Genomic DNA, 63,899 nt, shown 5'->3' on the forward strand with positions numbered 1-63,899 from the left:
ATTTGTTTGTGTGTTTGTCTGTTTCTGTGTGTCTTGTTTGTGATTCTCGCCGTGGTGTTTTTGTTGCGTCTCCCTCCTTCCCGCATTTCCTCTCTTTGTTTTGGAGTGAGACATTTCGCAATATATCGCAAGGAAGGATTATGGAAAAGGTGCACTGTGTCATCTGGACCAATGTTTTGCAGTTTTGTTTGAATAAGAAAAATGTGATCACAAAAAAAAGTGAACATGAAATGTGAGCTAATATATAATTAAATCATTCTCATGGTATTTTATTTATGCCACACATCACTTTTAATTATGAAAATAATTGTATTAGAAAAACAGTCATTTTATACTAGTACAGCCTTAAGCATTAACTTTGGGACGGTTTTTAATTGGATTTTGGGATGGTTTGGGAAGGTGGTGAAAAAGTTAAGTTAGAGCCCTGTAATCCCCAAAGAAAGCTCAGTCCATTGTTTCTCTAATAGCATATCAATGACATCTACTGTATATTGTATCCTACACTCAAGTCAAATCCTAATAACCTTCACCCTGCTACAGTGAAGCAGTAGTAAAATATACAAAGGGAGAGCAAAACAGTAGTTTCTGTATTGTAATTCAGTACATTATGCCCAGCGTAACTTGCAAAGCTAGTCCTAATCATATTCAGCAATTATTATGGTGGCACATAGTTACAATGATATCCAAATGAGATCTCTGTAGCACTGACATACTTTCTGCTAGCAGGTACAGGATGCCTCATATATGATTAATTAATTGCGGCAGCCTGCCATCTGTGTTTTAACTGAATAAATAGCTCACAAAGTGGGCTGCACCTTTTGATGTAAACCTTTGGGGAACTGGCTCTGTCTTTGTATTTCTACCTTGATTAAGCACAATACTCCCGCACTTCCTCCAGCCCTCTATTTCAAAGTCTCTTTAATTTGGGAGGAAAGGACACAAAGGCATTTGGGTTGCTTTAAAATGTTGCCCATTTCCAGTAGTCAAGGGGGTGTCTCTCTCTCTTTCAGTCTTTTTGTTCTTTTATAAAGTGAATGTTTCACACAGGGCTGGGCCGGTGAGCAAGCATCGAGCTTTCAGATAAAAATTGATTCCAGTAAATTCTCACCTGAGATCCATCACGGTGAAAGGCTTTAAAAGGTCACACATGTAATAAGTTCCTATGGTCTCAGTCCCTCCAATAATAGGCCTTTAGTCTGCCATGGAAGGCTGGTATATAGAAATAATTGAGTAATCTGTGGACCATTCAATTCAATCGTGGGACTCAGTGACAGTGCAAGGCCTTCTGGGCTGCAAAGAGGTTGTTCTGGAGAGTCTTTCTGCTGGCAGGGAAATGTTTTGTCCTCTAAAGCCATGCACCTCCATCTTTGCAAGAGCACAGTGGATTGCTGACCTCTTTTAGGCTCTTCCAGGCCTAAATTGTGTAGGATCATGTCAGCATTTGAACTCAGAAAGAGAAAAGAATGACCCGACAGAAATGCATGCCTGAGAGTACTGATTAAATTAAAATCTCCCGTTGTATCCTACATTAGAATTTTTTCCCAATATATAGTAAAGTGCATCTGATGTAAGGTGCAGCTTTACTAAATGTTTTTTTGTATCTGGGAACATTTGAGGGAACAAAGTAAAAACAATTTAACACTTACATTACCTCCATGAATTTGTTGAAAACTCTCTGAAAGACAATTTACCAACTCATTTTAAAATGTGAATCTTGTAAAAAGGTGTCTAAAATATACACTTGATGGCTAAATACATCATATTGTGCTAAAAGACTAAGGCTAAAGCTGCATGTCCCAAACAAAAAGTCAGCTGCCTTACTGGTCCATGATTCATGTAGGAGACAGAGATAAAGAAACAACATTGGTCTTGTAATGCAGCATAGAGCTAGTTAGTTCTGGTATCATAAGTACAATAGGGAGAAATAAAAGATCAAACACATATTTTATTAATTCCATTCAGAATAGGCTTTTAGGATGAGAAGTAATCATATTCTTTGGTGAATGTAACTATCTTGGTAAAGGCTGTAGTTGTGGACAGTTTGACAGTGACAAGAAATGGAAGGAGAGAGAGGGGTATGTCTGGAATAAAGGTCCCCAGCTGGAATCTAACCATTGATGGGGTGGTTATGTAGCATGCACCGTAACTACTTGGCTTCCAAAGCTTTCCAAACCTCCTCAAATCTCATAGAGAGCCGCACAGAGTCACTAATGCTAAACAGGACCAGCTTCCATGCAGTGGGGGAATACTGTGCCTACATGAATGTGTTTTGTTTTTTCCTCAATGGTACCCCACAAATAAGTGTAACAAATGCTACGTTATTTGTGCTCTTGAACTACACTACACTACTTTATGTGGTATGCTAGTTAGCTAGATATGCCAAGTTTTACAGTTCATGTTGGGACATTTAAAAAAACATTTAATCCATTCCTTACACTTTTACTCTTCTATTTTGAAAAAGCTACAAAGAGGACATCACACTCAAAAAAATTTTACATACAGAATATCTTCCTTAGTAGAAACTGTGCTCACCGCTTCCACATGGTGAGAAATCCAAAGCATGAAAGTCATGCTCTGCCTAGTTACGGTTGCTAGGCTATAATTGGACAATCTATGTTTGAGGGAGGGGGTTCAGAGAACTGTCAATTGTGTCCAACCTTGCAAAGCTGACAATGTTAAAAGGCCAGGTTAAACATGAGAAGTACTGAATTACTTCATTAAGAAAATAAGTAGCTGACTATAAAGCAATGTCACATCTCAGTTTATTTTGATACCGTTTGGCATTTGAATAATCTTTTTATATTGCAATTCAATATGAGGCTACTTAAACTACAGCCTTTGAGTGAACCACATCCCTCATCAATCCATCACTTTATCTGTCTTACCACACTGCAATATCTTTCTCGCTATCTTTATACAGTATCTATGTGTATCCTTCTGAATCCGAAAGAAATGTGTTACACTGCAAAGTCCATTAAATCTAACGAGTGTCCTGAAATTAATGTCCTTCGGAAGGATAGTTTGTTGACGACGAGTAGTCGTCAACACTGATGCCAGGCAACACAAGATGGACCTTTGTCATGAAAAGTCTGCAAACTGCAACAGCCTTTTCACGCAAGTCACAGATCTCATAATAGTCTTTAAACATCGTTTTATTTTTAGCAAAAAAACTGTTCGCACACATCAAAGAAGCATTCTCCACACATACACACCCGCACAACATGACAGATTTAGAAATATGACTTAAACCAGAACAGATGGCCCTTAAAAGTGAAACACAGTAATTCAATCTGGCTAATGGGAGGAAAGCCACAAACTGCTCCATTCTCATTTCTTTGACTGAGGAACTCCGCTAAATTGCTTCTCCAGCTTTGATGCTCTGTCATAGTGTGTTTCTGTGTTCCCCATGCATATTATAAGACATTTAAAAGGAAAACAGTGTATATTTACAAGACATGCCTCATCATGTGCACAGACAGGAGCTATTAGTACCTCGACAGAGGGGGGAATGTATTGTAATTGATTGTTACAAAAGATTACCCTCTTCAAGAAGCACCAAGCTATTTCAGAACTGCATTTGACGCCTTAGAGCACCGTGCAAAGAAGGCTCTTTCAGCGCCACACATTCACGCTGACATGCAGTTTGCAAAACAATTACCATGCGCTGTTGTTTGATCTTTGTCCCCACTTTGGTTCTTTCTAAGTGTAAGTACAAGTCCCTTGCCAGCCACAAGGACAATCACGGCTTCTATCAAGGGATGTCAGGTATCGGCAAATGGAATGCATATTCCCTACACATGTCCAAAAACTGCAATAAGGTGCGCCTTTCACCACTAAAATGATGTAGTTAAAATGACAATGAATTGCTATTGGAAAGTTGTGGCTGCATAGGTTCTAGCAGAAACACAATAAGTCTCCACAATGTTGGTGAATGACTTGGCAGTTTGAAATCCTAAATGTGTTAGAAGTGTTCCAAAAAACACATTAGGTTCGGTGTAGAAAGAGATTAAAAAAAGCCATCCTAATCGACGATACAGCATCCAACTACAGGATGCAAAGTCTTTTTCACAGTCTGTGAGGTTGAGTGAACCACAGTCTTAGCTTCATGAAGACAAAACATTGCTGTGTCTGGAATTGATTTAATTTAATTCACTTTCTGTATGTTTATGAAAAAATCTCCAGTTACAGAGGGGCTGTATTCCCTCATGAAGTTTACCTAATTGCCCAGTGAATGTGACTGTAGATTTCAACTTTACAAGTAGATCAACTCTGTACACATTCTGTACAGAAACTAGAACAGACTGATTTGAAGGGGAATGCATGTGTGGATAAAGGGCAAGTAATGTGTGTAAAGGGTGGATGGGTAGTGAATCTAGAATTCCTAACTAGCACAAAATTGGTTTCCGTATAGCAGCAACATAGCTTGGACACTTTTAGTTAGTCTTTGGAGGAAATATATCAACCTCCTGGGTCATGCGGACAAACGTTCCAACCTTATTGTTGACAGGTTTTATGAGCCTAATGCACTTTGTGATGTATAGCATAATAACCCAGTCTATGACTGTAGGGCCTTACTCTTAATATTGGCTGCCGAGTGAATCAGGCAAAATTATTGTAATGAGACAAAATTTCCATACAACAGCAAAATGAGTTCATTACTCTGAGTTATATTGGTGAAGTAACCAAAAGAAATTGATGGTTTTATTAAGCTGGAATCAAATTTCAGCCATAAACAGAATTAGGCAAACATGCAGACAGCAAGATGTAATAATAATTACATTAGTGTTATCAAAAAGGTTATCAGAATTGTCCCTGCTGCTTCTTATTCATCACTTTCAAACAGCAATATTCTTTTCAGCTAGCCCGAAGTGGCCTTAGTAGGCTGATTGAAATGTGTACAGATGCCTGTCCAAATTACCCTATACAGCTGTACAAATACAGGTTGGAATCTAACACTTGTAACTGGTCAATTCCCGTCTTGTGTTTTAAGCCTAACAAGAAAGGCATAACCCAACAGAATGTGGATCAGGGTAGCAGAAACCTAAGTATCTCTTATGTGCTTTTTCCTCACAGCTTGCTCTACCTGGGTGATCCCCGGGCATTTCCGGGATAGCTGGGAAATGTAGTCCCTCCAGCACATCCTGGGTCTGCCCTGGGGTCTCTCCCAATGTGATTGTTTCCTTTATAATTCCAGAGAGAGAGAGAGAGAGAGAGAGAGAGAGAGAGAGAGAGAGAGAGAGAGAGAGAGAGAGAGAGAGAGAGAGAGAGAGAGCTTATACTGTTGGCACTTACCCATTTTAAGATTTGGGGTTATTCGATATTCAAGGCATTTAAGCTGAATTGGTGTGCCAATGGTGGGGTTTAGAAAAGAAAGGTAAAACTGACCTTGGATAGAATGATGTCTTTACATAATATAGCATGGGCATACATTTTAAATTACAATCACACAATTACAAGCACAATTTACGTCAGGTGCATCGTAATATTGCAGCTCATACCTTTTGTACCAATTACCAACAAAGTATCAGTAGTCATTCCTCTCAAGGTTACCATCTCTCTTAGTAGCTGGCTGTACTCTCCAGCTGTCCACTGAGGACTGCATCTACATCAGCTGATTATACTATCTATCAAGCCCAGCTGTCACTGCCCATTTAAACCTTTGTCAAGTCCTCCATGCAATGCAGCCTGCAGTAAACCAAGTAATTGCACTTCTGTAATCCAACACCTAAACATCACTTGCTCTGTATATTTCTAAAACAGATAAGCAAGATGGTGCATTGAAAGAGTAATATGTAAGGTTTTTTGCAGCGTTGACGGAGGAATGAGAAGTAGTCTTGTTGACAAATACACTGGTATGGAAAAGAGCATTTTCTTGTTTTTGTTGTAGTTACAGCAAGCTAAAGGAAGGAAAAACAGATGCCAACTGCTTTTTTTCTTGTTGCCAAGGCACAAACAGGATGCTGGCAGCTACAAAGATTCAATTATAAAAAGTACAGAAAATAATTAGAAAAAATAATAGCACTTGAAAAAAATTGCCCCTCCAGAAATTGCGCACAACAATAAATCCGTTAATTAGCTCATTAATATTCAATTGGGGTCAGTGGACTTAATGGAACCTTTTTCATGGGCCAAGGAAATGTTTAACACTCACTTTTCCTCTGCCTGTTCTCATTATCAACTATGCACAGGCAGGCCTTATCAGCCCTCCAGATGGTGAGGAACAATGCAGCACCATTATCGTCTTACAGCAGCGTGTGTGCCTTGTAACCGGTGTGTGCCTGGGACAGTGAAGTATAGATACTGAGGCATTTAGTGTAATTGATATGTGGTATATATCGTATTGTTTAGGCCTGTTTGTTTGCTTTGCTGGTATTCAAGGCGAGAGGAGAAGCGAAGATTGATTTTCACCGCAGCCATTCCCGCTCTCACCACAGGTCACAGATAACTTGTCAACGCAGGTTTTGGGGTTGGTGTAAAATGCATCAAGGCTAAACTCTCTCGAGCATTGTGGAGGATAGGGAGTTTCATCTCTGCAAACACAAGCCCTCTCATTGCTGTTACCTTGTGCATGAGGCAGATGTTTTATTCAACAAGTACATGGGATGGAGAGATGTCCGAGCAAAAAGCTTTTGGCATCTCTGCTCTGTAAGGTTAAAATACAAACAAAATGTTTATTTGTTAATTGTAAAATGTACAGTTTAGTATTGTTCGCGCCACTGCTTTAAAATGTATCTGATGCTCCTTACGTCATTTAAAACACCTTGTCTGGTTGCACAGAGGATCGACAAACTTTCTAGGTCCCTGCCACTGCAATCTCTTTTAGAAGCTTTTCTGGGAATCAGATTACTTCAAGCTATTTTCACCAACATACGTACGTATTAAGCCTATCATCAGAAAGCAGACCAAGACAGAACCACTCATGCATACACAAGTGGCCAGAAAATGACTGTGTCAAAGTCTATGGTAAAGCCAAGTTTAATTAATGTAGGTATGATGAAAGCTAAGTTGTCACTGTGGGGCATTTTAAACCAATCACATTTACATTGCCTTTGTTGGGATCTCTCCCAGAAATCAAGAACACCAAGAAATATGCTAGCAAGGATTTCACAGTTCTGTGATTTTCTGAGCAGAGTAAATAATGCAATCTGCGTAGAAATCTTCATTCACTGACAGTCATAAGGGAAATTGATGCCACTTGTTACAAATATGCAGTACATTTATGTTTTTTATCAGCATTTTCCATAACACTGTGGATTAATGTGCCTCAGTTCGGAAGATGGAGCGTGACGTCGTCATTTTGCATTAACGTGCTCCATCTCTTGTATCCATCCTATATCTACAATAGCTAAATGTCAACCCTTTGGAAGCCAACATTTTCAGTCTCCTCCAGGGTTATCCCCCTTTAGAAAATAAGGTAAAACATGAAAGCAGAGTTTGTTTTTTGTCTTTGTTTGAAGCAAAGGCTGTTGATTTTTACTGAGAGGAAGGCTGTTACATTTGTTCTTAACTTGTCGGTTTATTGGCACCATTCTCACAGTAAGCGAGATTATTTGGAATGATATGTTATCGCTTGAAAAAAGGACATTTTTGTATCATTTCAGTGGTGCAGAAAAACATGGGGATGGACTGACTGAGGGAATGACTTTAAGGAGAGTTCCCCACATCTTCTTGACAACTAAGTGAAACTAAAGCAAAATTGAATTTGCCTGGCTGAAACAATTTAGGTAGAAGGATTTAACAATGAAAGCATTTCTAAACAAATAACTGACAATGTCTCTCAGCTGTGAGAGCTAACAAAGCACAATGGCTTAGACTGAATGTGCTGAATGTGCTACGGCCATCCCACAAATAGAGGTGATCCTAAATCATGTGCTTAAAGGTTGCAGCTTGAGAGCCCAGGTGTCATGGATAATTCCTACTCAGATATCTATAGCCCTTACTATCTCACGCCATTCTCTCTCTCCTAGCTTAACTTCACCTCTGTCAAACAGGCAAGCTTCCATCCTATTGATTCCCCCCCCCCCCCCCAACCTCCAAACGTCCACCCCCCTTTCCTCAGGCCCAGGGGTAAGGGCAGTCACTAAACCTCTGGGCAATGGGAAAGAGGACACTCCCTACTGAGTGCAATTGGGATTTGAGAAAGTTAAACACTTCTCAAGCACAAAAATTCAGCCTGGGCAGCAGAGAGGGGATTCTGTCCTCAGGCCTCCTCACGTTCACCTGATCAGAAGGTCAGCCCCATCACCATCGTCCTTCTTGCCCATCTTGCTCTATCGCTGCCTTTCAGTAGCTCTGTACGGCTCAGCTTTCTAATTTACTTCAAACACTGCTGTCAACAGTTTTTGCTGCTGTCCTTGAGTCTAAATGATTCCGGGTTCACATTTTGAGAATGACACACTGCAGGGTCAAGAGCAAAAGTGCAAAGGGGATGAAGGGGGAACTTTGATAGACAACACAAAAACATAAATACATAAAATAAAACAATTCACAAAGACCATAAAGCACTAAAATAAGATAAAGCAAGATAAAGATGGTTCTAAATTGATCATTAAACGTGTCCCCTTTGACCATTTGGTTTTAAGAAAGGTAGTATTTCTGTATTTACTGATGAACAGTGAAAAACTTGAATGAATAGAAATACTGCTGTCCCAGTGTTTTTTTGCCACATTATACTGTTCTCTTGTCACTAGAGTTAGTGTTCCTGTCATTGATCAGGTAAAGATTAATTAAAAACAGAAATTCCTTTTCATCCCAAAAGGAGATTTAATCAAGTGCTCTGATCCCACTAGTCACCACACCACGTATGCATTCAAAGCCTTAATGACCAAACCAAAATCCTCAGAAAATGTAGACTTGATGATATAAAGACTCATCTATCCAAACAAAACTATTTAAATCACTTTTGTTTTGTTTTGTATTAAAGACTACAATGCCACCACACTGGCCAGCTAACAAATGCAAAATGCTCTTTTATCATTACTTACAGCATTAATACACTTGAAATGAAACAGATGTGTAGTAGATTAAACAAGGCTGTCATTTAAGCATGTATGTGCTAGTTGTTGTTGGTTGTCCCTAAACAGATACAAACCAACTCAAGCGAGGGTTACAACACTGGCGTACTACACTTCACCCTCATCTGTGTGCACTGTGTTCTGTGCCATTGTGTGGTAATTCTCCTACAAAATCATTGTATTTCGCTTTCATACATGAACAAATGTTTCGGTGGCACGAATATTTACATGTTCACGTTCGCACAATCATTCCCAGCTTGTAAATGTAACCTTTAACAGGACACAGATGACACAGAAAAAACAAAGGCAGCACAGGAAAAAGTAACATATGCTAGACCAGGCACAGAGAATCTTGGAAAGAGCAGAGGAGGCACAGTTAGGGCAGAGGAGCTACTTATATTGGTACACGTATAGGCTACATGGTTAAGTGATTAGCTCAAATGCTCCATTCTATCAAATTTAAAAAGATGTTTTTTAAGAAATTAACCAATTCTAATATTGTACAAACGGAGACTGACAGGAAATTAAGATTCCAACTAAGATAAATGCTATCTTAAGATAGCTTTGTATACAAGTTGGACAATTGTCCTAAATCTGAGTTTGATTTATCTGGTTCATATTGTTTTCTAAATGTTAAAATAATGTCAATGTAACAGAACTTGAAGATTGATCTGTTCTGAAAATGAAGCACTACTAGTGAATAACGGAAAGTGCCTTTCAGACTACACAAACCGAGACACGACAGAGAGGACAGATGGTAAGAGAGGACACAGCAGCCATTCAATATTACAAGTCCTCCATTACACAACGCTACAGTACCCAGGACAAAGTACAGAAAAGGACACAAATTTGTCAAACCATCTACTGGCCAAGTCAGTGAAAAAGTCTTTCCAAATGTACTTTCCTCCTGTTCTGGACTTAGTGGTTGTTAAACAGATGACAGGTCAACAGCAGGCTCCATATACAGTCCCTGACAAAAATCTTGTCGCTTATCTATTTTGTAGAAACACCTGCTATTAACCTGACTTTTAATTCATCAATTGGTGTAAGAAATAGCTCATATGAAAAGCTAAAACCCTCCCAAATGATGTTCAATGCACTGAAATAAATTAGTTTCACTGAAACAAGATTTATTATTTAAACAAGACAGAAAGGTCAAATTTTGGCAAGACAAAAGTTTTGTCGCCTATACATAAATTGAACAAATTTACTACAAATACTAAAATATGTCAGCAAATTAAATAGTGGTGCTGTGAGATTCAAATTTAATATCTTGTATGACTTCCATGAGCTTGAAGGACTGCATCCATGCGGTTTGGCAAGGATTCATACAATGTATTGATGAAGTCATCAGGAATAGCTAGGAAAGCAGTCTTGCATGCCTCTCAGAGTTCATCAATATTCTTTGGTTTGGTCTTCCATGCTTCCTCTTTCATCCTACCCCAAATATGCTCAATGATGTTCATGTCTGGTGACTGGGCCGGCCAATCCTGGAGCATCTTGATCTTCTTCGCCTTGAGGAACTCTGAAGTGAAGATGGAAGTATGCAATGGAGCACCCTCCTGCTGCAGAATTTGGCCTCTTTTATGGTTGGGAATATAAGAGGTAGCTAAGATTTCTTGGTATTTGAGACTATTGATGTTGCCTTCCACCCTGCAGATCTCTCGCACACCCCCATACTGGATGTAACCCCAGACCATGATTTTTCCGCCACCAAACTTCACTGTTTTCTGGGTGAATCTTGGATCCATGCGGGCTCCAGTAGGTCTCCTGCAATATTTGCGGCAACTGTGGTGTAATTCAACAGAAGATTCATTGAAAAATCCACTTTCTTCCACTTTTCCATCGTCCATCCTTTTAGCAGGCTGTGGGCCTTGGCAAATGCCACACAGTTTTTCAATTGTCTTTTGTTTAGTGCCGGCTTCTGGGCACTGATTTGACCATGGAGGCCATTTCAAGACAGAATCCAACAAACTGTTCAGGTTGACAGAGGGACTTCAGGTGACCAGGTCTCGTGGAGCTTTGCTGCAGTAGAAAATGGGCTGGCCTTGGATTTTTGAGCCAACAAACGGTCCTCTCGAGGAGTTGTCTTGCGGGGTCTGCTTGACCTGGGCTTGTCAAAAACATCTCCAGTGTCTTCAGATGTTTTTTTTATCCTGTGTACTTGACGCTGAGACACATTGAAGGCGTCTGCCACATCAGCAGTGGATCTGGTCTTCAGCCTCTTGATAATCAAAACTTTAGTCTCAGGGTGAATCTTAGACCTGTTTGCAGATGTCTAGTTGCAGTTGATGTGAAGGTCTAGTGTACTGGGGTTGTTTTTATACACACCTGAAACCTAATTGATCCATTATTAGTCACAGGTGAAGCTTATATGACAAGGCGACAACATTTATGTCTTTGCAAAAATTGACTCAATGGGCTTACAAGAATACTTTTTGACAGTTTCGTTTTGCACTGAAACATTATTACAAAAGCTGTTGGGATTAAAATGAGCCATTTCTTGTAAATAAATCTTGATTAGAAATATATTCCAGCGGCACTTCAGGTCAATTTGTACACAAGCGACAAGACTTTTGTCAGGGACTGTATACAACCAACTGCAAGTGATTTGTGGGTCCACACAAACATATAGTTGAAAGGTTTCCATTGTAGCTGACGCCCATGTTACCCCAGTGTCCTTTATCTATTCAGAATTTTGGGTTTCGTGTAAAACAACCTGCAAGAGTGAAGGAGGGGTAAGGCCATATCACCTCTACAAAAAGAGCTGCATGTTAACAAGAACAAGACAAGCACATTACGTTCAAACAATGCAGCACTGCCTCCAATCCTGTGCTCTCTTTCACTCACTACATCCCACCCCCTCGGGGTTAGCAGACCTTCCTTCATGTTCAAAGATTATCTGTTAATCCAAAATGTGCAGGAGCATGAGACGGCAGGAAAGGGACCAATACTCTGGGGGGAAGAAGGGAGGGATGCATGGCTTTATTTGTTTGTTGGCTTTCATATTAATCCATTGGAACACAGTGCATTTTCCCCCTCTTTTCTGGGCATGTGTAAATGTTTTAGAGCCATTAAATGGAAGATGAAATTTTCAATGGATAGCATGTAAAAGTATTAATTGTAAAGACCATTATTTGGTGTCCATGAGGCTGAATCAGCTTAGCCACTCCATTCCCCCATTTGCATACAAAATGCTTTATTTTGGCAATCAATGAAAGTGCTCCACTGTATGTGTGGCTTATCACATGCTTGCAGGAAATGGATTCCTTAGCCATCTCGTTAAATTCTGTTGATGCAGAACAATTTGAAACATGGCACAGACAGCAATGACATTTAAAGATGCTTCGGCTTAATTATATTTTGCAAACATTTGGGCTGTTTGTCCTCGGGGATAAAGTGCCTCCACTACAAAGTTAACTTGTTAATAATTCAAAATGAATCTCGCTTTTTGTTGAGCACCAATCATTATCTCCTATTAGTGCTGGTTAAGGGTATTCAAGGTGTCTCAAACACACAGGGGGAGACATGCTGCTATTTAATACTTAAAAAGAAGCACACACAATACAACTTGGTAAATTTTAGGGAAAAAAATCCAGTCCCCAAAGTTCTTGAGAAAAGGTCAACCTTTAGCACAGACAGGAGATGCTAAATGCACAAACTAATTGAAAAAAAGAATTTAAATCACTAAATACTGTACATACACTCATATAGAAAAAATACAACCAGGAAACAGGAAGTGGATGTTAGCAGAGCTTATGTAACTTAGGAGCTAAAGGCTGCTGTATGCTTGAAACCATAGACAGTAAAATGAATGGACAGAGGGACGCCGTAGACTTCCACAGAGACGAGGAAGTCTATTAGAAGCACTTTCTGGTGATAGCTGAGCGTTACTGCGCAGCCTCCAACTGAGCTTGAAGACAGAGATGTGACGTGAGCAACGTGTCTGAAAGTTGTAAGTCTTCTGGTAGCTGTGACAAGAGAAATCTCAATCATTCCCAATCTTGCAGAGATGGAGAGTGTAGGTATACTGTATGTTAGGGGATAACATAGGCACAGGTTAATTATTGATAACTAAAATGCTAGTTAACATCAGTAATTAAACTTAGACAGCTAATGTAAGTCAAAACTGCCTGCGAGCTTCTCCTGCCTGTATGGTAATTTGTCGACTATGCAACAGAAAGTTGCATGGTTATTACAATCATTAGCCTATTACAAAAATTATATTATACAAAAATATCTGCTACAGGGCCATTACGTGAAATACAAGGTAATGTAGCCTTTTATACATTATCATGTTTCTTTAGAAATAAACAATAGACAAATAGAGTCTTTAAACACTTCAGATGTATTCACTGTCAAAGTGACATCCAAATGAATAGCAGTCAATGGAATGATAACGGCAGGTGATGGCTTGCTAGCATCAAAATGGTTCCATAGGAGGTTACCTGTACACAAACAGAAAACCATGTTTTTCCATACATCCTGTATATGTAAAGTACATTCATTAATAAGAGCTCACAGTCAAGGTCTGTGCAGAAAGAAGTGTGCATGTTTTGTATGATAGTCCATAACAGCAACACAAACTTAAATTGCTTCCTTTGGTGAGATTGTACATGCATGTCCTTCTGATACTGATAAATTAAAGTGTACAGACTGGCACCCATACAACTAAAAGACAGACAAAGTCTGGCCTATGTTGTAAAGCATGTCTTGGCTCCATAAATCCACCTCATTCACTTTTCACAGCTGTCTTTGTTCTACTGAATGAATATATAGGATTTAAATTAGTGTTAGTGTGTCCTTTATGAAACTTAAAGCCAGGTGCATCCCCATCAATATAAGCAAAAAAAGGAAAAAATTAAATCTCAAAATATACACTGTAGGTGTGCATTGATTTAATATACTGCCATAAGCCCTTGCTCCTTCACTCGACATGCAATTTGGAAATAAATTGACTGATTTAGATAGAGGCAGAGGGAGTGAAAAAAACTGATGTAAACTGGTCTGCTACTATTGAGTAAGGTGACATTGCGCAACAAATCACTTGCATGAATAGAGAAAGAAAACGATTTCTATTTCTAAAAAGTAATTTTGTTTGGGGAAGGTGCGTTGATTGCCATGTATGTGAATCTATTCCTCACTCGACTCCAGGAGCATGAACATTTTATTAAAGTCAATGTTATATTTAGCTGTTAGCATAATAATCAGAAAGCCCAGACTTTCATCCAAAGAAAAACAGAATCACATTCATTCCAAGCACATAATAGAAGGCCAACTGCAACAGCCTATCTTTCCCAGGCTTTGTATACTGCTGTGCAGGAGCAGAAATAGTTGACTTTTGCAGCAGTAGAGTCCATTGTGTTTTAATTGAGCCCAATGAAGACTAATTAAATAATGAAAAAGACTAGATAAGAGAAAGACACAGTAAATAGATAAAAGACAAGTTCCGGTATTAACAATATTGTACACTGCAGAGTGATTTGGACATACATCCAGTACGGCATCACTAAAAGAAGTGTCAAAGTCACCACCCAAATGGGCCAACAGTCTGTATGTAATTTCTTAAAAGAGCTTGTGGCTGTGAATATGCACACACGTAAATGTAATACTTCCCAGCTGGATTTTGGGAATGGGAGTGCACTGTGATATTTTCACCACTCTGACATTAGCGGGTTTATTTTTTGAGTAATTGCACAGCTTGATGTGTACTCAGGGGTTTCCATGAGAACGATGAAAGTCTTATTTAACAATGCTGCAATTTTGGGGAAAATGGGAATACATTTTGAGCCAGTTCACAGTTTAGTTGACTGGAATAATAGGAATAGAAAGCGAGGGTGAAAATGGCAATTCGACTGTTTTTAAAATACGAACCCGTTACAAAAACAAATGTTTACAACTAAAGTCTCTAATACCCTCTACGTGTCAGATACTGCATCATGTCCATATTACTTTGAAGTAGTTCATGGTGCCAAAATTTCCCAAACAGTGGTATCTGCTTTATTCAACATACAGCAGCCATAATCTCTGTTGGCATCATATGCTGGTTGGCAGTGATAATCTATAATCCATTCATCCAGAAAGGGTAAACAAATGCATATTTGTTTCCGAGGATTAAAAGCTTATTGAGGGTGTATGGCATGGCCAATAATATTCATCTATGCCAGCTATGACAGAATTTCCAGCTGTATTGCAGATAGTGTTTTTTTAAAGTCACAAGGCAGTATTTGAAAACAAACTACAGATTAACGATCCCAATATTATTAGGAAAGGAAAACCCAAAGTAAATATTCTCCCATGACAGTATCTCTTTTAATGATAATTTTACAATTCCGCAGATTTGTCATTTCATATCCATGCCTGCCAGCTTGCCTTGTGGTCAGCAAATGGAGCTGTCACATGAAGGTCACTAGTTCATAGTTCAAGATTGAAAAGGTCTACCACAATTGTTTGACTGAAATAAAACCCTACATTGCTGCAGGAATAAGATGCCTGTCAGGACATTGAGGAAAATATTTCTTTAAACAAAACACCATCAATAGTTTTAACACTAATAGAAAACCAGAATTCTACTACTGCCTTGCGGTTGTATGCCTTCACCAACCAGTCGCAGTTTACATCTATGTCTGTCCAGACTCATATAAAGCATGTAGTGTTTAATAAACGTATTAAGTGTATTCATTTGGGCTAAATGGAAGTTATCAGTATATGTATGATTCCAGTGAATAGTTTCCAGAAGAAACACACTGTCTTCACCTAGAGACTAATTTACAGAGGACTGATAGCTTTGTCATATGGTGCAACAATCACCTGAAGCTTAATATCAGCCAAACCAAAAGGCTTGTGGTGGAATACCATAGGACCAGGAGGTTCCCTGTCCTGGTTGTCATCCAGGGGAGAGGACGGTGGTGGCTTGTTCTTTAAGAGCTGTACTTGACTCATTGAACTTGAAGAACAAGAATCGGGCATGCTGTTAGAGGGCTACTACTGCACTCACAGAATTGGAATTGCATCAATGTAAGTACCGTTTTATAAAGATAGAGATTTCCATTTGTTTATATTGGCCAAGGGCTATTAGGAAAGTTCTGTACTTGAAAAAGGACCTGATGATGCAACCACAAATTTTGGTCCTAAACACTAACCACTGGAAAAACAATAGATCTGGAGATCATATTCTGTGACGGGAGCAAAGTGAGGACCCAAAAGCAGAGATGGCCAGGCAGGCAGGAGAGGGTTTCCAGGGCTTCATTTATCTACAAAAAAATGAAAGAAAACGAACTCAGGATGCACTGGATAACAAACCAAGTCCCAAAAACCAAAATCCAAAAACCAAAAATACGCAAGATCCGGGGGGAGGGGGGGGGGGTTCGAAGGGCAAAAACAGAAAAACTCACATGAAAACCCAGGGAAGAAGAATGGGAATGAACGAGGGAAACATCTTCTGGAACAGGCAGACAAACAAAACGATCTGACAAGAGACGAGGGAAGCACAGACATCACATACGCAAGGTAATGAGGTAACGAGAGGCAGGTGACAAGAGGCCAGGGAAGCAGGTGGAAAACATCAGCTAATCACAAGACAGGAAGACACAGGAAGTAAAATGAAACACAGGACGAGACAGAAACCACACTTCAAAATAAAACAGGAAACAGAACATACAGACACTCAAGGGAACACAAGACAGGACCAACAACACAAGACCGGGGAGAAAACAAGACACAAACATCAGACAGGATGAAAAAGAAAAAAAAAAGGACAAAAAGAAACCAAAGCAAACACCCTAACCATAACAGTAACAGGGCAAACTTAGACACAGAGGGGACCGACTCAGACGGGACAGGCTTAGACAGGACCAACACTGGGGTAGGGAGGAAGACAGTGACGGAGACGGTAACAGGGACGGAGACAACCACAGGGACAGAGATGAACACGGGGACAGAGACGGGTACGGAAACGGGCACGGAGATGGGTACAAAAACAGGCACAGTGACGGGAACAGAAACGGGCACTGTGATGGGGACGATGACGGTTCCCCGGGGCCAGGGGAACCCTGAAGGGGACCCCAGAGACCAGTGTTGGAGAGACCCCAGGAACCAGTGCCAAGGGGAAGTAGGGGGCAAGACGCCAACTGAGGGTCAGGGATACTGACCACCAGCTGAGGGCCAGGAACGCCGGCCACCAGTTGGGGGCCAGGAATCCCGAACGCCAGCTGGGGGTCAGGGACGCTTGACACCAACAGTGGGTGAGGTGAGCCAGACGCCCGCAGGGGGTCAGGCGAGCAGGACGCCAGCCGGGGGTCAGGGACGCTGGACGCCAGCATGGGGTGAGGTGCGCCAGATGCCCACAGGGGGTCAGGCGAGAACGACGCCAGCTGGGGGTCAGGCGAGTAGGACGCCAGCTGGGGGTCGGGGACGCTGGACGCCAAAAGGAGATCCGAGTCAGAGGGACTGGGAGTCGGGTCAGGGGAACTGGGCGTTGGGTCAGGGCAACTGGGCGTCAGGTTGGGGTCAGGGAAGCTGGACGTCGGGTCAGGGGAATTGGGCGTAGGATCAGGACAATTGGGCGTCGGGTCAGAGGAACAACATGCCGGTCCAGGGTCAGAGGAACCCCACACCGGTTCAAAGTCAGGGGAGCCGCGTGCCAGCCCGGGGTCAGAGAAGCCGCGCACCGGCGCAGAGTCAGAAGAGCCGCATGCCGACTTTGGATCAGAGGAGCCACACACCGGCTCATGGTCAGAAAAACCGTGTGTCGGCCCGGGTTCATGGGAGCCGCACACCAGCTCAGGGCTCACGTTCTGGTCCAGGGTCAGAAGAGCTGTATGCCGGCTCAGGGGAGCTGGTCCGCGCCAACTTCCGTGAACTAGTCCGCGCCGACTCCAGGCAACCGGTACGCGCCGGCTCCTGGGGACTGGTCCCTGCGCACTCCTGGGGACTGGTCTGTGCCGGCTCTGGGAGAAGACCGTACTCCTTTTCCACCTCCTCCCAACGCACCAGCATGAGGTGCCACGTCATGGTGGGGTCTACCTCATACATGCGGCCGAATGTGTGGGCCATGAAGTCAGCAGCTGGCTCTCGTGGGTGGAGGAGAGGCTTAAACTCTGCTGGGTCTATATTGGTCAGATCGTTCTGTGACGGGAGCGGAGTGAGGACCCAAAAGCAAAGATGGCCAGGCAGGCAGAAGAGGGTTTCCAGGGCTTTATTTATCCACAAAAAAAAAGAAAGAAAACAAACTCAGGATGCACTGGATAACAAACCAAGTCCCAAAAACCAAAATGGAAAAAAGAGGGGGGGAAGAAGGGCAAAAACAGAGAAAAACTCACAGGAAAACCTAGGGAACAGGAACGGGAATGAACGAGGGAAATATCTTCTGGAACAGGCCGACAAACAAAACAATCTGACAAGAGACGAGGGAGGCACAAACGTTAAATACGCAAGGTAATGAGGTAACGAGAGGCAGGTGACAAGAGGGCAGGGAAGCAGGTGGAAAACATCAGCTAATCACAAGAACGGGTAGACACAGGAAGTAAAACTAAAGACAGGACGAGACGAAAACCAGACTTCAAAATAAAACAGGAAACAGAACATACAGACACTCAGGGGAAAACAAGACAGGACCAACAGCACAAGACCGGGGAGAAAACAAGACACAAACACCAGACAGGCTAAAAAAAAACAAAGGAGGAAAAAGAAAACCAAAGCAAACCCTAACAATATTGATTAGATATGACTGTACAAATGTGGAGTCATACTCAGACATGATATTCATGCCAGCCTACTCTAAAAGGTTCAAAGGTGTAGATTCCACTTTGATACTAAACAGACAGTAGGCTTCAGCCTCCAAAGCACTTCTTAATAACTATTTAATTACCAAATGACTCCTCACTGTGAATGATCCATAGCCTTTGGGGCCAGCAGAAATTGCCACCACATATATGTCTAACTTGGGGAAACACAACCTTTCTGAAGCACTTCCTCAAGAGGTGTGCTAGCAATATGGAGCCTTAATGCACTAAGAGCTTAAAATCAATTCTGAAAAGTAGCTTGTGAAGGCATACAAGAATTTGAGAGTTTGCTTTGTGAAAAATGTTTAGCTGATGCATCTGAACAAGCAGGAGGCAATGGATTTTTTTTTGCCAATTTGAGAATACAGAGCATAACAGCAAAATATAATAAATACATGGATAACAGATTCCATGTTTTAGCAAAGGCATGACTGTTTCAATTTTGAACAAGACTGCTTTACTTTCTAAACTTGTTTCTAGTTGTCTAGTCGTGGCTACTGTAAAAAGAGCCGGTATTTGATAACATTGTGTGTGTTACTCAAGATGTAATTCATGAATTTGCATTTTCATTAAAATAAATTACAAATATTTCAGTTTTATTTGCATCTAGCTGTAGAAAACATTGAGCCATCCACTTTTGAATATTTATGATGACAGTCAAATCCCTGTGGGTTTTGAGAATTGTATAATAAGTGGAGCTGCAAATCATCTGTATAATCAAGAACACTGATGTGATATCTATGCAAAAGATGGCCTAAAGATGACATATGAAGAGAGGACCTAGATATGACCCCTGGGGAACTCCACAAAGCATACAAAAGGACCATTTCACAAAATGTAAGTGCTATTCCTAACCCTATACCATCTTAAACAATTGACATGTCCATCCAATGCTGAAAGCTGGTTTCCCACTGCCACGTGGCAACCTCCCTGACAACCATCTACCTGCAAAAGCAAAGCTGTTTTGAACAGTTCCTGCCGCCCGGTGGTTATCAGCGGAAGTTCAGCCAGGTGAACTCTGGGCAGCAGACCAGAATTTGTGTGGGTTCACTTGGGCAGCAACCGCTTCTTACCACTCCTGCCGTGAATAAAACCGCTTCCCCTCTGCCGCCTTCCCTTCATTAAAATTACTGCAGTATGAAAGGCCCTTAATAAGGATTGCATAATTAATACAATACCAGGTCAACAAACCTGATGAAAAAATTGCATCAAAATCAATAAGTAATTAATTAATTTAAGTGAAATTGCATTGTTTCTGTTTGGTGAAATTCACATTCACATTGGCAGGTACCGATTGTTGCCTGTTTACAACTTACATGGAGTGACCAATAGTTTCAAAAAAACTTTAAAAGGCCCTGAACACCCATTTTGGTGTTTTCAGTTAACGTGGCTGATTAGACCTCTTCCCAGGACTGTGTGGATGTGGTTAGACTGATTGAGTGACATCTTCCTGAGTCCCCTGTTATTGCTGTTGCACCTGTTAGGGCGGGACAAATGACAGCTGTGTAACTGTTATTGGTAGAAAGAACTTGTGAGCTAATAAGTTCCCATCAAAGCTCCGGCCCACCACCTTCAACCTGAACAGAGTCTAATCAGCCAGAATATCTGAAACACCTGTGTGGGTGTTCAGAGACTTTAAATTCTTGATGAACATTCTGTAAAAGATGGGAGTTATCTCTACCATTGACTTTTTCCTAATATTATATAGGGCCTAATTACACTCCTGCTGCACCTTTAAAATGGCAAAATAGCTCTGTAATAATGACACAAATGGATTGAAAAAAACAATTCCAACTCAAAGAGTTAATCAAGTGAGCCTTGCTTTAATCACTTTTCCACACAACTATCCCAGCTGAAAATACTATTATCACAATGTAATTAGAATACTGAATGTATAGCCTATCTATGCATCTTTCGCTAACTAAATATACTCCATATTTTCTAATAATTTTGATAACTGCATCTATGTCACATGGTTCATTCATTTTCTGTACTTAACGTTTGTACTCAATAAACTGTGTTTTGTTTCCAATTTAGACAAGACAATTTTCCACTTTCCACATTATGGACAAGAAAGTTCAAAAACAAACAAATTTTAAGAACTCATGAGTAAACTAATTCATGATAAAACATAATTAATTAAATGTTACTTATACTGAGGCCCACACAGGTGTGCCAATTGTGATTATGAAGTGATGCCTTTATTAGAGCTGACTAAATGTGTGTACTAATATTGTAGCAAGAGGCAAGCTGTACCATTTTAGTGACACAGTGGGGAAAAAATGCTGTTTTTTGGGGGGGGAGAAAAAAAATTTAAAATAGTTTGACATATCTATAAAAAAAATAAAAAAGTACTGTTTGGACCGGTAGGTGATTTCCAATCCTATACATGCCAAACCTCTGTGTGTGAGCCTGCACTGCCACCGTCTCGGTATGTAAAAAACCCCCCGAGGGGCCAGATGATAGGTAATGGTATGGTTTATATCTAAATGATGCTCATAAATACCCCAATTTTAAAGGGGGTTGGTATTCAAGGCCTTTTCTTGGAATAAAAAAGAATCCGGGAAAAAATACTTTTGGTGGGGGATAAGAAAGGGGAAAAATAAGAAAAAATTTGGGGGTTAATTCAAGTTTAAACTTTTCGTAAGAACTCCCCCATCTAAAAAGTAAAGGGGTGCAACAAAAACAATAGGATTCATGCAGCCCAAAGGGGGAAAAAACCCCAGGTTCATACAGTATAGAGGCTTCTTTTGGGATTTCAACAAATTTATGTTGTTTTGAAATTGTTTAAAAAGCGGAAAAAAAAAAAAAAGAAGAATAACAAGCCACCCATGGACTGCAATTTTATTGAGAAATGTCAGCCAGTAAGAATAACAAGTAACCCCGAGTTTACCAGATCAATATCAAAGGCGGACGCCCCGCAAACAACCCCCTTCGTCACTTTGCTTGTGTTTTTTTTGACAAATCAAAGGGGGTTCAATTTTTCTAAATTTCATTTCCATCAAAAAGGGCCTAGGGGGCACTTTATCAAACCGAAAAAAATAGTATAATTTAAATACACCTGAAAACCTAATTGTCTCACATGTCAAACGCAAACACAATCAGCTGACAAAAACCCCTAACACAAGTAACACAGGAGCGCCCTTTCCCCGGGACCATGATCTCTTTCCCCCGTTTTTCCGGTTTTTTTTTTTTGCAACAAAACCTGGAAACAATGAAATGAAATCCCGAAAGCAAGGGCTGGATGTGTTTTGGTGCAACAAATTTTTGGACAAAACAAACAAAAAGGTTTTGGTATATTTTTTTTTATGCAATCAAAGTTGAAGGGTTTTGGTTTTTTTTTTGGTTTGGAACAAAAAAAGTGGAAACCTTGGTAAATGGGGTTTTGGCCATTCACAGAAGGATGTGTTATTTCTAAAATAATCCCGGGGGAAAAAGGGGAATTTTTTGTTGGGTTTTTACTTTTTGACCAAACAGTAAAGTGGTGATTATTGGGTTACTGATTTAACCCAATTAACGGTTGCTATATTTGTTTTTCTGTTATGTTTGCATAATTTAATAAAAACAAAACAATAACCAAAAATAATAATAAAAATAATAATAAAATATAGGCCAGTTAATTTCCCCTTTGGGATTTTTTGGTCAATATTCTAACACACTTGAACGCACCCGGTGTAATTGGGGAATTGGGCAGGGAAAGTCACCAGATGAAGGGTGACATTGTGGTATAGTTAAATTCAAGTGAAATAAGGAAACAGGACCCCTTTTTTTGTGAGACAAAATTTTCATAAACAATTTTCCAGGGAAGGGTTTCTCCTTTTATCATGTTCTGTTCTCTGTATTTCTCTGTTTCCCGCCCAGAAGCTTTTTCCAAAAAGGGAAAAAAAGGGGAAGGGGGGCCCTGGGGTAAGGGGGTTATAATATCATCCATCCTCCAACCTCTCCCCCCGCCCCATCCAAGTCTTTTTGGGTTGGGTTATTGCCAGCTTTTACTTGACATACAGAGTAAAGGGCCCCGGGGCCCCATATAGATAACAAGGATGGATAAAACATTTATTCCATATTGCAGAATATGTTGGTATTTGTAAAATTAAAAAAAAAGTTTTTACACTTATGTCCACCATTTAAGTACTGCCAGATTTTCTGCTGTGTTTTTTTTAGATTTGCCTAAAGATGGGAAATGGACCCCCCAATATAAAGAGGGCTACTCAAAACTGCTGAAAATTAATTGTAGGTGTCTGATTTTAATTTTGTAATGGGGAGCATATATTAACAAAAAAGAAATTTTCGTACTAAAAAAAGTGTCCCGTTCATAGAAAGGTTTTATTTATTTTTCTTTAAAAAAATTTTCATTTTAACTTGAGTTTAAACTTTTTTTTTTTCCCCCGGGAGGGAAAAACTAAAATTTGAAGAAAAAAAAAGGTTGGCAGTTAAAAGCAACATACTGACTGCCCCACACTAATCAAGGAGTGCTTTAGGCTCAGTTTTTTGAAAAATTTAAATACTTTATTTAAATTTAATTAAATATAATCAAGATTCAAGACAATTTTATTGTCATTCCACAAACACTTTGGGAAGTGCAGTCTAGAACAAAATTACGTTGCATTGGACCATAAAAACAAACATAGAAACCGATCAGCAACTAAAAAATGCAATTATAAATAATGTTAAAATACGATATATAAACAAGATTGCCAGCATTTAAAAAAATATGAAAAATGTAGAGATACACATGTATAAACACATATCCCACACATACATCATATGCACATATAGTGTATATTGCATCTTCTCTCAGTTCACAGTGTGGTGCTGTTCAACAGTCTGATTGTTGTTGGGAAAAACCTACTCTTTAAGCAGCGATACCGCCTGCCTGAGGGCAGGAGAGAGAACAAACTGTGGCAGGGGTGTGTAGAGTCCTTGATTTTTTTTTTGCCCTTGAAAGGCCACGTTGTTTGGCAAGGTCCTCAATAGATGGCAGCGTTACTGAAGGTGTGTGTTCATCCCCAGTGGGCCCAGTTTGGCAACCAGATGCTGGGGGATTATGGTGTTTATCAATGACCAGTATCCGGAGCCATGCATTCCTTCGCTCCAAGTGTTCCAGGCTGAGGTGAACTGCCGTAGCTATTGCATCCTCTGTTGAGCGGTAAGCAAATTGAAGCAGGTCAAAGGATGTGGGCAAGATGGAGGTAATTTGTTCCTTGACCAGTATTTCAAAGCACTTCATTATTAGAGGGGTTGGTGCAATTGGGCGGTAGTCATTTAAACAGGTAATGGAGGATTTTTTTGTCACAGGGGTGATGGCTGAGGTTTTATAGCAGGATGGCACAACAGCTTGACACAAGCTAAATGCCTCTCAGGACCTATGTGAGTTACTCCGCACACTGCTTTAACACTTGGCCCGGTATTCTGTCCGGGCCTCGAGCTTTTCTGGGGTTCATTTTCCTCAGGGTTATAAGGACATCCTCCAGGTCAAGGCTCAGCACCTATTCATCATGGTGAGGGGTGGGCTTCATTGCTGGTGTATTGTTCACTGCATCAAACCGGCCAAAGTAGCTATTGAGATCATTCAGGAAATCAGTTTTGTCATTACAGGACAGGGGAGTAGGTTTATAGCCAGTTGCAGACTGGATTCCCTGCCATAGTCTCCTAGTGTCTCTCTGGTCCCTGAAATGATCTTGAATTTCTAGACCATGGGCTCTTTTTGCCACTCTGATGGCTTTGTTTACATTTGCACAAGTAGACCTAAGGGCAACCTCATCATCAGATTTAAAAGCAGCATTTCTCTTTCAACAGGGATTGCACCTCAGCTGGTGGTTTTTCATTTGCTCTGACTAGTGACACAGACATCCTCCATGCATTTATAGATGTAATTGGATACAGCATCAGCATACTCATTGATGTCTGGGCCCTGGCTATTAGTAGCCGCCTCTCTAAACACTGACCAGTCATGGCTCCCTGCGGCCAGACCCTCAACTGCTTTGTGGACGGCTTTATTCTGGTAAGCAGAGGTCTATATGTTGGTATTAGCATGACAGCAATGTGGTTTGATGATCCCAGAGGGGGGAGGGGCGCTGCTTTGAACGCAGTCTTGATGTTAGTGTACACATGGTCTAGTGTATTTTCACCTCTTGTCACAAAATCCACATGCTGGAAAAAGTGGGGGAGAATGTGTATGTGGTTTGCAGTTCATTGATGTGTTGATAGAGAACGTCCAGGGCTATTTTTGTGTCTGTGTCAGGAGGAATGTATACTGCAAGGATGAAAATGACAGAGATTTCCCTTGGAAGATAGTAAGGGCGGCATTTAACAGCCAGGACCTCAATGTCTGGGGAACGGTAAGAGAAAGACTTGTTAACATTCGTGCACCCTCTGTTGTTAAAATATATGCAGACTCCACCCCCGCGAGTTTTCCCACTGAGAGTCACCCAGGTATCTGTACTCCGCCATGTCCACTTCTCTTTCCAGGATGCAAAGGGGCTGCGGAACCTTTCCCTTCCTCCTGAAGTTAATCACTATCTCTCTGGTCTTATCTACGTTTAGTAGCAGGTGATTCTTACCAGACCACTCCACAAAGTCATCCACCAGCGCTCTGTACTCTCCCTCCTGTCCATCCCTTATACACCCAACAACTGTAGAGTCATCAGAAAACTTCTGTAGGTGACATGACTCTGAGTTGTACTGGAAGTCTGTGGTGTATATGGTGAACAGAAAAGGAAACTGCACAATCCCCTGTGGGGCCCCGGTACCACTCACCACCACATCAGTCAGAACAAGGTCCAGACGGACAAACTGTGGTCTGTCTGTCAGGTAGTCAGTGATCCAGGAGACTATGGACGCACCGACACCCATCAGCCGCAGCTTCTCATCAAGTAGCAGTGGCTGGATGGTGTTGAATGCACTGGAGAAATCCAAAAATTTGATTCTCAGAGTGCTGCCACCGCCATCCAGATGCAAATGAGCTCGCTGCAGAAGATAGATGACAGCGTCGTCCACTCCAAGACGAGGCTGGAAGGCAAACTGTAGAGGGTCCAGAGAAGAACTCACCAGAGACGGAGCAGGGACCCTCTTCTTCTACATTCTGTATTGTTTTAATTGAATTTGCATAATAAACTGGGCCTAAAATAACGTGTAGGGGGACGTAAAGCTGTGTATACATTTTTTGCATGGAACATTAAGCTACTAAAATTTGTATACATTATTTTATAAATCATGTTTTAATGTTAAACATACATGTGCCACAATGGAGCCTTAGGATTTACTGTAGCTGTGGATGTCCTAGTGACTACCTTACATGTCTATAGCCCAGTAAGAAGTAGGTTATATTTTGTCAGATTTGTTAAGATTGATTTATGTTAAGAATTGACTCTAAGGACTCCTTAGGGTTCCCTGACCTAAACAATGACCACAAACTGATGCTGATCAGAAATAATCAATAACCAAACAAACGACATGACACAATTGTCACACAGTTAAAACAACATTTTCTCTGAGGGTTCGCATCCTCACAGCACTGTAACAGGGTATTTATTTATATGAGCACTTTTTCCTGACAGAGCTGGCAACCCACAATACAATGATCCAACTGAGAAAAACAAGTATTGATCGTACGTACCTTGTGACTCCAAACAGGGATACAACTCTCTTCTCTTCAGCCATGTCTCAGTTAAGGAAATTATTCCTTTCATTAGGTTTTTGTTCGCAATTCAACGCGTCTATAATGTTCAATTCATGTTCATCATTACTTACAGTGGCACATACTTACATCCTCACAGTGCATTAGCTAGGCTACCAAGTACCAACAGGTGGCGCGTTTTGATTTTTAATTTTATGAACGACTGTTTGAGGTGTATCTCGCCAGTATATTGTGATAAAGATAGTTATTTTTGTTGGTGGGCATTTTCAAACTTATAACGACCACATTAAATGTTTGTACAAGCTAGCTAGCTCAACACACGCTTTCAACCAACGCTACTCAAGCTAACTAGCTAGGTTACTACTTCACCGCAGTAACCTGTATCTCTGCTTTCCGGCCACGTCTGCCTGCTAATGCGGACTTGATTGTAATTGGTGGAACAGACTGTCAGTCATAAGCAACAGACTATTATTGGTGCAATTAGGCGCTGAGTGCGGCACAGAGGACAGATAATTTGATTTATCCAACTGTTCTCAACAATTAGGTAAAATGTCGGTGATTGTAGAACACAGTAACACATTGTGTCTGCAGACTCACCTTTCAAAATATTTTTTTTTTTAAATAGAAAATCTGGAACAGTACTTGCCCTGATTGTTTCATCAAAGCCATAATAATTATCTGACACCAGTGAATAAATGTATTTGAGCCAAATGGGAAAATAATTTTATGTTAGGAAACTTGCAGTTCTGGCAAGAATAAAAATTTCATTCCTTAACTATATAGCCTACTCCTTGCATGTACATGAGAAAAGAAGCTACATGTACCTCTGGTTGAGGAAGAGGTTGCTGTTTGGTATTTGCAGGAAAAATTGCTTTAACTATTGATAGATTGATTGATTGTTTTTTGTCTTCTCCAGTTGGACCGGGGTTCTACCCTCCCGTGATGCCCCAGCTGTCAATGCCAGAGGACCCAGGACGGTGGGGTGTGGACCCTTCGTACTCCATGACACACAATGCTGAGGCCATGGCCAAAGTAAAAGGCATCGGACGGGGCAAAAAGTACAACCTAATGGCTCAAGCAATACCCATATATGGCTTTGGAATACTTCTTTACATCTTCTATATAATTTATAAGGTAAATACTATGACTGACCTGTTTAATAGGCAGGTTGTAGGAATATAATTCAATTCAATTCAATTTTATTTATACAGCGCAAAATCACAACAACAGTTATCTCATTGCGCTTTTCATAAAAGAGCAGGTCTAGACCGTACTCTGTGATGTTATTTACAGAAACCCAACAATTCCCACCATGAGCAAGCACTAGGTGACAGAGGCAAGGAAAAACTTCCTTTAAGAGGCAGAAACCTCGAGTAGAACTATGGCTCAGCGTGGGCGGTCATCTCGACCGGTCGGAGGTGAGATAAAGAGACAGAGAGAGAGAGAGAAAGAGAGAGAGAGAGAGAGAGAGAGACAGACAGACAGACAGACAGACAGACAGAGAGAGACAAGGATAATTGTAGCAGAGGGTGTTGAGCAGGAACATGGAGGCAGCAGGTGACTCCAACCACAGATCCAGAGCCAGAAACACCTGCAGGAAACGATAGGAGGAGAGAGGAGAAGGGCGAGAGAGCACAAGACTCCAGGAAAGGAAAGAAGTTGAGTTAGTAACAAGCATTAATGGAATGAGGTTGCATACAGATGGAGAGAAGGAGGAAGAGAGAGGTGCTCAGTGCCTCATGGGAAGTCCCCCAGCAGTCTAGGCCTATAGCAGCATAACTAAGGGATGGTTTAGGACTCACTTATATATAAAACTATATACTGTAGAGTACTGTACAGAATATGAGTATAAAGTGTTATCATGCAGCTTTATACTGCACTATAGTATACTGCAATATAATGTATGTCAAATAAATAGAGCATGGTGAGAAATGTGGTGATTTCTGTGACACTGACTGTGTATTTGCATGCCATTTAAGCATTTAAATGTATTACGCTATTCATAATCATTTTTATGTTCACAGCTGACATGTAAGGGGGAGACTACTAAATCAGGAAACTACACAACAGTAACCAAGGCAAACATGGAAAATAGGATTAGTAAGTGTATTCCCAAAAACTATTTGTTTTCTTGATACATTTTAAAAGCCCTAGGCTTTCAACTAATGTAATTTGTACTGTTCATGGACAATATGTTAATATTTGTTTTGATTCTTAAATCATTATTAATTAGTGGTTTAAGTTTCTTCAGAGAAAGAATATCCAAAGCCAAAAGTACAGGGGCAAATTTAATTGATTTATTATGAATTTTGCGTGTGTGTGTGTGTCAATGTACACATAAATTGACACAGATATAATTTGTGCAATTGCATGGAAATTCATTATATGTTGATGTTAACGTTGTTGTATTTAAGATTTGTTAGGTCGTTTCTAGTAGCGACTTTGGTGGTAAGATGTTTTTGCAAAGGGGCCTCTGGGAACTCATCTCCCAGAGTTCCTTTTGAAAACAAACAGTGTTGACACTGATTACAATTTAGTCTAAATGAGCTAATGAGCTATGGGCTAATACATCCATGAAGATGAAAGAGCCGGGGAGGCCGTGGCTAGCTAAAGTGGCTAATCACGCTAACACAGTCAACAGTGCTAACGCAGTTAGGTGGATCACTAGCTGGGCTATCAGGGGAGGCGATTTTATCCACAGTGAAGCCTGCATTAGCACTGTTGCCCTTATTAGCACGTTAAGCCACGTAGCGTTAGCATCCAATCTAACCAATGTGACACAAACACCCTACTGGCCAGCCACTGAGGCAGAATGTGATATAACCTCAGCTACTTAGTCACCTCACCCGGGAAGAAAAGGGCCGAACGTCCCAATTTTTGAGTTCAATGGTAAAAAATAATAATAATCAGCAGTGACAAGCTACATCTGGGCAAACAGGGAAAACCAACCCGTTTCGGCTGATGTAAAAAGTGCCAGTAACTGTGCGCTCCATTTGAATTTAGGGCAGGAAAGTGGCCACAGACAATCATATTGTATTACTTGACAAAGCAACAAATACATGCACTTTCATATGTGGGTCATCTGCTCAATCACCACTGGTTTTACTCACTCTTTGATAGATAGGTACTTTCTAGACAATTAACCACATGAAAATCTTACGGACAACAACTTTAAAACAGTGTTATCTCTTGTAAATCTTGTAGCACCCGATGAGCTTGTTAGGCTTCAGAAGAGACTTCTGCGAACAGAAGCAATGATGGAGAAGATTGTCTCTGCAAAGAAGCGTGGTTCTGGGAGTAGGTAAGACTTGTTTTTTTTCTTACCATCCTACTCTTTACTGCCCATAGCACAGAAGAACCAGAAAAAATAACTTATACTGGCATAACTGAGTAAAGACCTGGCATGGAAATAAAAGACAAAATTGTTCAATGATGGAAAGGCCACTTGCATATTTAACTTAACAGCTTATGTTTCTACTGTATTTAAAACAGCATAGGTTGTTTAAAAATTCAATCAAATCAAATGTATAAGAGCATGAATTTTCTAGTTGCTAGTTTGTTGGAAACTACTCATGTCTCTTTTGGACATGCTGATGCTAAATCATTTTTTTTTAACAAGCAAATAAAAACAGGGACTCAAAATTTGTTTATTAGAATAAAACTGATGCGATGTATCATCTTGTTTTCAAGGGGGTCCCAACATATAACACAATCACTAATTAACATAATAATAATAATAATAATAATAATAATAATAATAATAATAATAATAATAATTTCAAATCTGTATGACTCACAAGTCACTTAAAACACATTTACTCTCTGCCTCATCGAACTTAGTAAAGACTTTGCGAAATCAAGAAGATTCAGGAAATCCAGAAGAAAGACAAAATATGCATCGTAGCTATACACGGCAATTGAATGTGATACAGATGTAAATGGAAAGAACCATCGGCATAGAGTGATGTACCATAACAAAGCCTGTCTACAGAAAGCCTGTTCACTCCATAATTGGCCCCATTGTACCAATTTTGGTTGCAGTTCCACCAGACTTCAACTGGGGGTGATCGCAAGCGAGTGCAAAATTAATGGGACTCCATGAAGCTAGATCTCAGTTTTGATTGTATCTTTTTCAAGTTCAACATGGATTATAGGTTGAAAGTTGAATGAACAAGTACCTATGTCCTTTCGATTTCTTACAGGTTGAGTTGTTGTTGCCCATAACACGCTAGCATCCTGCTAATGAATGCTGATTGGTCAGTGAAGGACTGAGTTCGGCCAGAGATCCCAAAGCAGAACCAGAATGTCATAGTGAATATTTCGGCGTGGTCTTTAAAACGTTAGCAAACCTCTTTCTAGCATGTGTATTGACAGGGAGAGCCTAACCTGTCAGCTGTGTTGTCGATGCCTCGAGAGAACAAAGGAAGTGACTCAGCGCTTGCTGTAAAGCAGTATCTCCGGATGAATGATGTGTATGATGTCATTGAGATTTTAAACAACTTTTTAGACCAAAAAAGCCACTTTAAAAAAATCTAACACCCAGCAGAGTGTATCGTATTAGACTCCCCTTTCGAATCAACATTCCAATTACTAGACAAAAAATTATATCTTGAGAAAAGGGGATTTTGAGGGGTATAGCTCCAAAGAGTCCCAATCATTCTGCATTCGCCTGTGAGCGCCCCAAGTGAAAATCTGGTGGAACTGCAACCAGATAAGAAGCGGGAAGAATCAAGAGAGTGGAACTTCTTCCCTTATTAGCGTTGCAATCTTGCTTGACTCTGCTTCCTTATCTGCCCTGCTCTCTAGCGGCAGAAGGAGGAAGAGTAAAACTTCTATATCAAAGAAGGAGGAGAAATTACTCAAGCAACTTAGACAGATCACACAGCTGATACAAGAGGGCCGGTTGGAGGCAGTCTCCCCAGAGATGGAGGCTGAGGAGGTCCCCTATTGTGCAGACTGGGAAGGTACATACATGCCTAAATCTGAATCCCTAATATCCTCACATCATTTTACAAAATCTACATTGGTTGCACTTATATTTGCAGATTTTGTCTCCAGGGCATTCAAATCACAATTTTAACTATAAGAAGCTGTTTTATGCAAGCAAAATCTCACATGATGCATCTTGTTGTACACCAATGCAGGCTACCCAGAGGAGACCTACCCAGAGTATGATGAGCCCTATAAAAAACGTGGATTTTACACCTTTACACTAAATGAACCCTCTTACCAGCTCACTGCTGAAGCCCTGGCAGAGAGGATGGAGCAAGAAGAGGAAGAGATTATGGCAAGGAAACTATCCATAGTGAAAGAAGAGGATGAAGAGGCACCGGAAGAGGAGGAGGAAGAAGAAGAAGAAGAAGTGGATGAGGAAGATGAGGATAAAGAGGAAGAAGTGGAGGAAGTAGAGGAAGCGATAGAAGAAGAGGAGGAGGGGGAGGAGGAGGAGGAGGAGGAAGAAGAGGAGGAGGAAGCAGAGAAAGCAGAGAAAATACAGTTGCTCAGTCTTCCTTCACTCCAGCCTGCTGCAGAAAGAAAGGAAGAGAGACTTGGCCTGCAGCTGAGCAAAGAGCTACAGTGTCTTCATGGAGGGAAGAAGCAAATTAGCTTTAGTGACCACGAAGATGTGTTCCGCTACCCTAAAGAGGGTACTTATGAAGAGGAGGAAGAAGAGAAGCAAGAGGAGGTCGGGGAAGAAGATGAGGGCACAGAAGGGGAAGAGGAGGAAGAAGAGGATGAAGACGATCCAGTGATGGAAGCAGAGAGCCTGCAGTTCAGCTGTGAGGGTTGTCCCAACCCGGAGGAGGAAGCAGAGGAGGATAAAGAAGAGTATTTGTTAGAGTCAGAACCTGTGGAGGAAGACAGTCCCATCCATGCAGACAGGCCTAAGGAAGTCGGGGCGAGTGGTCTGAGGATGCGGAACAGGAGAGAGACGTAAAAAAGACTTTTCCAATTACCTAAAATGAGTTTTTAAACATACAGTGAACTTTATGTTCTTTAAATTGTACTCTGTTTATTACTGTTCCCTGTGATGTGAAAAATGTACAACCCCAGGTGAAGAGAGACCTGCAATGCTGCTGTAAAGTTACACTTTTATGCATATAACATTCTCCTTTCACACCATCAATGTGGTAAGAGCTTCTGATGGTTATTATTTTTATTTACCTTCCCAGCACACCCATGGTCCACCCACACAGATGTTTTTCCCTCATTTGCCTTATTAAACTCTTCAATGCAAACATGTGCTTGATTGACAGCTCCCTCTCTACTTTCACTTGATCATTCTAATTGGTTAATTCCTGGCATAGCCCAATTGCAATCAGTAAGGTTAATTTAAAACACCTGTGTGGGTGTTCAGAGCCTTTAAAAGAATTGAAGATTATTATGAAGTTAGTGACTGCTCATTTGCTTTTTAATTTTAATCAAAAAAGGCTTTACAGTTCAAAATGAAAGAATGTTGTGGACCCGCAGAATGTTTGCATTATTTATCATCACCCCAGATTACTTTTACATGACGTTGTTGTTGTTGTTGTTGTTGTTGTTGTTGTTGTTGACAATGATGTTGTTATTAGTTTTTCAATAGACATTGAGTCACGTTTCACAGAAGCCATGGGTGCTCACATTGGCAACAGGGAATTGAGGCTTTGCTCCAAAGTAAATATGTATGTAAGAAGTTAATGAGTGTGACGTACACAACACTGTCATGCAATATCTGGCTCCACCTGGTGGTATTAAATGGTTCTACACTTAGGGATGCTCCCTGTTGAGCAAATGTGCCACAACAGCTTAGAATGCACCATGACAAATAACATCCAGGGAGTATTACAGCAAGTCATCATAGATATAAAAACCCTTTAGGGTGCACACAACCAGAGTAGAAGCAAAGCAGGTGGAGGTGGAGAAGGTCTTGCAAATTGTCAGCAGTGGTAATATCAGTAAAAAAACATGGGTCAACATAAAGATCGAATGTGAGCATGAAGATTTATAAATACAAATGAGTGCTGTAAGATAGGAAGGGTGTGGTGAGATAGCTCTCCCTGCTAAGATTAAGTCATGCTTTTTGCATTGTTGCCTCTAGTAATTAATGAGATTAAGTTACACTTCATTACACGCCATCCTTTGAAATCCATCTTTTGCACTTGATCCAACTGTTTAGCCGCAGTAAACTGCCACAGGACATGCTCCAGGGACTAACTAGTCTATATCTACAACTTTCCCCTTCTGGGATTGTTCAGGTGCTGCTGGATTTCCCTCTTTTTTAGGCTGGATGTCCCAGAATGCTGTGTGGACTAGCCAGACCCTCCTCCGCAGTGCTGTGGAGGAAAGTCTGGCAGTGTGAGGCTAGGGATTAACTCGTCGTCAGGCTGCAACGTCAAACATGTCCCTTTGACCAGTAGACCTTTGCTTTGTGGATATTTAGTAGTTACTTCAAAGTATTATCTTTTATAATAATCTCATTATTATTTTTTTTTATTATTTTTATGGGGATTTTCCCTTTATTAGATAGTGACAGTGGATAGACAGGAAAGGGGAGAGATGGGGCATGACACGCAGCAAAGGGCCGCTGCAGGACCCAGCCCACATGGGGCAAACACTCCCACTGGGTGAGCTAGAGATCGCTCCATAATAAAATTACTGATATAAAAACCATGTAACCTTTTGTCACATTGTTGCAAAAATACCAAACTCACACAATAAAGACAGCATTATTTCTAAACTTCGAATAAAGTGTCTCTGTATATGTTTTATGTTCTGCTTTTTTCATCCAGCATTTAGGTTTCTAACTGTGTAAACAATCCACAGTATTCGACAAAACAAGCTGATACTTCTTGCCACTAGATTTCAGCATTACTGTGATCACAGTACATTGTCTGGCCAAATTAGGAACCACACGTATAACTCGGAACAAGATGACTGATACCAACTTTCTGGGCCTGGACATTAACAGAAGATGGTGTGTTCATTGTTACATTGATTTAAAAGAGGAGCAAATGGGAAAAGACAGCATCAAATTCATAAATGTGTCATTCAAAAGAGTAGGGTTAGGAATGCGTTTTTTGACTCACTGAAGTTTTATTTTTTACCATGATTAACCTGTGTCTACCACCACAGTAAATTGTACACCATTTACTGTACATTACAACGAGAGCACTAAAAACAAAAAGTGACAGAACCTTGGATACATGTATGAAAAGCAGACTTTACAGCAAGAGTATCAACAATTTTAAAATAGAAATTTAAAATAGTTAGAACACAATTAAGTACAAGAATAGCACATTTGATAAAGATTTCCTCATAACCCACAGTAACAATAGCGGTATTTGAGATTGTTCTTTGCCTTCATTCAGCTTTTTTTTTTTAATGGTCATAAAATACAAAATACTATCATATATTTGAGAAAGAATACTTCCCCATAAGGAACAAGAGGAATACTATTTTGAGTAAGAATGTGAAGAGCAATAAACCACATGATATAGAACCTTACTGCCAGTCAGATGAGAAATGTACCAAACTCCACCTCAGTGGAGCAAAAAATTAATCAAAGATATTAAAAGCAAGAGATGAAATATGCAAGGGTTGAAGCTGTGCCAAATTTACACTGTTTCCGTGTATTTGATGGCAGTAAGTCAATCTGACAATATTTTTCCAGGAAGGAGACATCAGAAGATATGAACACACTCTTAAGCCTGAGTGCCTTGGATATTATATCTGCTGCCGGATCTACAGTAAAATGTAAATAATTATTCAACTCTTCAGTCTTGTGTGTTCTAGGCCCTAAATGTAATTTAAATATACCTGGACAATCACTACAATGTTGTCCAATAATGTGCACTTTGGATTATTGTCTTCTGGAGGTTTTTGCAACTCCATCTAATCAATCTTAATGAACTCTGCATTAGACAAGTAGCTACAGAGAAGGATCTCCAATGCATGTGAGGACAGCAAGAATAGCAAAGACCAATTCAAGCTCAGCTCATTGTTTGGCCAAAGCGTACCACTGGAATTGGTCTTCAAAGGCACAATAAAGTATGTACAGCTATATCTCATCCACGACAGACTAAAAAGTAAAGTGCACCATCATCCTATACATTCACATACATGACACTGTGACACAACATATGGTACACAGCACAGTGTAACATGCCTTTTCCCTGTTCACGTCCAATTTGCTCGTTGTTTTGTGTGGGATCAGGAGATATTCCTACTTGTAATGCTAAGTTATGTGCTTGCAGCTCCATGGAGCCAATGCTGCTGCAATTGTTGTGAGTGATAACAGAAAACATGTAATAAATACATAAATAACAAAAATAAATATATTGTGACGTGCATGTTATTGTTAATTCAGTAACTATATATGCAGTATTCATGCTTGAGGTGATGGTGTGGCAGATTACATAAAAGCCAGTCAGCTCTTGAAACTTACAGATGTGAAATTGTTAGTAATCATTTACAGATAAAGAAATGTCAAATTTCTCTAACTACTACATAAAGAAACAGTGTTTGCTTTTATAATGCCAGCACAGTACAAAATGACTATAGTTATCAAAAACAAAGGAATTGGATTTTGAAAGTGGATTACTCTTTGTGCTTGTTTTCTTCCACTGACCAAAATTATCCAACCTCCCCCCCCCCCCCCCCCACCGCTGCCGCACACACAAATCTTGAGGCCCATAAAGCGTTTTGGGATATGCAGGACTTCCAGGGTGCTGGGTGATTTGGAGATTTCAAACCAGCCCCAAGGATACATTAACAGCCCTTGTTGAGAGGACAGATGGACCAGTTCACCGTTGGACTTCAGGCTGAGATCTATTCACAGGCTAACTTGCTGTCAAAGCTGGAGAGGGCAATGGCAAAGGCTTGCAGGGCACACATTGGGTAGTTATAGTCCATGGTGAAGACATCCTCTGCCACACGGCCAAACTGCATCACAATGTAGTCAGCTGCAGAGGAAGGAAACACATTTCTCCATTACTTTCTCTCACTATATTTACTTTTTTGTTACTATTCCACCCTTTGGTATACTGTACAGTAGAAAGGAAAAGAAACAAAAAAGATCTTTGTTACAGACGGAGTTCCGTACTAAAACCTAGGCCGGGTTGGGTTGATACCCATTATTATTAGTCAATAAAAACAATTAACCGATTTTTGTAACCAATATGCATTTACAGTGAAAATGAAAATCTTTTGGTCAAAAGATAAGATTAAGATATTTTTTTAAAGATTTTGTAATGTCACAAACTCCAACACAAAACTTTGTTTAAATGCTTTAAGTAAATATTTAATAAATTGGAAACTTTCAACATAATACACAGTAGAAGATAGTCAGATCGTGTTGTGGGATCGAGTGAGACCAAAGCAGAGGGACAGACACAGAGCTGTAGTGGAGCCAAAGTAGCACAATTTCTATCTAATTTAACTTTATCAGTCAAATAAAATGCTAATACTGATGATCTGCAAAATATGTAGTATTTTATGTGCTACAAAATAATCGGCCAGGGCCAATAATTAGTCTATCCCTATTTTGTACTGCCCAACATGACTATAACATAGCAAATGTACTCTGTTGATTTAATATTGAACCTCAACAGTTCAGACTTATGGAACTCACGGTCGTTGTCGTGAATAATTTGGAAATTTTTAACGGAGGCCTGAGTGACTCGGCCATGAAAGTTCAGCACATAGGATTGTGTGTCATCGTTCCACACAGGTGTCTTGTTGTGAAGTTCTATCACGCTCTCTGTGTTCTTGTTCTGCCACCTCGCCAGCAGTGACTCATGGTCCTGTATTGAAGAATAAAACAGTAGCAGCTTCAGACGTGGACATCATAGACATCAGATCAATTATACATTGAATTATATTATTAAAAGTATTAGAAGAGGTTGAATTGGTTAGCAGCACAGATGTGGCGATTGAGAAATTAGGTAACATACATTTCGTGGGCGGATAGACACTCTCTCGTGGTCCATGTTCATTCCAGGAATGATGACACTCATTTTGCGAGGTCCTTTGAATCCTAAAACATTGGTTTCCTGGATTGAAAAGATGATTAACTTTCCTGTAAGCATGTTCACCCAACAAACTTCCATTGCTTTAAAAAAATGTGGCGGTTTATTATCATTATTTTAAACATTATGTAAATTCTGTCACACATTGAATAATTACATAACATTTGTATCACAGAAAAACAAACATTTTACTCACTTCATTGATCAAAATAATTATACACTGCACTGTGTACAACTTAAGAAAAATGTTTTCCGCAAATAATGTATGGTATTTGTTGAACTGATAGCTACATCATAATTAAGCAACTGTTATAATAATGTGGACAATTGGTAGCTATCTCTGTCTGCCATGGAGGTTAAGGCCATTCCCCTTTATAAAGATTTGATTGGATGTATACATGTGTAGATGATAACTTGATTTCAATCTAATAATGCCAATTACCTGAATCCTGAGTTTGTTGCATGAATGTCATAATCTGATTATCCAAGTTAGACTCTCTAAATGAAACTGTATATTTCAAAGGCCACCAGACACATTAACCTGAATGTTGTACAGTAGGTCTCCTGTTGGTTATACATCTCATATTAACTTATTCCATGCTAAGTTGCTTATTAGAAAAGCAATCATTGCATCTCTGTATTTGTGATCACACTGAATTGCAGTGTCTCTTATTGCCAACTCATAGCTCAACATCTGTCTTCAAATGCATTAAATACTAAGTACAACCTGGGGTTGAAGGAGGATTTTGACCAACTCACATAGCAAATGGCTGCTAGCTCTTGACGCAGGTTGCTAGCTTCAAGGCTGGTGGTGCTCTTCATGGGGTTCAGGCCGCTGTCATACACAGTGAACTTAGTTCCCATGAGGTTAGACCTGCAAAGAAAACATAACTGTCTAAGGAGGTCTGGAGATGTAGCTGTTCATCTTGCCAGCTAAGTAACCAACTTATAGGATGGAGAAAACGGCCAAACCTTTCCTTTTAGTGCCAATTTAAAAGGTTTATAAAGGAACAACAGCCAATTTAAATAGTCCACTTTGGGTCCCTCTGATTGTTGAACAGTAATAGAGATATTGTTATTCGCTCTAATGGATTTTGTTCTAATGGGATTGGGGCTCAGTAGCGATCAATGGCCCTGCTTCCCAGCAAGAGGACGCTCAGATCCAGATCAGACAGTGGGTCACCGTAACACAGTGGCCAGTGGCTAGTGCTATCGGTTTCTACCTTTAAGGGACTTTCTAGAAGGGGCTTCCTAGAGGAAGCTCGAAACAGCTTGTTCATGACCATTTACTATGGAAACAGAAAGTGTATCAATGTTGTGAAATAGCATTTGTGCATGAATAAAATATATGTTCTTCTGATCCTGACGTAAGATTTCTAACTGCCCCTACTGGGGAAAACACTTCTATTTGATGCAATGTACATATGGCGCATTATTAACCTCACTATGTAAGGAGGCTTTCTAATTTTACCAAATATGGCAATATTTATGCACAGAGGCTTTCATTAATGTTTTGAACATTAACAACACAAGGTAAATCTAATATCAACCCAAAGGTATATTAACTTTATTGACTAACTATAATTCCAGACATGAAGTATTTCTTCATCTGATTTTGCTCTATTTGCATTTCTCAGTTACAGTCATCTTAAGTCAATGTGAACTCCAATGCTGTAGCTGTGATCCTCTAACAACCAACGGCATATTCTTAAAAACAGTGCAGCCCAGATGTTGATGGTAGTGGTTTACTTTTATGTGTGAAGTAGTAAGGGTTTGCAATGGTTTTTCAAAGCCACAGCTTCAAACAGCTGCCTGTATACCTCTTATAGTCCACACCTCATTTAGGCCAGCCCCCTCAAGGACTGTTTAGAAGCACTGGATGAAAGGTCACTGTTCATTTAAATTTAGATTGCCATCATTCAAGGTTTGAGCAGTGCATCGACCAATGGTCAGGCTCGCTCTAAAGATTAAAGGCTGCACAGAGCCATATTTGATTAAACTCTCCATGGAGCCACTAACTAAAGATTATATGTCTACTCACTTCATGCCTCTTACTGCGGCCTTCAATGATTTACAGTTAATGTACATTAAGGCCTACGTAAATTCTTTGTTTTTTTTCATTAGTCAGGCACAAACAGTACAGAACATTAATGTGAAAATGAGTAAGGTGCTGTTCAAGTATTACTTGTTGAATATTCATAAATTAGCAGTTAGATGATTTGTTTATAATTTATTTCACAGTAGCTACAGTATGTCATTTTGTGAAACTTACTGTAAAATGTTACTCCTACAGTTTTTTCATAGGGCTCATAAGAATTTATAAATGAAGATAGATAGATACCTGATGCATTTCAATTATTTACATTTGGAAATGTTTTCTAGTTAGATTAACTGTCCATTACATATTAAAAAAAGATTGTATCAACAGTAAATGCAAGGCCTAAAACAAAGAAAATGCTTGTAGACTTAAATACATTAAATCTCAAAGAGCAGTGACAGTAAAAAAGGTTAATAAATAAGGAATTATGTACACATTTTACATGATTTCTCAGTGTATATATACTGTAATTTCTGGAGTGGGATGCCAAAAGGTTTCATTAAGCAAAGCCATTAAGGACTTACCTCAGTTTACCAATGAAGCTCTCTCCACCTCGAGACAGATCAGTGGGATCGATGGAGATGAGGTAATTTGATGTTTTACTCTTTTTCCTCTTCCTGCCTGCTAACAGGAACACCTGTGACAAGCCAAGCCAGAAACCAAATTAGTAAATCAACTTATTTGGACGCACACAGCTTCAAACTACAAAACAATCTCTTTTGTAGATATTATAATTGACAGATAAGCTACATTAAATGTCTGTTAACCTTGTAGAAACTTTGCTCCCTATTGAAGAGTTTTCACAATGTCCAATACTCCAAAAGTGTTTGGATTGGTAAATTCTGTTGTTGTTGTTGTTGTTGTTTACAGTAACAATGTTTCTGCTGCCTGACTCATCTCACCTTCTTGCCGTCCTCTCTCTCCAGGTGTAGGTAGTAGGTGGGATACATGCCTCTGTCCATGCCTTTCTTGTCTCTGGTGATTCTGCACTTCACTCTGACCCCCTGGGGTGCAGGTCTCAGAGAAAATTCTTCAAGATCATCTACATCGATGGCAGGTTCATTGACTGGTGGAGTGGGTGCTGAGGCCACTTCCTGTAGGTGAAAAAAGTCCACACAGGGCAAAGACCCCTCTTGAGATGGTGGACTGGGGAGTGATGCATTTGACTTTCATTAGAAAAGACTAATGAGCCTGAAGATCAAATCGTCCAACGGGACTGAGAATGAGCACACTGTCTAAAATAGGGACCTGGTGTAGAAACGGAAGATTGATTTGACTTAAGGGAAAGATAAGAGGGGAATGAAGAGCAAAGAGAACACCTGAAAGAAGGAAAACAACATTTCTTATCTGTAACCTCAGTTGCAAAGAAAACTCCTGCACACTGTCTAACTTGCAAAAATATATATAGTTTAATAGTTGGCAACATTTCGTACTAGACAAGTAGAATTTTTGCAAGTAAGACAGTGTGCAGGAGGTTTTTTTCCGCAACTTTTGACCTGCTTGTCTCCCTCGGACACACCTGTCACTTGTAGATGTGCCAAGTATATTTTGTACTTGTCTGCAACCTCAAACATTTTGCACGTATTGCAAAAAACTGTTTACAACAAATATTTTCAAAATACTTATAGTTATAGTTTGTTTGATTACATAAATTGCACATCAATGCACACCAGGTTTTTTTTGCAAGGCTCTCCACCTCAGGTGTGTATATTCCAACCAGTCTTTTTCTTTTCAAACTGCTAGAGGCACAGTTGTCTGTATGAGATTATTGGTACACCACCTGCAAACAGTATAATCTGCGCTATAACATACACAGCAAAATAACTTTGTGGCAATAAATAAATTGAAGCCCAGAAATAGCTAAAGGTACAAATAATTCAACATTGTAGAAGGAAAAGAAAAGCAAAAGGGCATCAACATTTTATTTGTATCACATTAAGCCACAATTCTCTGTAACTCTACCTATAGTCATGAAGCCTTAATAAAGTTTTAAACATAGTCCATCTGAGAAAAAATGTCAACGTACATTTTTTTCTGCATGTCATTTACATGTAATAGGAACCGGTAGCAGGGCAGAATAAAGACATGTCATGCAGAGTGTGTGTGCTGTAAAATGACTTTTACCTTGCATGACTTCTTGCTAGTGGCAGAACCTGGTCTTGTGTTGCTGTTGAGCTGTGAGGAACTTGAGCTAATTTCATCTTCGTCGTCCTCTTCTTCATCAAAATTCATACTGCTGGATATACCTTCATAAACAAAGAAAAATACAAAATGGGAATTGACATGAAATTAAAATGAAATGTTGCAATAATTTTAGCCTCCAACAGGAACACATTCCTATTTTATCCAGTATAACTTCATGAAAAAAACTTCTTCACAGTTTGAGGTTTACATTAGAGTAACATGTGCCTCATGTTTGTGAGTGCGACAATCTCACAAGTTTCCAACAATTAAACCAGGAGCCAAAACTTAGTGCAGACCCAATGGGTTTTTTATAAATCTAAGCTCAGTAGTCACTGTTATCTTGGGTGTTATATCAGAACTGTCTGTTATCTGTTGTCATCTACAGTTTGGCCAGTACTTGACTGTGTCAGTATCTGACTTTTCCATGCATATTGATATCATGGCAAATGTAGGTGATAAAATATAAAATATGTGCTAGTAGTTTAGTGATATAATAAAGGTGGGAAATAATAAAGGTGGCTTGCTTACAAAAATAGCAGTTCAACAAACACTTAACTTCCCAGATGTCTGTGAGTCATCCATGTTAAGAAGGTATAATGTTACGTGGGAAGGAACAAACTCTGCTTATCTAGAATAAAGTTGCAAATTACAGCCCTGCATAAGGATTGTGCCTGTTGGTATGTTTTTTTGCCAATGAATTATATAAATCTTAATAAAAGTGTGGTGTAACAATTACTTGAAAGAATAATCTATAGTGTTGTGACAAGATAGAAAAAATTATTTTAACACAGCCAAAATGTCACTATCATTCTTTACATTTAAGCATAAAACCGAATGATTGATTTCCCTCCAAAATCTCTTTTTAGTTTAGCAAAGTGTACCAATAACCAATGTTTACAGTAACTTTCAAATCTATTTAGAAACAAATATGTGTCAGCATCATACGTTATATCATTCACACCAGGTCTGAAAATGACATTTCTATTTGCAGTTGCAAGTTCCAAGATGATTCAGTCTGTTTCACACTCCTACTAACACACCATACAACGGACTAGAATGCAGTGGGTGTATATGTGGACTCGTGGTTGTGCTATTCCAGTTGCAGTGACAGAACCTTTCTTAAGCACTGACAGTATACCTTTCTTGAGCATGGTGACGCGCAGGTCCTGTTTACTCTGTGACTGAGTGCAGCACATGACAGGTTCTGCTTCGCCCTCCTCTGTGCTGGGGTGACCCACCGTCAGGATCTGGATCTGACCATCATCTTGCAACGAAGCCAGGCCATCGATTGCTGCTGAGCCACACAAGACAGACTCCATCAGAATACAACTGCACTAACTGTTCAACAATCATTATTGCATATTAACATACAGTAAATGAATCCAAGTGAAGCAAAACAAAGCAGTTGTATCCATCATGTATTCAACACTTACCTGAGTAAATGTGATAACATTTCCCCAACTCTGCTCTGATGCATGTGTGGGTGTTCTGTGCTCTGTTCTTAAGTTTTAAGTAATTGTTTCGCTAACTGGCTTTACTATTAAATTAGCTTCTAATGTGTAAGAAGAGGGAACATTATGTTCGTGCTGCCTCAGGCAATCAAGCACAGCTCACTACAGTTTCAAAACAACAGACAATCTCTCCTCTACTGTCTTCTCTTTACAACAAAGGTGATGGGAAGGGGAATACAGCAAATGGACATTGTACAGAAATATTTCACTGTAAATGGAGTGTTCAGTTTTTGTTTTCTTAAGGAAATTCCTGATTTGGTGCAGTGTTGCTGTGTATATTGAAAACTATTTTTGTTGAGTAGGCCTATGACCCAATTGTTAGTTAGTTTAATTAGTTGATTTCTAATTTGGTTCCTTGTCCTTTATTTCCTTTCCCTCAAAAGGTGCGCATGTGGAAATCCAGTGTCTTATAAAAAAGCATGTTGCATTCAATTCAATTTTATTTATAGTACCAATTCATAACAAGAGTTATCTCGAGACACTTTACAGATAGAGTAGGTCTAGAACACACTCCAGAATTTACAAGGACCCAACAGTTCTAGTAGTTTCCTCCAGAGCAAGCGACAGTGTGACAGTGGCGAGGAAAAACTTCCTTTTGGGCAGAAACCTCGGACAGACCCAGGCTCTAGGTAGGCGGTGTCTGACAACCGGTTGGGGTTGAAATGAAGAGTGGCAATAACAGTCACAAAAAAATAGTAGTTTGTAGTACTTCTTTGTAGTAGTTCATGGCATAGCAGGGCACTGTGCGGCATTACAAGGCACAGTATGCTGGTATGTTTTCATTAATGAAATTTGATGGAATTCATTACAAAATACAAATTTGGCTGAAGGTGCATGGGGAAATCGGAACTCTTTTTGACATATCTATGACAGATCAGTTAAACAAACAACTTGTGCATTTTATTCAAAGATTGAAATTGCTGAAAGCCTTGCTAAGAAGAGGTGTGCATATTGTTTTATCCCAATTAAGTTGAATCAGTCTAATATTATGTTGGATAGTAGATAATTAAATAATCTCAGATGAGATGGTTATGATGATGAGATGATTTCATATTATTGGAGCAGCTTGAATTACTCTTTCTGAGCAAATTCAACAACCTGTACTTGTCTATTCTGTAGCCTTGATGCAGCTGATTGCATATTAGCTTGTAAAAATAAGTCTGAAACTGTGCACTTGTGCTTGAAAGAATCAGAGAGTGAGACAGAGAAGGAGCGAGACAGACAGGTCCATCAGTAGTGAGTTTGGCGCTATTGGCCTGATTAATCGTTTCCCCCGTGGAATCTCATGCACTTTTTTTCTAGGTCACAGTCATTGCAAAAATGAGCATCTACTGTATTGCGCTAGATCAGACAGCAAACCTGTAATATGTAAGAAAATTATGTTTTACAAATATATTGTAAAATGTGATCTTATTATTGTATGACTTTGTGTATCAGTTCATAATCATTCTGTAATGATTCTATACATTTTATGACAAATATACACCATTACACTCACACTGAATTGTGTCAGTCTGATCTAAAGCACTGTGAATGTTAAAGATCATAGAAGCAAAGGGAAACAACCAAAGCTTGTAGCACTGTAAGTGTGGGTAGAATACCCCTTTTCAAAACTCAGTTTTTCCGACTAAGGCTAATTTATGTCTCCACTTGTTCATGTCAGCAGGCTGACAGCACTCAGACTGTCATACATCATCATGCACAGTTGAGCTTTGACAAGCGTGGCACCACAGCGTTGGCTAAGAGGGCAGCTTCGCTGGCTGTCTGTTGCCAGATGTAGCTTGAAAAGTCAGCAGGCAAACCATTGTGTGAGGATTGCAAATAGAGGGGTTGTATAGACAGCTACAGCTGCTGGATAATAAGGACTTTGACTCTTCTCTTTCATACTGTAGCCCACCTCTGATTACTTAAATCAGTATTTTAGACATAGACATGAATAATTTAATACCGAGAACGAATATGCTTAAAAACAATATCCTAATTTTGCTAGCAGTACATACGAAAATGCTTTTGGTGTTTATACTTTCCAAAATCTTCTGTATATTTGTAGTCCTTCACATTTTCTCACCACCTACTCTCTCATTTGGTCAGTGTGTCAATCTTTTTTGCAGTGTGCCTGTCTTTTCATTTAATTTCTATCTATGCTTCACTCCGTTTCGCTGCCCTTAATAGGCAGACTGGTAGGCTGACCTTTGTGCTTCCCCTTCCTCTCCTTCTTGTCGCTGCCCGTCTGAGGAGTGGAGCTGGCTGATGCTTTGCCCTTTTTGGCGGAGCGAGGTGGCTGTGTGTCTGCTATCACCTTCACCTCCTCCTGTTCCGCTTCTTGCACTAAACACAGGGATGGCGAAGACCAGCAGGATGATGCAGGGTTGTCAAAGCAGATGGACAGAGAAGGAGAGAAATGGAAATGAGGGCTGAGCACGGTTTAACGTTACACTGACAGAAAACTACATTTGAAAAAACATTATGTATGAAGATAATAAAAATAATGTTTTACAATATAACAATAACCAACACTGGTATGTATTGCAGTAACTAAGTCTCTGCCATTAAATAACAACATTAAATAAAATATAATTAAATAAATGTTAAGCCAAACATTTAAAAAGGTTCCACTGGTCATAAGTGACACCTTCATACACATGTTTGTTTACTGAAATGGAAACTGCTGAATTAAGCATCTTTAAAAAAAAAATCAAAACATTATGTGTTGCAGATGTATTTTTCTTATAATGATCAAAATTGTAATTTACAATTATAAACATCATTAAACATCAAACATCATTATGTAAACATCCATGCAGCAGTACGTTTCAGATTCAGTCTAAATGAGGTGATTATTATTTTCCCTTCTTTCCATCAGAATATCAGCATAGTGCAGGGGAACATTGTGTCAATACATTTTCTCTTTTCTCAGCAGGCAACGTGACAGTTCATGGCCTTGAGCCCAGAAACTGGCCCTCAGAACTGGGGATTATAGTGGATGGCTGCTCTGAGGTCTCTGTATGTAGATAAGACCTCACCAGTCCCAGTCTTAACACCATGTCTTCTCTCGGGTGGATAGATTTGCAGCACAGTGTGAGCGCCTGTAATTGATGGTACAGAATGTTCCGTTGGTTCTACATGGGCTCTAAGTTAAAATGGTAATGTTAGCAACTGTTGTTTTTTTTTGTCATTCAACAACTTGTATAGTCATATGTTTGGCAAATGTGCTACTTGTAGTGTACAGATATAATTGGGAAAATAAACATAATAAAAGAAGATAATCTATTTCAGCCCAAAAACAAATACTTCCTGTAAATACAATAGTCTGATCACACAAGCAGTCTAAGCTGTTTTTTTGCTCATAATGTTTCTTAATTCCTCTGTTTGAGCTTCCAGAATCAAGAGAGTCCCAGAGGCGTGCCAGTCTTTACTCACCATGGTACATGGTGCTGCTGTTGCTGCTGAGGTAGGATTCTACCAGCGGAGCCTGTTCCTCGCTCTGTTTGGTCCGACGAGTGCGAGATCTCCCGTCTACATTAGACTGGACCATCAGAGGCTCCTGCCTCTTCTTCTTCTGCTTCTGTTCAAGGAGTGCCCGCTGTTGTGGAGGTCACGGGTGTACATGCACACAAACGTGCCCAGATAGAAAGAAAAATAACAGACGCACAGATTCAGCAATGGAGGACGTTACACCCTCCTCCTTATCCAAATAAAGTAAGTAGTAAATAAAAAATACAATGACACAGAAGTCACTGAAGAAAGCACCAATTAATACAATAAAGAACAACGTCTTATTTGAGTGGCCATATTTAACCTGACTCACCAAGCATTTAAAGGTTTTTTTCAATACATAATACATGTCACACCCAAAATCGGCTTACTGAGTGAATATGTAACAATTTAACTGCAAATTGTTGATTGATTGTATGATCACTTATGACACATGTCCTGCATGCCTGCACTGGGGCGGTACCCTTGAAATCCCTGTAAAAAAGAATTCTCGCGAGAGCACAATTTGAATTTGCTCAGCGAGTTACTCTGGCATCTCTGGCAAGTAATGCTGCTCATTAACTTTAACCTTAACCTTAACCTTAACATTAACCTTGTAGCCGAGCTGCACCAATCACATCAGTGTATCTGATATAAGCGGGGCAGAGGCGAGCTAAACAGATAATGACAGTTTAATCTACCAGTTAGCTGGAAGCTAAGCGTATGGGGCTCTGGATACATCACCCTATATATTGTTGTGATTGGTTGAAGTGTTATCCAATTGCGTGCAGTGACATTTTCAAATGCACGCTTGGTGCCGCCCCTCGAGATGGGCGACTTTCATTACTAGATGCCAGACCCTTAATCTTTTCGGATTTGGGTCTGGATTTCCAGGCTACTGAGTGGGTGCTATCTGTAGTGGAAAACCAAATAAAGAAAAGCTCTGGGTAACAAAAGTGAGTCAAGTCAAGCCGAATGGAACCATGCAGTGAAACTAAGGCATTATAATCAGTAAACCATGTCAATATCTTCAAGAGGTAATGCAGCTTTATTCTACTTGTTCCTGTGAAAAAGAAAAGTCCTCAGAAATATATTTATATCAGTATGTATTTATTATGAGTAAAAAATATTTTAAACTAAAATTGTTTATGATGATTACTTCATCCATTTTCTCATAAGCTAGTTTTATGCCGTAGGCAGGGTGTTGGGTTTTAAATCAAGTGGCAATAAGACAGATACATCTGTTAAGTCAGGACAACAATCTAAAGATGTTTAAGGATTAGCTGCCTGAAACACTTTGACTTGAGGCTGGATATAGTTATTCATTTGGACTTCCTGTCAGCTAAATGCAGGTCTTCAAACCAGAGCTCATCAAATATTGAAGGTTTCTATTAGTGGAGAATTCAGGCTACAGAGCACTGGAGCACTACAGTATCTCCTGTAAAGCTCACATCTGTGCCAAGACAGTGATAACAATAGGAACATTTACACAGCATAGATTTGATCTATAAATCTTTGACGTGTTGGTGACGCACAGGTTTTAAACGCACAGCTACAAGCAAGCTTCTCTCCCTTTGACAAATAGGTTGCTTATTAAAAAAGAAAAGATGTGGGGTTTTTTACATCACACTGTTGTTTCAGTCTTCAAACATTACAGAAACCAGGTGAGTAAAGTGTAAAATTCAGAAGTAATATATTTCATACCTGTATAAATCATTCATCCAAAAATAATCAACTTTATTGTCATCAATAAGGCATTGACTATAATTCCTATGTCACCATTTAGAACACTTGAGTTAATACTGATTGGCTTTGGGTTTTGTGCATTATAATTTATAAACCCTTCATAGACTCAGGAGATACAGTCCTACTGGCCATTTGGCCATGATGAGCAACTCGAAGTTGTGTCGATAAACAGCATATAATGATGCCTCATGTACTATTATCAGAGCTCTAGAACAGCAAGATCTGTCACCATTTGTGGCGTCGTGGCCCATGTAAGTGGAGCAACAGGCAAAAGTATGGTGTTACATGAAAAAACAGCCCAGTTTTAATTGATTTTGCGCTCCAACTGTTACTGACTATTTATCAGAGCGCTTAGTAACAACAGCCAAAGACTTTACCTGTCATACTCACCATTCTACTGCTGCGGGGTCGTCAGGTGCCCGCTCATCAGTCTCTAAAGGCTGCAAGATGAAGAGCAACGAGAGGAATGGTGTTAATGCCAAAGTCTCCCAGCTTTGCAATGACTGTGGATAATCGAACACAACTTCCGTTCCCCACAACACTGCTTAAGTTTATTGACCTGCTACTCTGAAATTGCACCTGGAGGTTGGACACATACAGTATCTGACTGTATTTTAGCTGCATTGCCTTTAATATACATATTTAGTATTTGGTAATTAAGCTTTTTGTTGACTTCAAGAAAGAATTTGTTTCTGCAGCAAGACATTTTGTTTTCACATTGAGACCTAAAGTATCCTCACTGCTGTGACACTACTGCTCATTATTCCCTGAAAATCCAAATGAGTATATCAATTGTGTAAAATGTGGTTTTATATTATCTTTGTGCATTCTTATCTTGAACAATTGTAACTACAACAATGTAGGACTAGAAAAGGATTCAAAGTATTAGGGAAGATTTCGTTTGTCTATATTTTGGCATGAGTAGCAAAAAAGGCGTATCTTGTATGTATTGTTTTCACTCATCAGGTGCATATTTTTTATACTTACTGTATCTTATGGACGTATGGACTAATTTACTCTATATCAACATGGTCAAATATTGATCAAAATATGTTTCAAAGAATAAATTAATTAAATTAGAAGCATGACAGGATATTATGGACAAGACACACAGGAGAATGTGTACAGCACAATCCAACATAGCTTGAGATATAAAGTCAATTAAAACACAACATCACCCTCAATTGCAGAATAAGTGTAAAAGAGGAAAGGGCTGCAGAGCTAACAACACTGTCAAAGCATCTTGGATAAAGGTGTTTATATCCTCTGTGTGGCTCATCAAATAGGCACCGAAGCAGTTTAATGAGAGCATGTGTAGACACAGCCCTTCAAAAAAACTCCCCTTCAGTAACACTAAGAGCCAGAAGGGCTCTTACAAAGCTGTCAGCTAGCTTTTCTCAGTAAGTACAACAGCAACAAATCAAAGGCATCACTTTAACATGATGCCGTAAGTGATGTCATAGTGTCAACAAAAAAAACATAGTGCTGGCCCAGATCATTAGTGAGAGAAGAGGAACAGTTTGAGGGATCCTTGGTTTCCATTGCTGACTTGTAGCAAAGATGTCCTGAGTTTTACCAGAAAAGTGCTACAGAGATCCTTCTTCAACCATGTCCCCTTTACTAAACTAACTCGTTCTTTCTCCGAGACACTGCTTTGTTTTGTGGAGACCCATAATTTGATTTTAGGATGTTTTTCCTCGCAGGAGTCAGATTATGAAATGTTCATAGAACAAGCAAATGCTCTGTAAGTCAATTTCTACATCCACACAGCTTTAAAAAGTGATGCAGCTGGGATATAGCAAAAGTGACAAGAAGGCGTAAAAAAAGAAGAAGCTTTGAGTGACTGTGACTGGAGGTACATTTTCAGATCTGCTCAAGTATGTCAACAAAGATTAAGTTATAACTGCAGCAAACAACATTGTCAATGTTTTTTCTTGAATTCATGGTTCACTCTTACGAAACAATATCAGCAAACATATGGATAGCAGCGTATGTCTCAAGAAAGGCAGAGACAGAGGGACTAATTAAGGTGGGTGGCATATGCTGTACAGATTGTACAAGCCCTTTGAGGCACATATACGATTGTGGTCTAACTAAGCAGCAGCTGATCTTCACCTACACACTTTTTGAAAGAGACTTTGTGTGTACGGTACTCCATAAACTAGATTAAAGGATATTGTTAGCTACAGTATTCACCCTCTCAGTACTAGTAGTGTAAGTGTCTTTAGCAGTTCATCCTGTAGTGTTGCAGGGGAATAGCCAAAAAAATGTGACAGATGCTACTATCCATGTGAACGTTGAATTTTTTAGTATATCTCTCAAAAGCAGGCTTGTGTCCTCTGCAACACAGTTAATATATGATTTAATGCAGAGAGAAAGCAAGGAAAAAAAAGAAATAATGGAAGAAGAGTACCATCATGCCCCAGCAGCACAGCACACAGCACAATATCAAGCAAGCACAAACCTGATCTCAGCATCTGCTTTCCTGAGCAGATTGTTCTAAAACAACTGGGTGATATCTTTATAACAGTATTGACTTCAACATTATTCGATTTGGTGGTGCACTGCACCCTGACATAATGCCCCTGGCCTGAGCAAATTGTTAAAGGTCAGTGTCGCACGCAAGCAACGTTGCTAAAATGATTATAAGAAAGTTGGTCATTGATTCCCTCTTCACCACAGAATGCTTTAAGTGACGGTCAAAGAATATATACAGATATATTCAAGTGCTGCCTTCTTTATGTGATCATTTATAAACACGCAAACATTAACATAAATATATAATAAAACATTATAGTAACTAATCACATCACATTGTGTAGAATGAAAGGAACATTAGCCACATGTTGCTGCTGCTATTTTTAATATATTATTTTTTTTTTTTGCAGTAAATATAGTGGGAAATGGCCATCACAATTTACCAGTATCTAAGTATCGCTTTGCTTTGTCTGACCAACAGTCATAAAACCCAAATTTACATTAAAATGAGGGCGTCTGGATAGCTAATCTGGTAGAGCATGCACCCATATTTAGAGGTTTAATCCTCAACGCAGCAGCCATAGTTTCAACTCCAACCTGTGGCCCTTTGCTGCATGTCATTCCCCCTCTATCTCCCCTTTCATGTCTTCAGCTGTCCAATAAAGACCTAAAATGCTGCCCCAAACAAAAACAGATAGTTAATATTTTTCATTAACATATCTATTAACTGACAAGGAAGATATTCAAGAGAACATAACACTGGAGGATTGGAGTTGTATTTGTATTAAGGCTTAGAAACAGGCCGCGAATACCAGGCTTAATTTACTACAATATAATTGGATAATGCAAACATATGTTACCCGAGCAAAGTTTCACAAGTTTAATAGAGTAAACCCAGATTTATGCTACAAGTGCAATCATTCCAAAGAGACTCTGTTTCATTGTTTGTGAGACTGTAATAAAAATTAAAGACTTCTGGAAAGAGGTAGCACAAATGTTATTTCAAATAGTGTCTGTTAATCTGCCTCACTGTCCCATTCATCTTGGGGTAATACCCATCTGATCCTAACTTGAAAAAAGAGATGAAAGTACTTATAGATACATGCGTACTGCAAGCCAACCGGTTGATTTCCCTTGCTTGGAAAGATGTGAATAGGCCTAGTATTGGTTGTGGCTTAGAGAAATGTCTTCTTGCAATGAAACAATAGAACGAATAACATATATGGTTAAGGATAGACAAGATGCTTTCAAACAGGCTTGGGGACCATTCTCGGACTTTGTTGAACAAAATGATGTGGGTTTCAGGATTTGTCTACATCAAACTCAAACTCACTAAACAAAAAACTGTAACCTTCCTCTTCCAGTGTTTCCTGACTGAACAGCTTTAAACTGGTATGTCGATGTGGGAGTGTGTTTCCGTTTGTTTCTGCATGGAATAATCAGTTAAACTTGGCGAATGTAAACAACTACAGATCAGCCGCAGCAAAATGGCAACAAATCCAATTATGAATGGATTTGTGACGTGTCCTTCCAAAAACAAAGTTATAATTTGACAGATGCCAGTTTTTCTCAGTAACACTGTAAAGCACTGTATCTATGCCAACAACAGCACTTCATTTCCACCTGAGACCTTTGCTTGCCTTTTCTCTATTTTCTCTGTGATAGATCCTAACCAGCTTTGAATCATACATGTTTGAGCTACCGGTTGATCCACACAAACTTCACCTACTGTAAACATCAGGCGTTGGTGAAGCTCACAGCTCCCTGTTGCTGTGGTGGATCAAACCCTAAAAGACTTTTACTGGGGAGGGCCCCCCTTTGCTGCCTTTTGGTCTCCTCTCCAATAAACTGCATCTACTTAAGGGAAATTGATTAATCACTCTCATTAAAAAAAAACAGGATATTTATCCAGCACAAGTGATTGGCTCTTCGCTTTCTGTTTCTGTGACTGATTGTTCCTTCAGCTCGCGTGACCGGGCATCTTGAAGATCCCTAAGAAACCTTGAGGGTTCCTAATTAGAGGCCAATGAGAGGATTTCTCCAGAAGAGCTGGAGAGGATAAGCCACAGCAGAAGAGGAGAGGATGGGGGGGGGGGCAAGTTGTCTGCTGATGTGCAATAAATGAGAAAATAATGTTTTTGTTCCAGCACTGTTAACTATTACTAAAATTGCGTTGTTTTCCAGGCCTTATGCTTTTTTACATGCAAATCAAAATTGTGGCAAAGTCGTTCCTTACACTGCTTATTTTAGAGGATATTGTGTAATGGAGCGTATATGGCACAGGCAACTAATGCTTTTTCTGCAGGTTCCTAATGAATGAACAACTTTCTAATTCTATTTTCTATTACTTTGTGAGTAATCTGTGTACGTTTTAACAGCGATTGTTTTATTCTCAACAATTTCAAACCTTTCATGCATACTGCCGGAAGATGTATAAATAATATGATATCCAATTTGGTTGATTTTGCAATGCTGACTAGTAACTGCAGGGCTGATAGTTGATTGATGATTTAAAGTCAAATGCATTTCCAATGTTTTATTTAAGATATAATGTTCTATTATTTTACTTTCAATTGGTTGTCTCTTTGCTTGAAGTTGAAATCTGTTTTCATTTCCCTATTCAATCTTACTGGTGCAAAATAAAAAAAGGCTAACAGGCTAACTCTTCTCTCAAGAGCCTGAACGTGACAGTGACTGTGACAGCGGAGACTCTGTCCTGTTGCTACAGCATGTAAGATCAATGACTATTCAGTCTACCTGCATCTCTGCACTATGACTCTAGTTAGACGACAAAGGCCCACACAGATGCAATGAAAATGTATTTACCTCCCACTCTCTGTCAGACATACAGACAAACAAAGCACTCCATGTCTGCAATCAGAGTAATCATTGTATGAATAGGCATCAGACAGGAAGCTAATGACACAAACAGAGCTGTGGAGGTCAAAGAGCTTGTTATTGTGGAGAGTCTCTGCTCACTCTTGTTCTGCAACACGCGGATAGCGAGGTTCACAGGAAGCTTTGCAATTCATTTGAGAACACCACCAAGGTGCAAGATGGACGAAAAGATCAAGTTTGAAGAGGGATGGCTCTGTATAAAGTGTTAGACTATCATCAGGTCAAGTGAATATCTAGTCAACGAAAGCTTATCATTAAATAGGTCACCTTATTGGTCCTGGGACATAATCCCAGCCTTGGTGTATTGTTTGTAATGGTTTGCCACCGTTTGTCATTTCTAAATGTATAAAAAAATAGGTTACCTTATTGGGTCTAAATGTGCAAAGCCTTTATCAATCAAAACTGAGCATTAAAATAAGGCTATATTCTGAAGTCATTGAACAATGTGGTTGTCAGTTATCTGATTTATCTGATTATGTTTGAAGGAAAATATTCCGATTCATTATACTTTTTTGGCTTTTGTTTTTTTCCCCATTTTTAATAAAAATGTATTTATATACGTATGTACTGTATGTACAAATGTTTTTACATTATGACAACCATTTGAATATCCAACATTTTAAATTCAGATTTTTGTTGTGTCTGTTACACAAGCACTATATTTCCAGTAAACTGTACCCGGAGATGGAAAGCAACAAAATACATTTACTCAAGTTACTGTTTTCGAGTAGTTTTGTTTTGTATTTCGTATTTTTCAAGTAAAAATGTACTTGATTACGTTTTGATTGACGTATTGTATTTTGCAACATTACAAATCCCATCCGTTACTGAGTAAAAAAAAAAACTTTGACTAACAAAACCCAAAGGAAGAAAAGAAAAAAATTGCGCCCGGAACCACTACAGTGACAAATCAGCATCTAGGCTGCCTACCAGGCACCAAGTCTTACTGTAAGTAGGAGATTGAGAACAAGATGGAGGTGGATCAGGCGAGCGACAATAGTTCAGAGACTGTTTCAATAGAAATGCAAATCTGAAACATCGAATTCTTGGCCACTTGGCCACATTTAACAGGATTGTTTTTCATTTAAATTCAAGAGAGCCAATAGTATCATCATGCAAAACCAGATGTGCCTGCCAAAGGTGACTGAACTGGCAGCATTCAATAACTCGACATTTAATCTGCAGAAGCGTGTTTGGTAAGTATTTATAAATTAGTGCTTCAAACAAAGTTTTCATGACTAATAGCAAATTAGCAAAATAACATGTTTTGTGGCATTCTAATTTAGAATGCAACATTTGTGTAGATTTTTCTTTAATTAAAAGAACAAAATTAGTTTGGGATTTATGACCCCTTGTCCTATTTTCAATACATGGGAGAGTTCCCCCGTCCGTTTTTACAGTTTGTTTAATGTAACTAAGTAATTTTGACTTAAAATACATTTAAAATAAACTACTTTTACTTGAGTAATTTTTCAGATAGGTAATTAAACTTGTACTTGAATACAATATTTGATTACATTTTTTCACTTCTGGCTGTATGTCAAGTTGAAGACAACAGGTGGATGCTGTGAAATTCAGGAATGATTTTGATTTCTTCTTATCAAATTAGCTTTATAGATGTAAATTGAATCCTCTTCAACATTGAAACATGTTTTTTGGATTTGGACGCATACATAGTGGATTCTTAATTAACAAGCAAATTTGGGTTACCGGATTTGACTCCACTTCACACTTCAAAATAGTTTCATATACTTTACCAGGTTTAATATGTGTGACTGTCACTGGCTAATGGTTCAGCAGCAGCATCTAGTAACAATGGAGGACAATCCAATATGCACACGAAAGCATGTTTAATTTTCATGTGCATGGTGCAATGCATTAAATTTGATTGTGAGAAAATGAATCTGATGAGCATTGCAACAACCCAAACGGACCTTGTCAGTAAAGTCAATAATAAAGCTAATTAAAAAAAACGAACATAGATCGTGGCATTAAAAGACCTTCAGATAAGATTTTCTGAAAAAGTAAATAATTGTAAATGCCTGTTTGACTATTTACCAATTTCAGCATTTCTTTTGTCAAGAGCTTACAATTTCTGCCTTCCTCCACTGGGTCCCCACATCAGAGAAGAACAGAAGAACAGACTTGCACAAGTCTTCCAGCACTGAAATGCTAAGCTGTTGAATTTGTTCCCTAGAAAGATGAACTTCTAAAAAAAACTGCTGTGTCTTTGTGTGTATATTTGTGGGCTTTTTTTTTCCATTCATTTTGTCCACACACAGCACAGTATATCTCTAACCAGATGAGAAAGCCACACAGTGCAGCTTTCTCCTTCCACTCTGCACAGAGGCCCATGCATTTTTCATTGCAGCTTCACTTGATAATGAAAAACTGTTTATTGTGGAACCACCAATCTCTCACTCGCCCTCTCACTGACACTCACATGGCATACTCAAAAGATAATTTTGGACACAGAGAGTGGTAAATGTCTTGTTTATATTATGTCGCTGTCCACCATTAAAATCCGCATTTAGCGCATTTTTTTCTAGAACAAAAAGTGATGGGGTGAGAAGGCCAAAACGTAGAATGACCCAATAAATACAGTTTGTTCTTCCCACTTCTTTATCAGTCATAAATAATACATTTCTGTTTGTTTAATGGCTTCATAAAATGCTTTTGTATTAACCTTGTTAATTCTTCATTCTGAAATTCACCGTAACTTATGGCAACCGTGAGCCACTAGTATCAAAGTAAGTAGGGAAACCATGACAATGGGTATTCAATCAGAGGATAGAGCCAGCAGCGTTGGTACTGCAATGAAGAAAGCAGATATAGGTTTTACAGCCAAATAATGAAGGCTCATAAATGCTCACACTTATTGTTGTTTACAAAAAATACTTTGTTACATATGGTAGGATTTTATTCCTAGCATCAAGCGACACATCTCAGTTTTTCATGCATCGCATAAAACGCACACATTTACACACAAAGGCAAGAACTTCCTCTGTGAAACAACGAAGTGTAACTATGTACAACTATAACTGTGATTTGACATCCTACATTTATTATGACCTTTCGATTCAACTCTTTTAAATCTAATAAAACAGAACTATTTCAGACAGACTTTTTTCTGCCATTGAACCAAATTCAGACCTCAATAGGTTATGCAGCAGAAATTATGGGATTTACCCAGAAAATTGTTTGTGGTACTGTGGTACCTCAGTCCCAAATACAATAAACATTTTCCACTAAACATTACAAATCCAGTGTCCATCTGCATTGTTTGCTTTTTGTGCCAGTACAATGGCACCTGCATCAATCTACATTGTAAAACCTATATCAGTCTGATCTCCTTCAGACACTCACATGACTGAACACCCGCTCAGATACACAGACACAAACACACTGCTTCAAAAGATGAACACTGTGCCCTTTCTCCTGTGTTCTCAGGCATGTGGTACAGTACCTGTAGGGAATCCAGTCGGAGTAGTGCTTGGAGCTCATTCTGTATCAATCACTCTGACCGCTGCTGCCTAACTGCGAGGCTAACGGCCTGCAACAGATCCAGTGCAATTGGCTACGGGGTCTGAGGACAGCGATCACAGCCCAAGAGCCCACATCGTCCTGTTCATCCTCTGGACACAGCCCCGTATTCCCCAGCCTGCCTGTGTTCTTCGTATGTCCTCTAGCCGGGGGGAAGCAAATGACTAACAATCCAGACAGACAGCCGCACTTCTCAGTCGTGCACAGCGAGCACATGAAATAAGCGTTTTCTTCTCTTCCATGTGTACGTTTCCAGTCAATGCCTCTCCTCTTCTCCCATCCACCTCCTCTGCTGCTCTGTGCTGGCTCTCTTCCCTCGCTCTCACTGGGCTCTATCTAAATCTCCCTCCGTTTCTTTCCCTTTAAATCATTCTCCCCCACCTCCCTTCCATCCTCTCTGTCCAAATCTCGCTCTGTGCTTCTCTACCCATCTATCTCTTATTATCTCTCGTAAAGCATCACATACAGCAGCATCCAGTGCAAAGCCTTAAGCTAAAAATGTTAAAGAAAGTCCCTTTTGTCTTGCCTCTTTGATGTTCCTTCTATGCTATTTCTGTACCCCTCCCTCTCTTTTACACTCTCTCTTTCTGACACTCTCCATTTCTCTCTTGCACACTGTTTGTGTTGCATGAGGCATGTAAAGCAGGGACTCAGATGTGTTTTCTGGACCATAATTTATTTATCCTCCCAGAGTAAGAGGCATTAGCATATGACTGTGCAGACTAGTGTTAACAGCCTTTAATTCAACACTCTCCACAGCCAGACAAAGGCACCCTGTGATAGTGCCACAGCTCTGATCCTCTCTCACACACATCTGCTTCCGCCCTCCGTCTGCCGCCCTTCACTGTCACCACGCAAACACACATCACTCACTGTGTTCCCAGGGTTATTCAGGAGTCCATCTATAGACAGTTAAACCCAGCGGCTTCCTTGTGACAAAACAGCTTCACAAGTAGTTGATTCAGGTCAACTTCAACAAAAAATATCTTTTAAGAGTGAACCAACGCATGTGCTGATTTCAAGAATGTGAAATCATCTGAAATAATCCTGACAATTATTTGGAGGGGGGAATATATTCCTACTGGGTAATGTATTGCTTCTGGGTACGTAAGAAAGCATCTCCCCATCTACCGACTCCCTGCAAAACAGCCTCAAACTAAATCTTTTATTTGCTGCATTTCATCGTTCATGTGTTGCACCAATTACTATTATATATTTACATGGATTTAGGACTTTCAATGCACCAAACCGCTGAAATTGAAATATGCACATTGAAATATGCACATGCACTGAAGGGTACACACACACAAACACAACATGTGTAATGTGTTGATGCTTACAGTACCTTGTTCATTCTCCCAAGGTCAGAACTCATATGTGCTGATCAGATATTGTGCCACTAAAGCTGTAATATAACATTCAGCATTGCATAATATGTCATTTATGTAAGCTATTCAAACAGTGGAGTCACTATTAGAGTAAGGGCTTCCGAGCATCTTGCCTTAATTATTTATTGTATGCCTTAAAAAAACATCTCACATCACTTAGTTTAGTGGTAAAGAGCCAAAGTAAACCAGGGGGAAGATGAAATGGCAGTGAAAGCCAGCAGAGAAAAAAAGACGTTTCTCTTTCATGTCCAGTATATGTTGTAAATAAAAAGTTTGATGTGTCATAATAACTTAACCAAAAGATTCTCTGCTTGATAAATAACAATTAATGACTTACATTTAATTTCTTTTAAAAGCATATATATATATATATATATACACACATACATACATAAAACTTGATTTTATTCTTCTCTAGAACTGACAGCATCAAGGCCTACTGCCACTGCTTTACTAAAAACATAATGAAACATTGATTGCATTCTCCAGTGGTATGACCTTTAAAAAATGTCAAGTCACAAAGGTGTTTTATTTTGACTCGAACAGAAACAACCTGTTGACAGAAGGATAAAAAGAAATCAGATTTCATAAAATTCCAAAGATTGATCCCTCACTGTATTTCTTCCACCATGTCACAGACCACCAGGAATGTTTCAATAAGACGGAGGACCAGCCTTAAGAATATAATAGACTAATTGTAGAATAATAATAGTAATTCTTTGGTAAATAGCGGCATGTGTTCTACACTGACAATTTACGTACTAAAGAAGTCATTCTGCTCTGTAAAAAGAAGAGTAAAATATCACTGTATTAATTTACTGAGAAGCATGTTGTGTGAATGGTGAAGCACGTAGAACAGTTGTACTGAAGTGGGCAGTAAAGTCAGATGTCCCTCCTACACAGCTCTGTTGCTGCAAATGACAGAATTATAACTCCACTACACGAGAAAACCCTGGTCTTCCCCCATCAAACTGAGACAGACTATAAAAGAAAGATGGTGTTGTGTCTCACGTCTCAGGAGACGCGTGTTGTTTGGGAGTTTTGTAATTTATCCCAAAATGCAATTTTTGTGATGAGTATCTAAAGCATGACAATTTTCTGAAGAAAAACAACCTGCATCATCAATCCTTATATTATCCCAGTATGCTGGAGCTGGTTAGTTTTTAATGCTGAAAGGAGGACTTTGTAGTTTGGCCATGAAGGAGATATAAGTGGGTAATAGGCTAACTTCATTAATTTTGTGTAGCCAAAACTATATTCTCCTTCCATTAAACAGCAAAAGATAAGATTCTCTTAACAAAATACAATTTCCCGGTCCAGAATTTGTACAGCGTTTACCCAGAGGCATTTTGTTGTTGGAAACAGAGGGCCAGCAGTATTAGTATTTATAATAATTGTCCTGGTACAGAAGGCACACACTGACGTGAAAATGGATCTCTGGCTTGTGTCTGCATGTCTGCAAGTAAGACTCACCAAAACTCAGCTGCAAAGCACACAGCCTTAATAATATAGCAGGCATGCAGGACATGTGCCATGTTGCGATAGAAAAGCTAACTGACATGTTCCGGCAGGAATGTGATCCGAAATTGTGGAGAAATTAACATCTGAAACAAAGATACAGTTTTACCTGGGGTTGGCATGTTGCTAAATATAGCAGTGTATGTACTGTAACCAGTGCATCACAATGACGTCATAGCCAAGAGTAGTTTTCTTTTTTTTTAAGCAGAGCGTTCAGAACAGCGTGTAATCTGAGGTTTTGGCTCACAGGGATTTCTTTAAAATATCTTTATTTAAAGCTTTGGCCACATTTAGTATGAACATCCATACGTAACATTATCACAGAAAATATTGAAAAGCATAAGAGGTCTCTTCCTCCCCTTCTTTTGACATGATCATGATAGGAACATTGCCTAACACAAATTGATTTTGATTAGTGCATATACTGGAAAACCTTTCTTATAAACAATAAAAAATATACACTGGAAAGGGAGAGCATGCTTGTCACCTTGTCTCACTCAGGAAAGTGGACAGAAACACAAAGTAAACAATTGATGCAGTTACAAATGCTTTCAAGCCTTTTCAAAACATGCATATTAAAACTACTTCACAGAGTCTGATAAACCATTTTCAAATCTCAGTCATAATCAAATATCATTTGATTGTTGTTCGATTCATTCTTGAATGCCAGGCTACCTCACTGCTTAATATTTTATAGAATAAAACCCCCCTAAATTAACCACATGAGATCCAATATAGAAAAAGCTGATCATACATACAGTATGGACTGAGTAAATTCCCACTGTCAGCCAGAAACAATCCCCTGAGGCCTTCTTCTAATCAGCAGCAGTCTGACGTTCCATTTAGCTGATGATATCATCATGGAGACCTCGGAAATTTTGCTCATACAAATTTTCAAATAAATCCATTTGAGAGCGATGGTGGGTGGCTAAAACCAGGAGGCCAGCCTTTGGAGGTTGATGTGTGGCATAAACAGAGGCACCTTTATTTTAGGGAAGTTGTAAATCTCTAAAGATTGAGAGAGCAGGAGATTGAGCGAGAGAGAGAGAGAGAGAAACAGAGAGACTTTGTGTCTGTGAGTGAAAGGTAAATCTCACAGCTTTAGAGACAAAGAGTGAGAGACTGTGTATGAACTTATGTATGCAAAAGAAGGAAAAGTAAAGGAGCATATTGGATTGTCCGGTGCTGTTAATCTAATGGTGTTTCTATTGATTCCCTCTTGCTGTAAACAAATTGTGAAAAAAGGTAAATTCAGTTGCATTTCCAGGAACCCATTTTTCTAGTCTTCTATAGCACATGCACTGTGTCTATGTTCCGCAGCGTGGAACTATGCCAACAAATCAGCAGGTGGTGACAACACACACACACACACACACACAACACACACACACACACACACACCCACACACACACACCACACACACACACACACACACACACACACACAACACACACCACCACACACACCTTTTTACAACAAAATCCCTGTAATTCATCTCTCAGTGCCCAACAAGGCCATGCATAAAACATGATTTGGTTTAGAAAATGTCACGCTGGTAAACAGTGTCCCCATGGCCAACCAATGGACTGCTTCAATACCCCAAAAGTTCCTCTAAATTTCCCTTTCCATAGCTGAGCTGTATCTGTGTAGGTACGTTTGCAAAGGGCCACTTGTAAAATGCTGCGTGATCATTAGAAGCCAACCATACACATTTTATTTTGGAAATTTTCTGCATGTGTTTACCCCCTTCTGAAAAGTTGAATTGAATCTATTTGCCTTAATACAGTATCCATCCATCCTCCATCTTCATCCGCTTATCCGGTATCGGGTCGCGGGGCAGCACTCCAGTGGGGGCCCCAAATTTTCCCTTTCCCGAGCCACATCAACCATCCGACTGGGGGATCCCGAGGCGTTCCCAGGCCAGGTTGGAGATAAAATCTCTCCACCTAGTCCTGGGTCTTCCCCGAGGCCTCCTCCCAGCTGGACGTGCCGGGAACACCTCCCTAGGGAGGCGCCCAGGAGGCATCCTTACCAATGCCCGAACCACCTCAACTGGCTCCTTTCGACGCGGGGAGCAGTGGCTCTACTCCGCTCCTCTCGATGACGGGACTTCTCACCCTACTCAAAGGGAGACGCCACCACCCTCCTGAGGCAACCCCTTTTTCGGCCGCTTGTACCCGGGATCTCTTTTCTTTCGGTCATGACCCAGCCTTCATGACCATAGGTGAGGGTAGGAACGAAAATTGCCCGGTAGATCGAGAGCTTTGCCTTCTGGCTCACTCTCTTTTTCGTCACAAGGGTGCGATAAATGGAATGTAATACCCACCGGCTGCTCCGATTCTCCGACCAATCTCACGCCCCCTAGTCCCCTCACTCGCGAACAAGACCCCAAGGTACTTAAACTCCTTCACTTGGGTAAGGACCTCACTCCCCACCCGAAGAAAGCACTCCATCTTTTTTCCTCTGAAAACCATGGCCTCAGATTTAGAGTGCTGATCCTCACCCCAGCCGCTTCACACTCGGCTGCGAACCGATCCAGTGAGTGCTGAAGTCACAGACCGATGATGCCATCAGGACCACATCACTGCAAAAAACAGCGATGAGATCCCAGCCCACCGAACTGCAACCCCTCCCCGCCCCGACTACGCCTCGATATCCTGTCCATAATATTACAAACAGGATTGGTGACAAAGCGCAGCCCCGGCGGAGGCCAACCTCACCTGGAAAGAGTCCGACTTCTGCCCAGAACCCGGACACAGCTCCTCGCTTGGTCATACAGAGATTGGATGGCCCTAAGAAGGACCCCCCACCCCCCTATTCCCGCAGCACCTCCCACAATTTCTCCCGGGGACCCGTCATACTCCTTCTCCAATCCACAAACCCTTAGACTGGGTTGGGGATACTCCCAGCCCCCTCCAAAATCCTTGCGAGAGTAAAGATCTGATCCTTTGTTTCCCCGACCAGGACGGGAAACCGCATTGTTCCTCTTCAATCCCAGGTTCGACTATCGGCCTAACCCTCCTTTCCAGCCCTTGGAGTAGACTTTACCATGGAGGCTGAGAAGTGTGATACCCCTGTAAATTTGGGACACACCCTCTGGTCCCCCTTTTTGAAGAGGGAACCACCACCCCGGTCTGCCACTCCTTAGGCAAACCCTCCCAGACTTCCACGCAATGTTGAAGAGGCGTGTCAACCAAAACAGCCCCTCCACACCCGAGCTTCAGCATTTCTGGCGATCTCTCAATCCCTGGGGCTTTGCCGCTGTGGAGTTTGTTTGACTACCTCAGCGACTTCCACCAGGGAAATTGACGACAATCCCCCATCATCCTCCGCTCTGGGCCCCCACCAAAGAGGGCGTGTCAGCTGGATTTAGGAGTTTCCTCAAAGTGCTCCTTCCACCGCCCTATTACCTCCCCAGTTGAGGTCAACAAGGGCCCACCCTTACTGTATACAGCTTTGGGTATTCCTCCTTCCCCTTCCTGAGGTGGGCGAATGGTTTTCCAAAGCACCTTGTTGCCACCCGAAAGTCCTTCTCCATGTCTTCTCCGAACTTCTCCCACCCCGCTTCTTTGCCTCTTCACAGCAAGGCTGCAGCCCTTCGGCCCGTCGTACCCTGCAACTG

At 40.0% G+C, this 63,899-nt stretch overlaps 2 protein-coding genes and 1 long non-coding RNA gene across 4 annotated transcripts; 1 reads left to right on the top strand and 2 right to left on the bottom strand.

Moving 5' to 3' along the window:
• The first annotated feature begins 22,490 nt into the window (after window positions 1-22,490).
• Window positions 22,491-34,389, top strand: ric3a (RIC3 acetylcholine receptor chaperone a). The gene is made up of 6 exons (XM_032516814.1): window positions 22,491-22,702; window positions 27,349-27,566; window positions 28,457-28,532; window positions 29,637-29,733; window positions 31,239-31,396; window positions 31,577-34,389. Exons 1-6 carry the CDS (start codon window positions 22,621-22,623, stop codon window positions 32,368-32,370), a joined length of 1,425 nt encoding a protein of 474 aa, XP_032372705.1. The 5' UTR covers window positions 22,491-22,620; the 3' UTR covers window positions 32,371-34,389.
• A 682-nt stretch (window positions 34,390-35,071) lies between these two features.
• Window positions 35,072-46,838, bottom strand: tub (TUB bipartite transcription factor). Of its 2 annotated transcripts, none has more exons than XM_032516832.1 (10): window positions 46,652-46,838; window positions 45,422-45,559; window positions 42,859-43,011; window positions 41,661-41,782; window positions 40,439-40,630; window positions 40,061-40,173; window positions 38,198-38,312; window positions 37,364-37,462; window positions 37,042-37,213; window positions 35,072-36,373 (listed from the first exon to the last, which is right to left on the bottom strand). In XM_032516832.1, the coding sequence occupies exons 1-10, from the start codon at window positions 46,764-46,766 to the stop codon at window positions 36,240-36,242; spliced, it is 1,353 nt and encodes a 450-aa protein (XP_032372723.1). In that variant the 5' UTR covers window positions 46,767-46,838; the 3' UTR covers window positions 35,072-36,239. The 2 variants fall into 2 exon arrangements, with proteins under 2 accessions (XP_032372723.1, XP_032372715.1); XM_032516824.1 differs by having other exon boundaries at window positions 42,859-43,014.
• Window positions 46,839-48,836: 1,998 nt separating this feature from the next.
• On the bottom strand, window positions 48,837-57,971 carry LOC116690091 (uncharacterized). Its single transcript, XR_004332165.1, has 3 exons — window positions 57,294-57,971; window positions 49,931-49,936; window positions 48,837-48,884 (listed from the first exon to the last, which is right to left on the bottom strand). It is a non-coding gene; the product is annotated as an uncharacterized LOC116690091 (long non-coding RNA).
• Window positions 57,972-63,899: the final 5,928 nt, after the last annotated feature.

Source organism: Etheostoma spectabile, chromosome 1 (genome assembly GCF_008692095.1).
Source record: "Etheostoma spectabile isolate EspeVRDwgs_2016 chromosome 1, UIUC_Espe_1.0, whole genome shotgun sequence".
In the NCBI taxonomy this organism is placed as follows: Eukaryota; Metazoa; Chordata; class Actinopteri; order Perciformes; family Percidae; genus Etheostoma; species Etheostoma spectabile.

Coding starts and splice junctions, on each gene's coding strand:
- ric3a (XM_032516814.1), top strand. CDS start 22,621: ATGTTCTGTTCTCTGTATTTCTCTGTTTCCCGCCCAGAAGCTTTTTCC. Junction 22,703..27,348: donor AGGGGAAGGGGGGCCCTGGG/GTAAGGGGGTTA, acceptor TGTCTTCTCCAG/TTGGACCGGGGTTCTACCCT. Junction 29,734..31,238: donor AAGCGTGGTTCTGGGAGTAG/GTAAGACTTGTT, acceptor CCTGCTCTCTAG/CGGCAGAAGGAGGAAGAGTA.
- tub (XM_032516824.1), bottom strand. CDS start 46,766: ATGGTCCAGTCTAATGTAGACGGGAGATCTCGCACTCGTCGGACCAAA. Junction 40,631..41,660: donor CTAGCAAGAAGTCATGCAAG/GTAAAAGTCATT, acceptor TTTCACCTACAG/GAAGTGGCCTCAGCACCCAC. Junction 36,374..37,041: donor AATTATTCACGACAACGACC/GTGAGTTCCATA, acceptor CTTCCTCTGCAG/CTGACTACATTGTGATGCAG.